Source organism: Budorcas taxicolor, chromosome 25 (assembly GCF_023091745.1).
Source record: "Budorcas taxicolor isolate Tak-1 chromosome 25, Takin1.1, whole genome shotgun sequence".
NCBI classification, from domain to species: Eukaryota; Metazoa; Chordata; class Mammalia; order Artiodactyla; family Bovidae; genus Budorcas; species Budorcas taxicolor.
This window is the reverse complement of record NC_068934.1, coordinates 9,273,719-9,345,807: the sequence shown is the minus strand read 5'-3', so window position 1 is coordinate 9,345,807 and position 72,089 is coordinate 9,273,719. Positions and strand designations below refer to the sequence as shown.

The following is a 72,089-nucleotide window of genomic DNA, read 5'->3' as shown; positions in this document are numbered from 1 at the left end:
GGATCTTGCCAACCCAGGAATCGAACCCACATCTCCTGTGGCTCCTGCACTGGCAGGTGGATTTCTTACCACTGAGCCACCTGGGAATCCCAACGAAGCCCATGGGCCACCCCTCCTGAGCCTCTGCTCGAGAGCCTGGGAGCCACAACTCCTGAGCCCGCGTGCCCTAGAGCCTATGCTCGGAACACAGGAGCCCATCACGATGAGAAGCCAGCACACCGCAGCTAGACAGTGGCCCCACTCTCCAGAACCAGAGGAACGCTGGTGCAGCAACAGAGGCCCAGTTCAGTTCAGTTCAATCACTCAGTTGTGTCCGACTCTTTGCGACCCCATGAATCACAGCACGCCAGGCCTCCCTGTCCATCACCAACTCCCAGAGTTCACTCAAACTCACGTCCATCCAGTCTGTGATGCCATCCAGCCATCTCATCCTGGGTCGTCCCCTTCTGCTCCTGCCCCCAATCCCTCCCAGCATCAGAGTCTTTTCCAATGAGTCAACTCTTCACATGAGGTGGCCAAAGTACTGGAGCTTCAGCTTTAGCATCATTCCTTCCAAAGAAATCCCAGGACTGATCTCCTTTAGAATGGACTGGTTGGATCTCCTTGCAGTCCCAGGGACTCTCAGGAGTCTTCTCCAACACCTCAGTTCAAATGCATCAATTCTTCGGCGCTCAGCCTTCTTCACAGTCCAACTCTCACATCCATACATGACTACTGGAAAAACCATAGTCTTGACTAGATGGACCTTTGTTGGCAACGTAATGTCTCTGCTTTTTAATATGCTGTCTAGGTTGGTCATAACTCTCCTTCCAAGGAGTAAGCGTCTTTAATTTCATGGCTGCAGTCACCATCTGCAGTGATTTTGGAGCCCCCCAAAATAAAGTCTGACACTGTTTCCACTGTTTCCCCATCTATTTCCCATGAATTGATGGGACCAGATGCCATGATCTTTGTTTTCTGAATGTTGAACCAACATAGTCATAAATAAGTAAATAAAAATATTTTTAAAGAAACCCTGACCTGGGAGGATCCTACGTGCTGCAGAGTACCTAAGCCCATGCGCCCACGTGTCTCAGAGCCTGTGCTCTGAAAAAAGAGAAGGCACCACAATGAGCAGCCTGCGTACTGCAACAGAGAACAGACCCCACACACCACAACTAGAGAAAAGGCTGCATGAAGATCCAACACAGCCAAAAATTACAAAAAAAAAAAAAAAAAAAACCCAAACCCCACAAACTTCCTGTTTCTTCTGAGTCTCTCCTTTCTCCTCTCTACCCCTCAGGGATCCCCACGCCCTGGACTGGAGAAGGTATCCTCCACCCACCAGTCCTAGAGATCTGTCCCCAGGAATTATCCCCTGGTTCCTGCATCTTCTTCTTCAGCTCCCCTCAGCTTAAAAAGAGATTCCAGTGTTTCCAACACAAATAAATACATGAATGGGTAAACAAACACCTTTTGTTTTTCAACATGCAAAACACCATCCTACCTTTCTCTGTAATGGTGCTTCCTTTCCACACCTCTTCCACTTACAGATCTGGATTACATCAGTAACCTCTGTTCACGACAGAATAGTTAGAAACTGTACACAAGCAAAAAGGGGGGGAAGAAAGCTATTATCATGACCCCTCAGAAATGACTCTATTATTACCTGGAGTACAACTTCCAAACTTCTTTCCATGCATAGTGAAGTGAAGTCGCTCAGTCCTGACCGACTCTTTGCGATCCCATAGACTGTAGCCTACCAGGCTCCTCTGTCCATGGGATTTTCCAGGCAAGAATACTGGAGTGGGTTGCCATTCCCTTCTCCAGGGGATCTTCCCAACCCAGGGCTTGAACCTGGGTCTCCCGCCTTGTAGACAGACGCTTTACCATCTGAGCCACCAGGGGAAGTCCATGCATATATGTATGTAAATAAGGTTAGAAAAAAAACCAGATTTTAAAACAAAGATAAAATCATATTCTATGCTGTGTTCTGTGACTTGCTTGTCTTATTTCACAGAGTGTCTTTTCGCTGAGCTTAGCCAGATAATTCAGGATCATCTCCATCTCAAGATTGTTAACCCCACCTGCTAGATCCTTTTGGCCATATGAGGTAACATATTCAGGGTAACATATTCACAGGCTCTAAGGATTAGCCCGTGGACTTCTTTGGGGGAGGGGGACATTATTCTGCCCACCCTAAATAGTCAGTAGCCCAAAGACATGAGCGGGGTCACAGTGATCGGTGGGATGTCAGCACTGGGAACAGCGGCATTCTGATGAGACCTCAGTCTTGTCTCATCACACAGTCTCCAGGCCCATAAGCAGAGATCTACACTGCCTCCTAAAGAAACAAACTCACAGCTGTAACGGTACCTCTTTTATGGTCCGTTCCATCTTCCTTCTTTGTGGAAGTCACCTTTCTCCCCCACAGCACCTGATTCTGGTGGGTTTGTCACAGAAGGCACCTGTGGTCTGGGCTGACCAATCCCAGTACTCCACGCTTTTGGGCACAGCAGTTGAAGGATGGGCAGCGATGTAAACAGGGCCTGTAAGATTCTTGGGGGAGGGGCCTGGTTTGGATGCCGAGACAAGAACGTTTTCTCTCTTGTGGAGACAGTGAGCTCTAGAAATGCTGGATCCAAGGAAGGCTGTCCTTCCCATCATGGAGAGAGATCCTGTCTAAGAATGAAGCCATTCTTGAGGAGAGGAGAGAGACATGGGGGTAAGCAGGGGGTGAGAGATCTTAAGACCAAAGGACATCAAATCTGAGCATTTGCTTCCAGACCTGCCTGCCGCTGCTGCTGCTAAGTTGCTTCAGTTGTGTCTGACTCTGTGTGACCCCATAGATGGCAGCCCACCAGGCTCCCCCATCCCTGGGATTCTCTAGGCAAGAACACTGGAGTGGGTTGCCATTTCCTTCTTCAATGCATGAAAGTGAAAAGTGAAAGCGAAGTCGCTCAGTCATGTCTGACCCTTAGCGACCCCAAGGACTACAGCCTACCAGGCTCCTCTGTCCATGGGATTTTCCAGGCAAGAGTACTGGAGTGGGTCGCCATTGCCTTCTTCCCAGACCTGCCTAGAGCCAGACAATTTCTGGACACTTCAATTGCATGAGCCAATAAATTCATTATATCTTTCTTTGCTTGAACTCTGAACTAGTTTGATTCAGGCTTCTGTTACTTAATATAAAAGGATCCTTACTAATATAATACTATTCCACAAAATGGATTCATTAAAATCAAATTAACCAAATACTTTAATATTTGGCCTTCCGGTAGTTTCCAATTTGTACTACTACTAGTTTAGTAAGACCATAGTTAATATCCTTGTACCTCTATCCCTATGCATATGGCATTATTTAGAAAACATCTGGGGACTTCCCTGGTGGTCCAGTGATGAAGACCTCATGCTCCCAATGCAGGGGGCCGGAGTTTGATAAGGGAACTGGATCCCACAGGCCGAAACTAAGGATGCCCTGTGCTGCACCTGAGACCTGGTGCAGCCAAATAAATAAAGTGTAAGAAACGAAAAGGAAACATTAAGGAAATATATTTAGAGTATTGTGCTGGGCGAAAAGTTTGTTTGGGTTTTCTATAAAATCTTGTGGAAAAACCTTAAATGAACTTTTCGGCCGACCCAATACATTCAAATGTATTCTTTAGACTATATTGAAAGAAACCCATTCATTTTACCCATTGTGATCTGGCTACAACCCCACAACCCTCCTTAAATCTCCCGCTCCTAGGTCACCAAACATTGAAGTTTCTAGTCCAATCATCCTTTTCTCCACCCTCACCCGATGAATAAGCCTTTTCTCATTTCTTCCACTAAACGATCCTCTTAGACTCCGATGAGTCTTTCTCCTTACCTTCTTTTCTCACTTCCAGGACTGAACCCAGATGCCAATTCAAAAAAACCGGGAGTACTGGATTAAGACCGTTTGGGGCCTGTCTGTTTCTACTGAATTTGTTACAGTACTGTTTCTGATCTGCGTCTCAGTTCTTGGCCGTGAGGCATGTGCCAGCTCCCTGAGCATCGAACCTGTATGCCCTGCACTAGAAGACGAAGCCCCAGCCACTGGACGGCCAGGGAAATCCCCCAGAAATGGATCTTAATCTTCTGGAGGAGGTCTTAGATAGCTTTAAAGATCTGATAAAAGCTATGTTTCTTTCCTTTCCAGAAAAATGCACAATCAGACAAATATTTGCATACAACTCCAGAGGCTTTGAGAGGCCCCTGGGTCACTTTGGAACCCCCAGGGAATCTCCTGATCTATATCCTCCAGCTTAAGAACCTCTGGGTACAGCAACGGCAAATGCTTGACTCCTCTACAATCTTTACCACTTGCCACTTCAGTGCCCCCTGCCCCTAGTGCCTTAGTGCATTGGTAAACATCACCCACTGGTCACACATTCTCCTGCTGAGCTTGGCTGTGGTCAGCTAAACCTACTGTGGTAATCATTTCACAAGAAATCATTTCACAAACCATCACGCTCTACGCTTTAATCTTAGACAGTGATGGATGTCAATTATTCCTCAATAAAACTGGGGAAAAGAAAACACTCTCTAAGAAACAAATGTATATTTATCCAATGTGAAGTCGCTTAGTTGTGTCCGACTCTCTGTGACCCCATGGACTGTAGCCTACCAGGCTCCTCTGTCCATGGGATTTTCCAGCAATAGTACTGGAGTGGATTGCCATTTCCTTCCCCAGGGGATCTTCCCGACCCAGGGATCAAACCCAGGTCTCCCGCATTGTAGACAGACGCTTTACCGTCTGAGCCACCAGGGAAGTCCTATATATTTATCCAATAGTCACAAGAAATCAAATGATTTTCCTAAAAGATGCTTCTCTTCATTTTCATTTTATTTTCCATGATCCACACCCAAAAAAAGAAAAAATCTTAAAAAAAAAAAAAAAAAACCCAGCCATTTCTGCAGATGGTCTCCTAACCTGTGTTTTCCTCAAGTGCCCTTCCTCAACTGGAGCTCACAGGTTGGAGGAGAGTCAAGTAACCCAGTCATTACCAACCAACCCGCCGTGTGCAATGACTTCACGACCATATGGGAGGTCCTTGAGAGAGTCTTCAGGGGGAAACACAGGGGCCACTGACACTTTGGGCCAGCCCAGAATAACTTAACAGAAGAGAGGGTGGACGGGCAAGTGAAGAGGAAGGGCAGCTGCTCTTCATGACACACATTCATCCCTCCTCTAATCTGCCCTCCTCACCCTCCCCCCTCCGCTTCGCCTCGGCATTTCCCAGACCACTCCGAGCGCTCCCAGACCCGGGAAGCCAGCTCAGTGCATGACCAGGGTCCTCCCTCCAGCTGCGCCCCCAAAGCACGGAAGTCTGTGACATCTGGGATTCTGCACATCTGAGAAACAGCGCTCAGGCCAGCGACCACATTTCGCCTTCAGTATAATTTCCCCTCTGCCCTTTCTATCACAGGCCTCTTAAATCATGGTGGCTCCATCCAGACCTCCGTATCTTAGTGACTATCTATGTTTTGCATTCCTTGCTTCCTCCTCTCCCCCCACGTTTAATGGGAAATGTTTCCTGTCAACATTTCTTCCGTCCTTCCTGGTGACTGTAACTCCAGCCATTTTGTTATCTTCAATGAATTTCATTAAAAAGGGATGAAGATCCCACGTTCCAAGATCACTAGGGTAGATATTAAGTGAACTAAGGTTGACCCTCAGGCTTCATCACATCCTCCAGAGACCTCCCAGAATGCTGCCTAATAACTGTTTGTGTTTTTATGTTGTCCAAGGTCATAGTTCTATACTGTGCCTTGACAGACCACACTGGATTCCTTCCAAGAACACAATTTCTTGAGACCAATTCAATGTCCCATTAAAATTTTAATCTGTCTTCTGTTACCCTTGAATATTTGTAACCCACGCTTTCCAAATACCAGTTCTCCACAGAGAATTTATATTTTAGGTATTTTCTCCTCACATGACTACATGGAGCACTGCTGCACACACACAGAAAGCCCATGTACTATCAGGGCTCTACAACTTGATGCCTTCTCCTTCTAGACGTGTGTTCTCTACAGGAACAGGAGCTCTGAACTCAGATGCATGCTAAGTCACTTTAGTTGTGCCCGACTCTGCCATCCTATGGACTGTAGCCCACCAGACTCCTCTGTCCATGGAGTTCTGCAGGCAAGAATACTGGAGTGGGTTGCCATTTCCTTCTCCAGGGGGTCTTTCCAACCCAGGGATCGAACCTGAATTTCCTGCATTGCAAGAGGATTCTTTACTGTCTGATGCACCAGGGCCCACAGTTAAGGTTAAAGATCTTCAAATAGGGAGATTATCCTGAATTATCTGGGTGGGCCAACTTAAATTACATGAAAAGCAGAGACCTTTCTCTGGCTACAGGCAGAAGAGAGACAGCAGAAGGAGAAACCAGAGAAATGCATAACCTTTTTCTGTCAGGCCCCATGCGTACTAGTTACTGAATTTAATTCTTCTAAGAACACTATGAGTTAAATAGATATATTTCTTTTTATAGGTGTCTCAGTAAAACAAACTTGCCTAAATTCCAACAACGGCAAAGAAGAAAAGTATGAGCTGACTTTCAGTGAATTCAGGTCTGCCTGATTTAAATTTACTGAAATGTCTTAGAATGTTTTCCATAAATACTACCTTTGCCATCATCACAGCAGACATCCCTGCAACCCTGCAGAAAGCAGCTCATACTCACAGCAACACCTTGAGGAAGGTTTTGTGGCTCAGCTGGTAAAGAATCTGCCTGCAATGCGGGAGAGACCTGGGTTCAATCCCTGGGTTGGGAAGATCCCCTAGAGAAGGGGTAAGGCTACCCACTCCAGTATTCTGGCCTGGAGTCGACTGAGTGACTTTCACTTTCACTTTATTATCTGAACTTTAAAGATGAGAAAATTGAACCCCAGGGAGTTGAAATGGTCGAGTTCACAGCCCCCAAGAGATCAATTAGATTTAAGCTTGGGATTCCTGAGTGGGAACATGCTAAGGGTCTTTTCCACCCACTATAGCCAGTTCCAGGAGTGCTGAGGAGTTACATGTGTTGTCTCTTTTCTAAAATTACTGCAAGGCAGTATTTCTAGCACCTCTGAGTCAGATTTTCGTTGTTTCTCTGCCTTGATTATACGTGCCGCACTTCCCCAGCGCTGGGTCGGCTGCAAATTACATTGGTGTCACTCTGACTTCTCCAAATCACACACACCCAGCTCTGGAATGAAACGGATTCTGACGCCAGTGCCTGAAGCCTCTGAGTCCCACCTCCCCCAACACAGGCAAACCGGCTCACAGTTCCTCTTGTTTAAGATCTTTAGGTCAATTTTTAATCAACATGTCTTTGTATAAGTAAACTTTTATTTACTTTCGTGTTTCAAAAATAACACACCAATTGTCAAAAAAGGAATTAAACATCACATTTAGTTTCATCACCTAGAAAACCAAAGGACGTTACTTTTAAATTGAAACGTTCCTAAAGGTCACTTGTTTTTCAGTCACTAAGTCATGTCATGTCTGAGTTGGGGATGAACAGGGAGGCCTGGCGTGCTGCGGTTCATGGGGTGGCAAAGAGTCAGACACGACTGAGCGATTGACCTGAAGTCATGTCTGATTCTTTGAGACCCCATGGGCTGCAGCATGCCAGGCTTCCCTGTCCTTCACCATCTCCCTGAGTTTGCTTAAACTCATGTCCATTGAGTTGGTGATGCCATCCAACCATCTCATCCTCTGTCATCCCTTGTTGCTTCCAGATTCTATATCTAATACTATAAAAATGAAATGCATGATAATATATACCTTTATTTAGGAACCTAGTATTTTAAAATGAATTTCTTATATGTGCCTGACCCTTTTAGAGCTTTACATGCGTTACTTCATTTTAGTCTCATGATACTTTACTGATATACAAATGACATGAAAAAATTAAATAAGATGTATTTAAAATGTAATAAAATAAGTTGATTTCTCTGACATACTTTCTTTCAAAAAAGAAAAGGAACCTTATTGAACTCTGTTGATTGTTTTTTCCTTATGGTCTCTAGGTTTATCTTCTCCATTTCATAACTGTTTCATTAGTGCTACTACTTGATGAAAGAGGATCTACATTCCACCTAGCTCATAAATCACCTCTCTGAATCTGACCTCCAGCGCTACCGTAGTTTTTCTTTACTTTATACACATTAATGCAAATACCCACTTCAATACCCCTGGGAATGTGCATCTCGCTCTGCAGATTCTGCAAAGTTCCTGTTTGCTAAGGGCTTCCAGCCTGCTTTCCATCAAAAGTTATGACGGTGTTTTCATTACCTCCTAATTCTCTGTATTCCTCGGCTCTGGGTCCTTGTGAACGGAAGCAAACAATAACCTATGTAATGGTGTGTTCCGTTATTTTGGCTATTTCTTCATCTATAGAACTTGACTGAGTGCAGCATTTTCGATTTCTGTAATTCTAAAAAAAACAAACATTTTTCTCAGAGCCCTCAGGCTTGTGCTACTGACTTCATCATTTTTTCAGCAATCCCTGACCTTATTTCAGGATGCTACAAGTTAGGGTACTAGGCTTTTTTTTTTTTTTTTTTTCACATTTCTCCTTTTCATAAAGTGAGAGCATTGCCTTTTCTAAGCTAACTTCACTAATATGGTCCTGCTTTAATTACCTGAAAAGGGAAACATTAAATCAGATTTTATTTGCAGCGTTAGTTGCTCAGTTTGTCTGACTGTTTGCAACCCCGTGGACTATAGCCCCTCAGGCTCCTCTGTCCATGGGGGTTTTCAGGGAAGAATACTGGAGTGGGTTGCCATGCCCTCCTCCAGGGGATCTTCCCCACCCAGAGATCGAACCCAGGTCTCCTGCACTACAGGCAGATTCTTTACCATCTGAGCCACTGACAAACCCACCTTATTTGTAGAGGGTGTGCCTAACTGTTTAGTCACAATAGAGTCTACTGAACAAACCAACTGATGTTTTTTAGTGATCCAGATTGAATTATTTATCATTTATTAGAGTATTCCATGTAGAGACTTCCCTGGTGGTTCAGTGGCTAGGATTCCACATTCCCATTGCATGGGATTTGATTGCTGGTGAGGGAACTAGATCCCACATGCCCCAGCTAAAAGATCCTGCATGCCCCAATGGAGATGGAAGATCGTGCGCACCTCAACGAAGACCCAACATGGTCAAACAAACAAATAAACACATATTTTAAAAACAAAGAACTCCATGTGTATGGACTATATGCCTACTAATAATAACAACAACGTTTTGTAAGTGCTTACTAAGTACCAGGCATCGCTCTAAGCATTTCACACATACTAATTTATTCATCAAAACAAATGTGCGATAATTTAACAGTCTTTGTTTTACAGACAAGGACACTGAGGTACAGAAATATTAAGCATTTTGCCCAGGGTCACACACCTAGTAAGAAACACAGCTACAATTTGTACCCAGGCAATCTGAAGGCTACATTAAGTGTTAGGTCATGGGACATGTCAGTGGCTATCTAAGAAGATGAGCAAATTTTCAAATGAGGATTTATTATTTCAAGAATTACAGAATGTATCACTTTTTCAAAAAGCACCTACCAAATATTGACTCTCTGCCTCCACTGGAGTAGAAACTATGGAGAAGAGAATTAGCAAACCGTCCACATATACTGAGCGGATTTTAACCTAGCTGAGGAGATCCAGGTCAGGAAGCAACAGTTAGAACTGGACATGGAACAACAGACTGGTTCCAAATAGGAAAAGGAGTACGTCAAGGCTGCATATTGTCACCCTGCTTATTTAACTTCTATGCAGAGTACAGCATGAGAAATGCTGGGCTGGAAGAAACACAAGCTGGAATCAAGATTGCAGGGAGAAATATCAAGAACCTCAGAAATGCAGATGACACCACCCTTATGGCAGAAAGTGAAGAGGAGCTAAAAAGCCTCTTGATGAAAGTGAAAGAGAAGAGTGAAAAAGTTGGCTTAAAGCTCAGCATCAGAAAACGAAGATCATGGAATCTGGTCTCATCACTTCATGGGAAATAGATGAGGAAACAGTATAAATAGTGCCAGACTTTATTTTTGGGGGCTCCAAAATCACTGCAGATGGTGACTGCAGCCATGAAATTAAAAGACACTTACTCCTTGGAAGAACAGTTATGACCAACCTAGATAGTATATTCAAAAGCAGAGACATTATTTTGCCGACTAAGGTCCGTCTAGTCAAGGCTATGGTTTTTCCTGTGGTCATGTGTGGATGTGAGAGTTGGACTACGAAGAAGGCTGAGCGCCAAAGAATTGATGCTTTTGAACTGTGGTGTTGGAGAAGACTCTTGAGAGTCCCTTGGACTGCAAGGAGATCCAACCAGTCCATTCTGAAGGAGATCAGCCCTGGGATTTCTTTGGAAGGAATGATGCTGAAGCTGAAACTCCAGTACTTTGGTCACTTCATGCGAAGAGTTGACTCATTGGAAAAGACTCTGATGCTGGAAGGGGTTGGGGGGCAGGAGGAGAAGGGGACGACCGAGGATGAAACGGCTGGATGGCGATGGACGTGAGTCTCAGTGAACTCTGGGAGTTGGTGATGGACAGGGAGGCCTGGTGTGCTGCAATTCATGGGGTCGCAGAGAGTCAGACACGATGAGCGACTGAACTGACTGAACTGAGGAGATCCAGGATACAGATATGACACCCCTAAATAATACAATCAGCATCTAAACAAAAGATGGTAGAGAACAGCTTATCTGTGACAATGGAAATTATAAGATGGGAACATAAACTGTGGATCCACTTTGTCAAAGTAGTACAGTGGGCAAGCACTACAGTGTGAATAAATAAAAGGATATAAAAGGAAAATCTTGATACTGTGACTTCATTCAGTTAATTCAAACAATATTTACTGGGCACCTACTATGTGTCAGGCAGTGTACTTGTTACTGATTGTTAAGCCATGGCACAATTTACTGAGAGAGATTATAAAATTACTTTCTCTTGGGGAACTTCAAAAAGTAGGACAGTCTATAGTTAGCTATGCCCAGAGGCAGGGAGATGAGCTGGGTGATGATAACTGTACCTAATAACACCAGGCTGACCTGAAAGAGGGGTGCTTCGTGACCCTGTCTCTTGCTGCCCCATCGAGGATCACAGGGAGAAGGGTCTTTGGGTCACCTCAAGTGCTCACAAAAGTTTAAGACTCAAGCTACATATTTTTTATCATGTGACCCAGTCCTTCATCCCTGTTTCCCTTTTCTAGGGCTCTCTGGGAAGAGACCTGTGACCAACAAACCCCTATGTCATCACCGCTCTGACGGTCCCCTCTTCTCCTGGCTTTGTTAAAACCTGGCTTTTCCCTGAGACACTGCTTCCCCTACAGTCTCTCAAGACCCTGTTGTCTCTCCCACCGAGTGTACCTCAAGGCTCGAAGGTGGGGAGAGCCTCATCTCTGCTCATGCCACAGTTCATACCATTCTCTCACTTCCTCTCTCAAAAACTGCGGCTCCTGCCTTCAGCTCTCACAACTGCCTGTGGTTGTCAGCTGTCGGGCCCTCTAGCTGAGGCCTTTGGTTATGGGCTCCGGGTCCTGCTCTACTCCTGCTGTCTTCTGGATGCCTTCCACACGCCTATAGATGGACTGTCCACCTCCCTGGCCTCTCTGTTTCTTGTTTTTGTCCACCTTCTCAACCGCAAACATCCACTCCCCCGGTCACGCCCTAGACCTTGCCATGACGGCAGCTCCTCCCTGATTCCAAACAGCCCACTCCCTGACAACCGCCTTATCAAAACTGGTAGCCTACTGACTCCATCACTTTCTCTCCACTATCCTTCTCTCCATCACCTTCTTACCCAGTTCAAACAGCCACTTCCTGGCAACAGTCACCCTCGACTCCTTTGCTCAACTCTGCTCCTCCTCCCTCTCATACTCACCTAGAAAAACCTCAGCAGTCAGTGAACCAACTTCTCTGCCTTTTTTGGGCCCACACCCAAGCAGTTGAATATTCCTGAGGGAAAAAAGAACAAAGCGAAGTCAATCAGCTTAAACTGTCTTTAAATTCATGCTGCTACTGCTGCTAATTCGCTCCAGTCGTGTCTGACTCTGTGCGACCCCATAGACGGCAGCCCACCAGGCTCCCCTGTCCCTGGGATTCTCCAGGCAAGAACACTGGAGTAGGTTGCCATTTCCTTCTCCAATGCATCCAAGTGAAAAGTGAAAGTGAAGTTGCTCAGTCGTGTCTGACCCTTAGCGACCCCATGAACTGCAGCCCACCAGGCTCCTCCGTCCATGGGATTTTCCAGGCAAGAGCACTGGAGTGGGGTGCCATTGCCTTCTCCTAAATTCATGCTAACAAACCTCAGATGAGCTGGGCTTCTCCAGCAAATCTATTTCCCACTCTCCAAGCCAACTAGCTCATACCTTTTTCTTTCTCTTTAAACTTCCCCTATCCACTTTTATCATTTTCCCCTCTCAACCGAAGACCTTGATTTATGCTTCATTGAGAAAATACATGTTATTAGAGAAGAACTGCCTCAAATCACTTTCAATAAAATGTATACTGAAACCATTAAAAAAACAAAAAACAAAAAAAGACCACCTATGGAATGGAAGAAAATATTTGCAAATGATGTAACTGACTAGGACTTAACTTTCAATATACAAATAACTTATATATTAATAGTTCAACAACAACAACGACAAAAACAAACAAACCCAATCAAAACAATGAGTAAAACACCTAGACTTTTCTCCAAAGAAGACATGTGGTGGCCAATAGGCACATGAAAAAATGTTCAACATAGCTAATTATTAAGAGAAATATGAATCAAAACTACAATGAGATACTACCTCACTCTGGTCAAAATGACCATTATTAACAAGTCTAAAAATAATAAACGCTAAAGAGGGTGTAGAGAAAAGGGAACCCTCCTACACTGTTGGTGGAAATGTAAGCTGGTGTAGTCACTACGGAAAACAGTATGGAGACTAAAAATAGAATTACCACATGGTCCAGCAGTCCCACTCCTGGGTATATATCTGGGCAAAACTTTCATTCAAAATGATATATGTACCTCTACGTCCATAGCAGCACCATTCACAATAGCCAAGACATGGAAAGAGCCTAAATGTCCATCAACAGAGAAGTGGATAAAGAAGACATGGTGCATATATACAATGGAATAGTACTCAGCCATAAAAAAGAATGAAACAACGACATTTGCAGCAACACAGCTGCAGCTAGGGATTATCCTATTAAGTGAAGAATTGGGTTGACCAAAAAGTTCATTCAAGTTTTTCCATACAATGTTACAGAAAACCCAAGCAAACTTTTTGGCCAACCCAATAAGCGGGAAAGAGAGGAAAAAATACTATATGATAGAAGGAAATGGCAATCCATTCCAGAATTCTTGCCTGGAGAATCCCATGGACAGAGGAGCCTGGCAGACGGTGGTCCATGGGGTTGAAGAGAGTCGGACACGACTGAAGCAACTAAGCACGCACGCACCACTTATGTGTGGAATCTTAAATATGGCACAAATGAACCTCTCTACATACAGACACAGACTCACAGACGTAGAGTTGTGGGTGCCAAGGGGGAGGGAGGTGGGGGCGGCATGGACTGGGAGTTTGGGGTTAGTAGATACACACTATTACATGCAGCATGGATAAATCATAACATCCTACTGTACAGCACAGGAACTCTATTTAGTTTCCTGGGAGAAACCATCATGGAAACTAACATAAAAATGAATGTAAAATTGGCCTTAATTCAACTATACTTCAATTAAAAAAATAAACTTAGAAAATGCGTACCAAATCTTCTCTCAATTATGAAAATGAAACAACTGTCACTTCCCTGTCATTGTTCAACCCCTTTACCTGTGTGCTCCACCTCATTCCTTCTGGCCCTCTGGAGAACTACACTCCTGCCGTCCCCAATAGCCTCCACATCAGCAGTTCTCAAAGTGTGATCTTCCCACCGCTGGCTATTGCTCAGACTCCAAAACTATTCTTTCCCCAGTCTTCCCCTCCACCCATCCATCCATTAACAATAAGCAAAAACCTACCAGTCATCCTTGCTTCCTCCTGTTCCCCGCTCCTACTTCAAACCTGTCACAAATGCTTGTCAATTCTTCCATCATAACCTAGCATCCAAACCCTCCTCTCCACCTCTAATCTAACTCACCATTATCCCTCCGCTGAACTGGTATAACAGTCCCCTAACAAGTTTCACTGCTTCTGCTGATAACTCTCACAATCCATTCTCTACACACCAGCCAGAGTGATGTCTCCAAAAACCTGTATCAGAACATGTCATTCCCTCAGTTGAATCCGCTGATAGCTGTTCATTGCTCACAGAAAAAGCCTGTGAAGTGCTGCAAATTCTAGTTTCTGTGTCCCCAGTCTCAGGGCACTTTATTACAGAGCAAGCCTATTTATTTACAGTCCTTTCTTGGGAGCACGCTGCCCTTTCCACTTCCTGGCTTTTGCACTTGTTTCCTTTGCTTGCAATGCTTGTCCACCAGCTCCTCAGCTGATTACCACATTCTCACTCTTTCAGTCTCAAAAATCTTACTCAGAGAGACCTTCCCTGAGAATTGTATGGTCGGTGCCTTCTTCAGATTACTTTCTTGTCACTTATTTCCTACATGACATTTATTACAACCCACCACTATCTTCATTGTTTGTTTCCTCATTTGTCATCTGTTTCCCCAACTCGAGTGTGAGCTTCAGGAGTTCAGGGACTTTATTTCTTTTGGTCATTTCTGGATTTCCAGCACCCGGAATAATGCCTAGAAGAAAGCAGGTACTCAATCATCACGTATCAAGTACACAATGTGAATAAGTTTTTTAAAAAACTTTTATGTGCGGGTCCTTTGGCTATATTCTTAAAATGCATTACAGTATCTCATTTAATGACCATAACAATCTAATGAGGCATGGTAACTATTATGTTCACATGGCAGATAAGGAAAAGGAAGCTCAGGAGAGTTATTTGCTCAGTTACCTAACTGCTACCAGCTTTATCGAAGCGTCCCAGGTGGCACTAGTGGTAAAGAATCCACCTCAAATGCAGGAGATACAAGAGACGCGGGTTCCATCTCTGGGCCAGGAAGATCTCCTGGAATAGGAAATGGCAACCAACTCCAGTGGCTGTTCTTGCCTGGAAAATTCCATGAACAGAGAAGCCTGGCAGGCTACAGACCGTGGAGTCACAAAGAGCTGGGCACGACTGAGTACACACAAGCACACACAGAGCTAGTGCCAGCTGTATCAGTCATAACAAAAGACCACAGGCTGGGTGGCTTGACAATCAACTTGAATTCACTTTCTCATGGTTCTGCGGACCAGAAGTCCAATGTCAAGGTTAGCTGATTTGATTTCTGGTGTGGCCTCTCTCTGAAACAGTGTCAGACTTTATTTTTGGGGGCTCCAAAATCACTGCAGATGGTGATTGCATCCATGAAATTAAAGACACTTACTCCTTGGAAGAAAAGTTATGACCAACCTAGATAGCATATTCAAAAGCAAAGACATTACTTTGCCAACAAAAGTCCATCTAGTCAAGGCTATGGTTTTTCCTGTGGTCATGTATGGATGTGAGAGTTGGACTATGAAGAAAGCTGAGCACTGAAGAACTGATGCTTTTGAACTGTGGTGTTTGGAGTAGACTCTTGAGAGTCCCTTGGACTGCAAGGAGATCCATCCAGTCCATTCTGAAGGAGATCAGCCCTGGGATTTCTTTGGAAGGAATGATGCTGAAGCTGAAACTCCAGTACTTTGGCCACCTCATGCGAAGAATTGACTCATTGGAAAAGACCCTGATATTGGGAGGGATTGGGGGCAGGAGGAGAAGGGGATGACAGAGAATGAGATGGCTGGATGGCATCACCAACTCGATGCACACGAGTCTGAGTGAACTCCGGGAGTTGGTGATGGACAGGGAGGCCTGGCGTGCTGCGATTCATGGGTTCGCAAAGAGTCGGACATGACTGAGCTCCTGAACTGAGCTGAACTGAACTGAGGCCTCTCTTCCGGGCTGGGGGACAGCTGCCTTCTTATTACCACCCCACATGGCCTTTCTCCAGGTCACTGAACATGGACAGAGAGATTGAGCTTTCTGGTGTCTCATCTTCCAAAGATGCTAATCCCATGAGATCAGAGCCCCATCTTTATGATCTCATCTAACCTTAATTACTTCCTTAGGGGGCCCATCTCCAAATAAAGCCATATTGGAGTTCAGGGTTCCACATATGAACTTGGGTTGGGGAGAGTACAAACATTCACTCTGTAAAACTGATAGAGCCAGGATTCAAACCCAGACTTGTCCAGTTCCCAAGTGATATTCTTAATTGCTGAGTTATATTGACATGTTGCTTCTGGGTCCTTAGCTCTCCCCTAACCTGAACTTCTTCATGCCTGGCTTCATACATCGCCAGGGATTAGATTACTTCTCTGGTTTTCTCATGGGGTACACCTGCCTTGGAATTAGGAGGCAAAAATGCAAAGCCTGGCTTCACTTCTCACTACTTGTGTGACCTGGAGCCAACGGCTTAACGACTCTGGATATGTATTAGTTTTTCCATCAATGAAATATGGGCAATATCAAAAGGTACTCTAGGAACTTCCTCCAGTTGTGAGGGAGAAAACAGTCCTCATGGGAATCCACTGAAGGTCTTGGAACAAACATACTGCATGATTCCAATGCCTTGTTGTTATGAATATCTTCCTGAGTAACATTAACACTTTGCATAGATGGGCATGAAAAAACTGCTCCCAGGCCAGCATGGTGATACAGCCTGTGGGAAGGGACCTCTCAAGGCTGTGACTAGTATTTTCCCCTTCCTCTTCATGCTGAATCATCACTGTGCTTTTGTTTTGCTTGAATTAAGTATTTTTCTATTTGGCTTAGTTGCTTTCCAGGCTGGGAGGGACTGCCTTAAGGGGATCATTCCAGAAGGCAGCCTGTCTGGAAGTTCTCAGCAATGTCATTTATCTACTTGAGATCCAGTTCAATTCAGTTCAGTTGCTCAGTCGTGTCCGACTCTTTGCAACCCCATGAATCACAGCACGCCAGGCCTACCTGTCCATCACCAACTCCTGGAGTTCACTCAGACACTCATCCATCGAGTCAGTGATGCCATCCAGCCATCTCATCCTCTGTCGTCCCCTTCTCCTGCCCCCAATCCCTCCCACCATCAGAGTCTTTTCCAAAGAGTCAACTCTTCACATGAGGTGGCCAAAGTACTGGAGTTTCAGCTTTAGCATCATTCCTTCCAAAGAAATCCCAGGGCTGATCTCCTTTAGAATGGACTGGTTGGATCTCCTTGCAGTCCAAGGGACTCTCAGGAGTCTTCTCCAACACCACAGTTCAAAAGCATTAATTCTTCAGTGCTCAGCCTTTTTCACAGTCCAACTCTCACATCCATACATGACTACTGGAAAAACCATAGCCTTGACTAGATGGACCTAAGTCAGCAAAGTAATGTCTCAGCTTTTCAATATGCTATATAGATGGTCATAACTTTCCTTCCAAGGAATAAGCATCTTTTAATTTCATGGCTGTAGTCACCATTTGCAGCGATTTTGGAGACCAAAAAATAAAGTCTGACACTGTTTCCACTGTCTCCCCATCTATTTCCCATGAAGTGATGGGACCAGACGCCATGATCTTTGTTTTCTGAATGTTGAGCTTTAAGCCAACTTTTTCACTCTCCTCTTTCACTTTCATCAAGAGGCTTTTGAGTTCCTCTTCACTTTCTGCCATAAGGGTGGTGTCATCTGCATATCTGAGGTTATTGATATTTCTCCCTGCAATCTTGATTCCAGCTTGTGTTTCTTCCAGCCTAGCGTTTCTCATGCTGTACTCTGCATAGAAGTTAAATAAGCAGGGTGACAATATACAGCCTTGACGTACTCCTTTTCCTATTTGGAACCAGTCTGTTGTTCCATGTCCAGTTCTAACTGTTGCTTCCTGACCTGCATGTAGGGTAAATAAGAACAATAAAAATGACAACCTAATAGTCAACATTTACACTGCATTAAATACTTCGGCCACTTGATGTAAAGAGCTGACTCACTGGAAAAGACCCTTATGCTGAGAAAGACTGAGGGTAGGAAGAGAAGAGGACAACAGAGGATGAGATGGTTGGATGGCATCACGGACTCAACGGATATGAATTTGAGCAAACTCTGGGAAATAGCGAAGGACAGGGAAGCCCGGCGTGCTGTAGTCCATGGGGTCACAAAGAGTCAGACACGACTTAGAGACTGAACAACATACAGCATTAACTATATACCAGGCACTGATCTAAGCACTACGCAGATATGAATTTATTTACTCTCTACAATATCTTCTGTAACCACACCTAGAAATAAGTGATAGCATTAATGAGACACTACAGTAATCAGTCCCACAGCTAGTAAACACCTGGGCTGGGATTTGAACCAAGGGACTCTGGCTCTACACTCCATGCACAAGGCCTCTCCTAGCATCTATCATTCCTCCCTGCCTGGCCTGTAGTCCCAGGATGTGGGGCCATCCCCCAGGACAGGGGAAGCACAGGGTCATGTGGGAGGGGAGGGGAGTACGTCAGGGAGCATCCACCTAGGATTGGAAGCAGAAGCCAGAAGTCTGGGTACAACTGCCAACTAGGAGGTTGTGGTAGGTGGCTCTCTGAGGGCTCCAGGCACCCTGTGCTTTCTACTGTTGCAGCACTAAGCAGCCTGCATCCCAACTCTGGGCTCATTATCAAGGCCAGGAGTTCCTCCAGGGATGGCGTCTAGATGAGATCGGTGATCCCTCAGTAGCAGGGGGGACAGGGGCCTGGTCCATCACTGAACTACTGGGTTTTTATTTTGTAATTAATTAATTGGCCATACCACACAACATGCAAGATCTTCCCTGACCAGTGATCGAACGCATGCCCCCTGCATTGGGAGTGCAGAGTTTTAACCACTAGATCACCAGGGAAGTTCTATTTTTATTTTTTTATTTATATTTTGTCCATGCACCCTGTGGGATCTTAGTTCCCTGACCAGGGATTGGTCAGGGTGCAGAGTCTTAACCACTGGACTAAACTGCCCATCACTAAACTATTGTGATCCTGGGCCTAAAAAAAAATGCGCTTATGAAATGAGTAATGAAGTAGGCCCACAAATACCACTGCAAGCACTGGCACAATGGTTTTGAATCTTTTATTCCTGCTTAGTGTAAAGGCCCTGAAACAAGTTACTTGAGAATTTTGAGAATATTCTCAGGTCCCAAACCTGCAATTCTGATTCATTTGGTTCAGATGGTTCTTAAAAACATTTTTACTGGAATATAATGGACAACCAGAAAAGTGTACATAAGTGAACAGCGTGCTGAATTTTCACAAACTGAATGTATCTATGCACCCTGCACCAAGGTCAAGAAACAGAATATTAGTGGAACAGTTTTGGGGAGTTTTAAACGTACAATCCTGATCGTTCTTATGCAGATCTCCTGAACACTGAGAAACACCGCAGGATTGCTTAGCACTAAAACTGTTAAAACGGAACGAGCCTGCACGTGCATTTTTGAGGATGACAAGGACAGGAGAAGGGAAGCACTGCTTGTTGGGGACAACAGAGGGTGGCATGACTCCTGGGGTCATGAAATAGAGAAGGCCAACTAAGTCACCAACTGGCTTGGTGGATATGAAAAGCAGAGCTCATAAGCTCCCAACACCTGATGAGGGGCCCTGATGACTCAATGGGAGAGAAGTCCATGGATGCCAGGTCCAGGCCTTCAGTTTATCAGCCGCTAAAGCAAACAAGCTTTCAGAGCAAAGACAGAGAGGCCCCATGGATGTAATCACTGAGTCACCCATTTCCAAAACAATGGGAGTGCCTCCTCTATCTGAACCAGACTGGATGAGACCTTCAGAAATTCTTTTTCAGTTTCAATCACAATTTCTCACACACACCCAGATCTTGGTTGGGTACCAAGAGTTGCTCTGGAATGTTCTTTCCCATGCTTTCAATTGAGGTCTTTCACTATGGGTTGGACTCATTCGCTGTCTTTTTCCTCCTGTTTTTCCTTTCTTCAGAATTTTTTGATTCCTGATGTTCAGCCTAGAAGCTATGAGCCTGAACTTCTACAAAAATAAAGAAATTTGGTGATGGGAAGAGAAGAGAAGGCTTCATTCCGGTTATCTCTTGATCACCCATCCGTGGATTCATGGAGGTCTGATATCAGCCTGAGTATTCCAAGCTGTTGAGTTTTCCTCCAACATCTAACATCCTTCAAAGCCTCACCTTTAACAAGTATAGACACAGATGGCAGAGAGGAAAGAGAGGTCGTGCAGGGAAGGAAAGTCATTTTGGTATCAGGCCTTAAACAATTTCTCTAGTATTCTATTGTTAAATCACTGACAATTTCCCTAACTTTAAATTTTTTTCAAGTGCTATATATTCAACAGAGGACTGGGCTGTTTTGTTTTGTTTCCCGGGTTTGGCTTCTAATTCTCCCAGAATTTTTTTTTTTTTCCCCTGTGGGAAAGGAGTTTGAAACATTTCCAAATAAGTTTGGAAAGGAGTTGTCTAGACTCTATAAAGATTAAAGATGAGTTCCTTTTCTGCATAACTCCTTGTCTCCAGCCGATCAGTAACCAAAAGAACAATCTGCATCCTGGTTCCTAAGGAAAGCTGAAGCGTAGCCCCTCCCAGAAAAGTCACTTCTCTTAGTCTACCATTCATTCATCCGATCACTCATTCATCCACTCTTATTCAACAGACTGTCACTCCTGAGCATATACTGTGTCAGCACTTTGCTAGGTGCAGATCACCAAGTGCAAGTTCCCTTCACTGGCCTTTCCTTTCATTTCTGGACTAGGGGGAGCACTCAGAAGAAGGGGATATACATATCTCAAGTTATCTTCTTTCCCCTCCAGCTGCCTCCAGGTGTCCCATCCCTGGTTAGAAAGCTGCATAACTGGGACTTCCCTGATGGTCCAGTGGTTAAGAGTCCACCTTGCCACTGCAGGGGACGCAGATCTGAGAACTACTACCCCACGTGCCACAGAGCAACTGGGCCCAGTACTGCAACTAGGGGTTTCCCAGGTGGCGCAGTGGTAAAGAACTTGCCTGCCAGTGCAGGAGACGTGTGTTGGATCCCTGGGTCGGGAAGATCCCTTAAAGAAAATGGCAACCCTCTCCAGTATTCTTGCCTGGAGAATCCCATGGACAGAGGAGCCTGGTGGGCTACAGTCCATGGGGTCGCAGAGAGTCAGACACAACTGAGCACTCATGCAAGGGAGGGGCAGTTGCAACTTGAGAGCCTGTGCGCCACAATGAAAGATAGCGAAGGCTGCAACTGGGATCTGACGCGGCCAAATAGTAAATAAATAAAAAGAAAACCTTAAAAAAAAAAAAAAAGAAAGATGCATACTTAAGGTAAAAGCGATTTTCTCCCAACCTGAATCTCCTCTCGGTATTGCTGTTAGCCCCTGGCTTGCTTCAGGGTGACTCTTAAGAGCTTAATAAGGGCCAAGGCCATCATTAAAGCTGGGCTTTGCAAGGCCGGCTGCCGTACTGCAGCTGCGGCCCTCAGCATGAAGGGCCTGGGGATGGCAGTGTCCCTTGGCTGCCTGTGGATGGCCACCTCGTGCTAGACGAGTGCCCTGCAGAATCAAAATTCAACTGTTCCACCCAGATTGCATTTGTTAATTTTCATCCTTTTGACCTCATTCCAAACTAGATGTTAGAGCTATTTGCATTAGCAGGGTGAAGATCATTCTGGAAAGCTGAAAAAGCAGCTCAGCCATTATGCTTGAAAATGTGTTAGTGGCAGTGTGACTGAGGGCAAAAACCTGCTTCAGGCTGCATCTGCGCTTTTGACACTTTTCAAACTGATGTTTTTTCTCCTTCAAAAAAAAGACTGACTTCCAATGGAGTTTAACATTTTTCCTTACAGTTCAGGTGCACACACCTGGTTTTACAACAGATCCAGTACATTTTTCCTTAATACAGTTCAGGTGCACACACCTGGTTTTACAACAGATCCAGTACGTGAAAATGGATGTATACCCAACAAATTACGGGAGAAGAGAAGCACTTTCAGATGGACGGACTCCATTTACAGAATGACTCTTTTCTTCACCAAAGCAATTTCCACTGGGTTCTCTGAAAAGGGTTAGCTTTCCTAGTGTACTTAAACCGTTTGTAAAAGTTTCATTTAAAAACATAGTTTAGACATCCCACATCCTATGTAAAGAGAAGACTGCTCAGAACAGGTAGATGGCTCATGCTAATATTTTTAGAGCCATTACCCCATTTCAAATGGAATTCAAATGATTTGTCAACATCTGGTTGGTATTCAATTCCTGTCTAGATGGTACTGAAGCAAAGCTTATACTCGCTTCAACTCTTAGGTTAATAGTTACTCCTTTGTTGAGCCCTCTCAGACAATGCTCACCAGTTTTGCAGAGGTGAAATCTTCCAGGCACTTATGTAGCATCTGAACTGCCCACTGTGAAGACTGCCCTAGAAATGGTCTAGGCTTTATCCATTTTATAAGTTCAGATATGTGCCAGGTCCTCAAGAAACTTGCCTCAAAAAGTAGTTGCAGTTGATGAAATGGAATGAGAAGCAGCCTTCGCTGTTCTGAAGTAGTGTCTTTTGGTTAGAATTCCTCAGAATGAAATCTGATTTTGGTCATAGGGCTATGTCTCCTGGTGGCTTAGAGTTAGGTTGCCCTTGTGGACAAATCATCAAAATTATAAGAGAAAATAAAAGACCACATATATAAGTCTAAGCCAGTCAGCATAATCTCTTGCAGCCAGAGGGACTGCTTTAGGAATGTGCAATGGAAAGCAGACCTGGGATATTTGTTGGAATCGATGAGGAAACAAGCTCTCTCATCCACTGGATTTAAGTCTCAGAAAATGTAAATTAGTAGCTTCTGAAGGCTGCCTTAGCAACCAGCACAGAAGAACTGATTGGTAGAGAATCCCACGCCCCGATGATATCATTTGAGCTCTGGGGTCCAACATCTCCTGAGCAACACCTGTTTCAGGACTTTACAGTTAAAGGAGCAGGTAAATTCGCTTCTTTATTTAGACGTTTGCCTTGACCTCTTGTTATTTGCAAATGAATGCCTCCTGGGACTTCCCTGGAGGTCCAGTGGTCAGGACCCGGAGCTTCCACTGCAGAGAGCACGGGTTCGACCCCCGGTCAGGGAACTAAGACCCCACAAGCTGCAAGGCACGACCAAAACACAAAACAAACGAATGAACAAATCAAATGAAAAGCTCCTGGCTCCCCGTTTCCCAACTGGTCTTTATATCAATTACCAAGATCTCTGCTTTCTCAGTCCGAAGTATCCATTGGCTGATCTCCATGCCAGTACCCATAATCTAGTTCAGATTCTCATGGCCTCTAATTTACAAACTCTGAGATTTATCTCTCAGCCTTCATTTTCTCCCCTCCTATCTAGCTTCCCAGAAGCTGCCACTTAACCCTCATAAAGCACAGATATGATGAAGGCACTCAGTCGATTGCTCCACAGCTTTCACTGACTCGCCCCTGCCCCGGGTTGAAAAAACCTACAGACTTTACCCCTCCCCACCCCGTGTGTCTCCTTTACTCTCACACAGAACACTTCACTCCTGACCCTTCTGCTCACCAAATGTGTGGAGAAGCTTTCCTCCACCAAGGAATTTTCCACAACACTAGCTGGGTGTCCTACAATGTCCTTCAGTTCGGACACTACCTACTTGGAAACAGTGCCAGGTTCCACAGAGTAAGGTCTCCGTCCCACAAGACTGCTCTCCCATTTCAGACGTCAGCTGGAAGCAGGAGTTCCTCGGGTTACCCACAACTTCTCTCCAATTTACCTGTAACTGGGAGGGTCCCATGGCCCTCTCCTTGGGTTCAGTTAATTTGTTGGAGTGGCTCACAAGATTCAGGAGTACATTTACTTCTGTTTGTGGTTGTTGGTGTTTAGTCACTAAGTCATGTCTGACTCTTTTGCGACTCTTTTGTAGCCCACCAGGCCCCTCTATCCATGGGATTCTCCAGGCAAAGATACTGGAGCGGGTTGCCATTTCCTTCTCCAGAAGCTCTTCCTGACCCAAGGATCAAACCTGCGTCTCCTGCATTGCAGGTGAATTCTTTACCATCTGAGACACCAGGGAAGCCCTTCTGAATTCTTACAGCCCTTTATCTCTTCACAGCTCAGGACTTTAACCGATCAATTCCTCGTATCTTTCTATATTTTGTTACAGCTATCTGTGGATATGTTCTATCTGAGGCTTCCCTAGTGGCTCCGAAGGCAAAGAATCTATCTGCAATGCAGGTGACCTGGGTTCGACCCCTGGGTCAGGAAGATGCCCTGGAAAAGGGAATCTCCAGTATTCTTGCCTGGAATATTCCACGGACAGAGGAGCTTGGTGGGCTACAGTCCATAGAGTCGCAAAGAGTTGGACACAACTGAGTGACTAATGCTTTTCTAGCTAGTCTGCTCTCTAGAGTTCTTCCCCAGTATAGTAGATTGTTACTAGCGGTGAATTAGTGGGTCATCACTAGTGGGTTCAGATAGGGTCTGTTTTTGGTTCTCTTATTGGTGGATCCCATCACCCGCCCCCATAGTAATAATCCATATGTTTACTGAATTGGTATAAAGGAAGGAATGAGAAAGGTTGTTTAATAGATTCTTAGGAAACTTGCTTTTGAATAAGTATAAAAAAATAATTTCTAAACAACCTACCCATATATAAACAGATACTAGAGGAGCACACAGGCTTGCTTGGAAATTGTCTTTCTTAGTGCTAAATCTCACACTTCCCCCTCCTCCTTTTCCAACACAAAAGTAAAATTCAGGTAAAGTTTTGACAAAATGTTGAAAATTCTAAACTACCGTTGTGTCTGTGCATGTGCGTGCACGTGCTCACGTGCGTGCTCAGTTGTATTCGACTCTTTGCCACCCATGGACTGTAGCCCGCCAGGCTCCTCTGTCCCCGGGATTCTCCAGGCAAGAACACTGGAGTGGGTTGCCATGCCCTCCTCCAGGGCATCTTCCCCACCCAGGAACTGTAAACTATCTTCATGATGACGATCAAGGACCACAGATGAGTGTAACTGAAAAAATAGCTTATGACCAGACATTCACTCCGAATCATGTTAACAGAAGCCATAACATGCATTCACGTCATGTGTCACAGTTCACAAAATACTTCTACAGACTTTACTTCCTTCCTGGTTTACAACCCTGTGAGATCAGTAGGGCAAGACCCATCAGCCCTGTTTACCAGCAAGGAAGAGGTAAGGTCTAAGAGAGGCTAAGCAACTAGCAAGTCTCTATAACCAAGTAGATGACAGAACCAGGACTAAAACCCAAGGTTTCTGACATCTGGTCCCAGTCCTTCCGATTATCCTGTGCTACTTACCTTAGGCTAATAGATAGCATCATCCCTTGCCAGTGGCTGATTTAGTAAAGGACTTATGACCATTGAATTCCCACCACTGTGATACGAAGAGAGGTCTGGTGAGCAGTATCATTGCCCTGCTTCTAAGAGAGAGATATAAGAAGAGAACTTCTTCTTTTTCTTTCCTTCTGGATGTAATTGTTTATGGTAACTGCAGAGCTTCAGTGCCCCTCACCTGAAACCACCCTATCCTTCCATTTCTTGACAGGTGCAGTCCTCAACTTCCTTGTCATTTAAACTGGCTTAAGTCAGGGGTTTCCATTACTAACATGTGAAGTCATCCTAACGGAAACAATATGGGCAACTTAATGATATATGGATTTGGGGTAGAGAGTCCTGTGGTTGAATCCCCACTCCAACCCTTCAAGTTGGGAATTTTACTCAACTATTTACAGCCATGGATTCTTATCAGTAAAAACAGGAATATGTGTACCTACTGCTCAGGGCTATTCAGTCCAATGCAGTAAGTAGTGGGAAGTATCTGATACCTGTTAGATAATAAATAACCATTATTGTAAAGATGAACTTTATACCAATGCTATAAATACTTTTACCAAGAAGAAAAAATTTTTTAAACTATAAATTTATACAAAACCATTTTATTGGCTCACTCATGCTCCTGACTCTAGTCAGGCAGGTCTTAGAGTAAATACAAAGGGTGATTCCTAACAAGCTCAGATCAAGAATACTCAACCTTTGAATGAACTTCAATTCCCTAAAGCTTTGGGATTATGGAGCAGGGGATGAACGTGTTGATAATAAAATTACAACTGGAGCTGAGGTTGGAGGGCTGCTACCAGGACTGGAATTTGCCTTGAAGTCAGCAATCAACCTTTCAAAGAGTAGTCTAACAAATCAAAGACTTGTCATTTATTTGCTTTTAATTTTCCTGCAGAAAGGGTTTTAAGGATTTAATAGTTCAATTTTATTGCATTGTTAAAAAAAAAAATAGAGGAAAAAAAAGAGACAGACATTGCCATCTCTTGTCCTAAAAGAGAAGATAGTTTGGATAACCTCACTTTACCAAGATGCTGTTTACACAACCATGAGATCATAATCGTTAAGTGCAGGACTGGGCTATTCTGGGCCTTCCTGGTTTGAAGCCAACCACATTCTTCATTTCAACATTAAAACAAAAAAATATCATGTCACCTTGGGATGTTGTCACATTACTAGGAGAAGCTAATTTTTTGTTTTTATTTTGCTTTGTCTTTTTTTTTTTTTGCCAGAATTATAAAGAATAATACGTAATACAGGTCAACTTTCAAATGGAGTTTCCCTGGTAGTTCAGATGGTGAAGAATCTGCCTGCAATGCGGGAGACCTGGGTTTGATCCCTGGATTGGGAAGATGCCCTGGAGAAAGAAATTGCAACCCACTCCAGTATTCTTGCCTGGAGAATCCATGAACAGAGGAGCCTAGCGTGCTATAGTCCATGGGGCCTCAAAGAGTCAGACACGACTGAGCGACTAAGACACACAACTTTCAAATCTGTTTCTTGTGATTTACTATGTGACTATGTCCAAGATCTTAATATTGTTGATTGCAGCAACTGGGAAACGCTGTACCTTTCTTAAAATTTTTATAAAAGAGAATAACGAGCAAAAGATGAGTGTCAAAATCCAACTGGAGGATGGCAAAGTTTTAAAGGAGGAGCTAATTTTTATTGAGCACGTAATCCCCATACTATTCTGTTCCCTATCACACCCCTGTTTGATGGAGTGAACCCACTGCATATGTGTCAAGTGGCTGCACGAAGTTGTCCAAACAGGGCCTCAGTCAGCCTTGAGTAAAAGAGAAACAAAGCATCCATGTGCTCTGGGAAAAGCCAGAGGATGCACACTTGGGACCTCGAAGACAGCCAGAGGTGGTAGGTGGAACGGCTCTAGAGCCATTCTTACCAGTTCTGGCTTATGTCTTAATTTTTCTGGGACAAGGACGATAACATGAACAGCTGCTTACAGATCCCACACGACGTAGGGGCTCAGTGCTCTCCCCACTAATTTTAGTCTGCTGGAAACCCGGATAAAGTCACTCCTCCTTGAAGGGAGTCCAGCTGCCAGTGTCAATACCGGAGAGTCCTCCCAGCGTGACCTTCACTGCTTCGTCAGGGAGACAGGCTCCCCGAGCTGTCACCCTGAACCTGCCCTGCCTCCAAGAGCACTGGCTGCAGTCCCAGCTCCGACATCCACCTGCCTTCATGCGGGTGAGTCCCACCCCACCCCCGCGCCTATGCGAGGACTTTCCCGATATCAGGTGGAGAGCCAGTTGGCTTTCCACGGCATGCCGCAGGCTTTGAAAGGAAAAGAACAAGGATGGCCATGCTTGTGGTTTCCCTAATCTGTGTACCAGAGGCAGCAGGAGCCAGGTGACCCTGTGTTTGAAATAAAGCAGGTTACTGGTCTCAAAGAGCAGGAAGCGAATGGCTTCTGTAGATACAATCCCTCCTCTGTTAAGGGCTGGCCACCCTAACTTGCTTTCACAATGTGAGAAACCACCGCCATTGCCAGAGATGGCTATGGGGCGCTGGGCCTGCTGAGCTGCTCCGCTCTTCAGCAAGTCTCCTCTCTCCCGAGGGGAAGGAAAACTAGGGGCCTCGGACTGTGTCTGCACAGTGACCAAAGAAATCTGCTGAAAACTAAAAACAAGTCTCAAATTTAGCTCACTGGTGTCTGTTCTCGAGGTCACACTGGCTGATGATGTCAGCCCAAACAGCCAGTCTTCCCTGTTCAAAAGGGCTACCCATTGCCTACAAAAGGCCATCTATTTTGGGCTTTGCTACAACAGTGTTTGGGGCTGGATGTGCAAGGGCTTCAAAATAAACCAACACACGATACCTTCCTCAATTAGCTTTTACACACCAGGAGCTATCCAAAGAGCTGTTATTGTAAATAAGAAGAAGCCGTAGCTAATGAGTAGAAAATCAGGCACCACATATGTTAAGAAGTATTTTGATGCAACTCCTAGATTAATCCTCACTATAACCCTGGCAGGAGGGTACTGTCACTACCCTATTTTGCAAATGAGGAAACTAGGCTCTCCCAGGGTTCCGGCTATTCTGTCTTTATTCGTGTGTGCTCAATTGTGTCCAGCTCTTTGCAACCCCATGGACGGTCGCCCTCCCGGCTCCTCTGTCCATCAGATTACCCAGGCACCAAGACTGGAGTGGGTTGCCATTTCCTACTCCAGGGGATTTTCTCAACGCAAGGATGGAAACTGCATCACCTGCTTCTCCTGCATGGCAGGCAAACTCCCTACTATTGTGCCACCCGGGATTCTCTGTCAGTCTCTCAGCAATTCTCCACCCTTTGGTGCCCTGCCCTGTACCCAGGAGGTTAAGCCTTGCAGACAGCACAGTCAGTTCCCTTATGAGCTGACTTTGGCAGCTCCAGAGATCAGGGTGGGAACAGAGGAGGTCAGGGTGTTCCTCTCCCGCTCATTCCCTTCCTCCTGGGAACCAGATTCCCACAGTGCTTGCAGCTCCCATCCCATTGACACAGGGCTCCTGGGCGCATGCATGCAACTAGGTTCTGCTGCGGTCTTCTCCCCCTTGGTCCCAACAACAACCTCGGCTTCCCCTGCTGCTGGAGCCTGGGTGCTCTCTGTCCTGGCTTGTTCCCTCCGCCCTGTTCTCACTGCCATAAGTGGGCACTCCCATAAAATTTCTTCATCTGAACCAAGCAAGGGGAAGGCGGGTCTCTGTCAAGACCACAGCTATATAGCCAACCTAAGACACGCAGGCCAGAGATTCAGCAGGGGCAGGGGAGAGGAGAGGCAAACTGAAAATGAAACAAAATGACGTAGAAATTGTTCTGGGACATCAAAGGCCAATTTAAAAAAATGCTTTGTAGAGGATGTGACAAGTGTTAGGCCTTTTAAAAATGTATAGAAGTGGATTTAGAAAGCAAACTAGTGGTTACCAAATGAGAAAGGGAGGGGGGAGGGACAAATGAGGGGTACTGGATTAACAAATACAAACTACTGTACATAAAATTGATAAGCAGTGAGGATTTACTGGGTAGCACAGGGGTTACACCCATCATCTTGTTTAATCTATAGAGTACAATTTGTAAAAATTCCAAATCACTAAGCTGTACACCTAAAACGAACACAATATTGTAAACCAGCTGTACTCCAATTTAAAAAACAATTAGAATTGAGACAAGTGGATATGAAGGAAAGAGTTTCAAATATAAGTAAAAGTGATGATGCAAAAAAAGCACAAACCACGTATCAAGAACAGAAGTGGTTTGCTCTTAGAAGTGGGGTAAGCTTATGGATGGTTTTTCTCAAACCGCATCCTACAGAACCCCACTGTTGTACGACATGTTACTGCCATATTGAAGAAAAGAGTCTACGGTCTAATAAGATGGGGTAGAGATAAATGAGCTTAAGCAGATTTCTTCACTCAGGACTTCTCAGAGCATTTGAAATACTAACATGTGTAAGTTGAGTACTTTTTTTCCCCCATGTCTATTAACATCTTCCAGAATATGGGAGGAAATAAGCGTTTGAGAAGCAAACTCCACAGTCCTGAGGGCATCCAATGTGATTCAGAACACAACCCAAAGAGTTCTGCAGAAAGTCAGTGGGACAGTCCCAAGTCTTAGACAGATGATGCCTAAGAAGACCAACACGTAGCGATAGCATGAGTACTGAAATGTAACCAGCACACCAAGCAGAAACTGAGTTTGTTATCGTAAGTAACCCGAAAGGAAAGAATGGTGAATGGGCATCCAACAGAAATTTGGATTTACATCCTGGAAAATATTAGAGCCCCAGTGGTCAAAATTTCACATACAGTATGCCTTGCTCCTAATGGCTGCGATGGCAAACTAAATTATTTCAGACATTATGTTTTAAGCTAATTAGAATTTTACTTATTCATTCGTTCAATCATTTTATTAAGTAAAAATTCATTGAGCCTTTATCCTGAGCCAGGCTCTCGTAGAAGACAGAGGAAAATCGTGGGGTCTAGAAGAACAAGACAGTGGTCCCCCTCATGAGATGCTCTGGACCGCTTGAGGTTGAACATGTAAATATATAGTTACAATGTAAGATATAATTTCAGTACAATTCTCTGAAGACACAGAGTATGAATTTACAATTCTAGCAATGAAGGGTTTAGAAGCCTTCAGAGAAGAGTTGATATTTGAGCTTAAAAGATGAGCAGAATTTGCCAGGAAAGAGGAGAAACCTCAGAAAAAGACACTGAATTTGAGTATCCAGTCCCCACACTTAACTGCATAAAAGATTACTCCTTATAAGACAGAAAAAGAAAGAATCCAATATTCATGGATAAATACAAACGTTAAGTTGAAATACAAAGATGAGTTGAGAACAAAAGGATTTTCCAAAAAGGCCTTTTAAAGCTATCGAGATTTGAAAGAAATTTTAATAAGATTCCCACTGAAAAGAGAATATCAAAAAGCTGTTTGAGTCTATTTCAAGGCCAGCTGCTCTGCTGCTTCTGCTTGAGTTAAAGGAAGAAAAAAAAACACTTTTTCTCTTTTGTTCTTGCTCATGAGATCCAGTATACAAGTCAGAGTACATCAGAGAAGCCCAGCGCTGGCCTCCAGAGACTTTCTGAATTTCACCAGAGAAAATGAGAAACACACAGTTATTTCAAAATGTTTCTAATTTTTCAGTTTCCAATAGTGCCCACATTATACAGGAAATTGCTAGTGCCAAAGCCTGTTTTTCTTTCTAATAATTTTAAATTGCTATATTCTTTTAAGTAGGATTAGAGTAAAGCTTTCCTTTGCTGTGCAGTTTTTTTTTTTTTTTTCCTTTTCTTTTTAGGCTACCATATGTACCAATGTGACAATTTAGCTCTACAACTACTTTATATTTGAAGGCTTTATACATTATACTTTCACATATTTATATTCATAGTATACTGATTACTTATATTTCCAAGTATTAATACTTAAAATGAGTAACTGACTCAATGGACATGAGTGTGAGCAAACTCTGGGAGATAGTGAAGGAGAGGGAAGCCTGGTGTGCTGCAGTCCATGGGGCTGCAAAGAGTCAGACATGACTGAGTGACTGAACAATAACAATGACAACAATCGATACTTTTAACAGAAACAGGAATTTTAAAGTTTTAAGTGCTATACGAGTACGTTTACTTTATTAAGTGCTGTAAAGATTGTTTTTAGTGGTTCTTTTTGTTATCATTTTTTTAAATTATGGGAACTAGTTGTGGTTTTATTTTTTATCATAAAGATTTTAAATCCAGTCTTCATGGGAGAAAAATCTGGCTTTGCCCTTAAAACACTGACAGATTTATAGACCTAACAATATTCATGTTGAAGATGCTGGTTGAATAAATGAACTGATGGTGCCATATGGGGAAACTGGCAGGGGAGACAAAAAGACTAGAACCCTGGCTCCCATCTGAACTTGTAACTCTTCCCAAATTCAGTACTGTTAGCCCTCTGTATCATGGGTTCCACAAATTCAACTAACCATGGATCCAAAAATTTTGAAAAAAATCCATAAAGTTCCATGAAGCAAAACTTCAATTGGCCATATATCAGCAACTGTGTGCATAGCATTTACATTATATTAGGTATCATAAGTAACCTGGGCTTCCCTGGCGGTTCAGTAGGTAAAGAATCCACTGCAATGCAAGCGAAACAGGAGATGCAGTTTCCACCCCTGGGTCGGGAAGATCCTGGCTACAGTCCACAGGGTCACAAAGAGTCAGACGGCTGAAGCAACTGAGCATGCGTGCTCAGAGACGATTGAAAGTATTGGCAGATTTCATAGGTTATATGCAAAGACTATGCTATTTTATATAAGGAACTTCAGCATCCTTGGACTTTGGTATCTGCAGAGGTCCTGGAACCAACCCTCTCTCTACAGATACTAAGGGATGACTGGACTAGGATGACTGGACCGGGAAACTCTTCGCTGCCTACAAACCAAACCTATGATAAAAGACTTTAGGGTTGAACAAAAGTCCTGAGATGGTTTATTCTTGGAAAGCCTGGAAAAAACTTTTTAACAATTCGATTGATTCATTCAACTCCTTCAACAAGTTTGAAACATTAAGCATTTGCAGTGGTAGTAATAACAATAGGTAACATCAATTCAGAATTTATTTTCTGCTAGCCCAGTGCGGTGTGCTTTGTACTGATTATTCCTCTGAGTCCTGACTACAGCCTGAAATAAGCCCCACTGTGTAGAACAGAAAAGCAAAGCGCAGAAGTCACATCACTTGCCCCCTATCGCCCAGCAACTAAAGGAACTCTAAATTGAGCCCAAGCCAGGCTGACTCCAGAGTTCCACCTCCTTCGCTCTCCCAGGACCACATGCTGGGGGTGCCCCAAGATACAGATGTGGGTCATTCTCGCATAAGATCACAATGCTGTAGATTCAAAGGCTGTAACAGTGGGTCCTCTAGACTCTACAGATGAGAAATCCAGGCTAGGTGAGATGATGTACCCACACGCACCCAGACAGGTTGAGAATACCGGCTTCCCTCCCAACCCTCTGTGCTCTCTCTCACTCCATTTCTCTTTTCACTCACTACACAAAGCTAGAAACCTCCACTTACTGAATAAACTCCTGGATCCGTATTATCACCACAGATATAAGGAAACAGATGGAAATGATTTTTAAATGTGTAAGTTTATCTCCTTAGAAATAATTCTCACGGACACCTTTTAAACTGGCAAATTTTTGAAGCTGCGTGTGAGTCACAGCCTTGTAAAAAATAAACACTAAGAGGAATGATATATTAGGAGTTTGGGATTAACAAATACACATCACTCTATATAAAGTGGGGTTTCCCTGTGGCTCATAGGTTAAAGAATCCACCTGCAGTGCTGGAGACCAGGGTTCAATCCCTGGGTGGGGAAGATCCCCTGGAGAAGGGAATGGCAACCCATTCCAGTATTCTTGCCTGGAGAATCCCACGGACGGATGAGCCTGGTGGGCTACAGTCCATGGAATCGCAAAGAGTCAGACATGCCTGAGTGACCAACACACAGACATATGAAATAGTTAACAGCAAGCCCTCCTCCACAGGTAACTATACTCAGTATCTTGTAATAACCTATAATGAAAAAGAATCTGAAAGAGAATATATACGTGTGCATAACTGAATCACTTTACTGCACACCTGAAACGAACACAACACTGTAAACCAATTATACTTCTTTTTTAAAAACTGAGCATTGAAACCAACTACAGAGTTGGTGTGGGGTCTCTCCCCTCCCCACCACCCTAGGTTTCCAATTATCTTTCAGTCCCATCTTGTCTCCTGCACGGAGGCCATTTAACAGGTCATTACTAAGTGACTGCAAGCCTGGAACAAAAGCAAGACAGAATCAAAAGGATGTTTTGAGTTGGAGTGATAGCAGTCACTCATCAACCTCCTTATTGTAAGGACGAGAAAATGCCGGTCTGGGAAGCAGTACAACACGGCAGAAACTGCTGACAGAGTGCAGCAGACAGGGCAGAAGTCACAACTGTGTTACTGAATGGTACACACTGGTATCCCATTTGACCCCCCTGAATCTCAGTCTCCCTGCCTGCGAAGTGGAGATAACCACAGTTCCTCTTTTTCAGTTTTCTTGAATTAACAAGTATGACGTTTGCTACACAGTATGCACTGAGTAAACATAGCTACAATTAGCACAGCCTAGGCCTAGCTCTGCTCTCTTCACTCTCCCACTGTTTGCCTTGTTTATGCAGTAGAAGAACCCAATGCCATGTGTGCTGACATTCTGCTAGGGCTTCATCCTCTGAGCTTCAGTACAAATTCTACCACTTCTTGGGAGACTTCAGCACCTGCCAGAGTGGGAATTAACAATTCCCTCTTCCATCTGTAGCTGTAGTCTGATCCAGCCTGTATCTCACTTTCTCCTGCGTTTGATTTTGTTTTGGTTATATCCAAAGCATCAGTTCCTTGAGATGAGGGATATTTGCTTTCTCCCTCCCTACCTCTATTCCCAGGTGGCTCAGTGGTAAAGAATCTGCCTGCCAGGAGATGCAAGAGATGCGGGTTCAATCCTTAGGTTGGGAAGATCCCCCGGAGAAGGAAATGGCAACCCACTTCAGTATTCTTGCCTGAGAAATCCCCTGGACAGAGAAGCCTGGAGGGCTAACAGTCCATGGGGTCACAAAAGAGCTGGACACCACTTAGCAACTCAACAGCAACTCTCTTATCACAGCGCCCATACAGTCACCTTATACAGACTGGGCACTCGCTAAATGTGTGGGCCTTTTCCTGAATGCATTTTTAACAACTCAGCTGTGTACTCTTGCCTGGAAAATCCCATGGACGGAGGAGCCTGGTGGGCTGCAGTCCATGGGGTCACGAAGAGTCGGACATGACTGAGCAACTTCACTTTCACTTTTCACTTTCATGCATTGGAGAAGGAAATGGCAACCCACTCCAGTGTTCTTGCCTGGAGAATCCCAGGGACGGGGGAGCCTGTTGGGCTGCCGTCTATGGGGTCGCACAGAGTCGGACACGACTGAAGCGACTTAGCAGCAGCCATACTCATGAAAAGTATTTGAGAATTATGATTATGGAGTTGAACTGAGTTCTTAAACAATGTGGGTTTTGGATTTTCTGGTGGTATTTTTTTGTTCATATGGGGAGTTGGGCAAATATAAAAACAAATACCTAGGTTTGGCATGAGGACACCTGCTACACAGGGCATTTCTCTTTGAATCAAAGTCCTCTGCAGCTCTGCTTTTGCTGCGGTCCATGTGGCAATCACAGCGATGACCTTAGGGCCCGGTAGCATCCTCCCGTTTTACTACCGACAGCTTCTGGAAGCAAGAGAAGGGGGTGGAGCTTGTGCAAACACAGTGAGTCCTGTCTGGGCAGGGCAGGAGGCCTGAGGCTGGTTCTGGGAGAGGAGACAGGAGAGGGAGGTGCTCTCGGGTCCTTCTGGGCCTCAGTTTCCCTCTCAGAATGATGGGGAAATTACCCTGTTCTCTAAGATGCTACCTCCCCAAACTGGTGACAATGGAATTTCAAAAACTGCCAGGACAGGGATTTCCCTGGTGGTCCAGTAGCTAAGACTCCACACTCCCAGTGAAGGAGGCCTGGGTTCGATCCCTGGTCAGGGAACTAGACCCCACATGTCATAACTAAGAGCTCACATGTCTCAACTAAAGGTCCATCATGCCACAACGAAGAGCAAAGTTACTGTGTGCTGCAACTGAAACCTGGCCAGCCAAATACCTATCTATATATATACACATACATACATATATATATATATATATTTAACCGTCAAAGCAAATGGGCAGTGAATATCAAATTCAACTGAGGCGGTCCTAAAGTACAGTGCTCCAAAGCAGAGTGAAGGCATTGTCTCTGTGCATAACAGATACAGCAAGAGCTAACATTCATGCAGGGTTTACTATGTGTCAGGCCATGTGCTAAGCACTTCCTGTGTTTCAACTGATTCAGCCCTTCAAACAATACTATGAGGTAGTTACCGTTTTACAGAAGAGGAAACTGAGGTGCAGAAAAGTTACAAAAGCTACACAACCGGTAAGTGGCAGACCCTGAACTAGTACTCATACAGCTGAATGTTGCTGGCATGCTCTTAATTACGTTCCTGGATTGCCTTCCTGTGGCCATCTCTTTAAAAAAATTTTTTTTAATTTATTTATTTTTAATTGAAGGATAATTACAATGTTGTGTTGGTTTCTGCCATACATCAACACGGATCAGCCACAGGTATACATAGGTCCACTCCCTCTTGAGCCTGCCTCCCACCTCCCACCCCACCCCGCCCCTCTGGATATCACAGAGCCCCAGTTTGAGTTCCCTGGGACTGCTCACAATGCCTTGCATTGATAGGTGCTTTGTAAGTCTCTTCTTTTTCTCCTCCTAATTCCTTCCCTGGTTCTTCTACTAAGTGAGGTGTTTGACTGTTAACGGTGTTTCTCTAGTTGGGAGCTATAGACCCTTGGAGACCCATAATTTAATTTTTTCATAGTTATGATTTTAAAAAATGAACATAAACACATTCTGGGTCACTGGGATAACCGCCTGATACCAAGGACTGCCTTGTGATCCTAGTGCCTCTGTGAGCTCTGCCTTGACACCAGCAGTCACCACCCTCCTCATTACACTTATAAGAAAGGGACAGCACGAAGTTAATCTCGAATGATATAGCAACTCAAGTGAAAGTCAACTATTACAATAACACAGGGTGTGAACAGAAGGGACGTAGCTGGAAGGGAGGAAAGAGGTGAGAAAGCTGACTCAATACAGGGCACTGGCCACACCATAAGACTGGTAGAGCCACCAGAACCCGGACGTACTCACTTCCGGGCCAAAGATACACGACGCTTGCAGCAGTTGCGTGCAGGCGTGCTAAGTCACTCCCATCTGTCCGGCTCTTTGCCACCCTATGGACTGCAGCCCACCAGTCTCCTCTGTCTAGGGGATTTTCCAGGCAAGAATCCTGGGGTGGGTTGCCACACCGTCCTCCAGGGGATCTCCCTGACCCAGGGATCCAATCCAGAGTCTCTTATGCCTCCTGAGTTGGCAGGCAAGTTCTATTGAGTAAACATCAGTAATTTAAATGTTATAGTTCTGGGAGAAGGACTTTATATTTGATGTACAAATTTATTTTTGCTTTATTCCTGGCTTGTTCAAAAGCTATAACACAAGTTTATATCTGGTTTTATATTTATAGCTAGCAATGCAACATTTTGAAAGAAAATAACTTAAGCCAAGCCTGGGGAGGCTGAAGAAACTTTTGCCTTTAACACAATGCCCTCAGGTTTTAGAATCACCAACAGTGACAAGCACATCAATGACAAATGCGAGCACCCTGGGTCTGTCATTAACACGCTGGTGTGAAATAGCCTGTGAGACCCGTCTCTTTTTGACAGCAGGCTTTGGTGGGAGAAATTCTTTCTCTGGTGGCCCAGACGGTAAAGAATCCGCCTGCAATGCAAGAGACACAGGAGATGAGGGTTCGATCCTTGGGTCAGGAAGATCCCCTGGAGGAGGGCATGGCAACCCACTCCAGTATTCTTGCCTGGAGAATCCCATGGACAGAGGTGCCTGGGGGTCTACAGTCCATGGGGTCGCAAAGAGTCTGGTATGACTGAGGAACTAACACATGGGTGGGAGAAAGGAAAGGCAGGCTAAATGGCTTCATAGAAGAAAAAAATGTGACCTTAGTGCATTGGGGCAAGTCATTCAACTGAGAAAAGCCTCCTCCTGGGCCTTACCAGTCAGAGGGGTAATCAGTACTTTCTCCAGCTGAACCGTGGGTCCCTTGCAGTGACTCAGGGAAGCTGACCCACTGGGCGAGGAGGTGGCTCCACCCGCTGGCGCCCCGATAAAGAGCCGAGGCCGGTGGGCTCCCCAACCAGCCGGTCCCTCGAAGCTGCCTCGGCCCAGCCGCGCTCCGGGCCCGGCGCCCCGCTCTGGGTGCGGCCGGAGGGGATGCAAAGCCTGGGCGGTCCTGCCACCGGGAGGCAGGTTTACGCTCCTGGAGGGGGGGTCCCCAGAGGCTGGGTGAAGCGGGAAGGAGCTCGGGCATCACCTAAAGACTCTGAAAACTCTCAAAAGTGCATGTGGGTTGAGGAGCGCACAGCATTTGCTTCCAACTCTGCAAACTCGCGGAGGGGTTCCGCGCGCACCAGGTGTGGCCCAGAGCCCTGGCGCTAGGCTGTCGACTTTGAGGAGGCTGGTTTTTCCGAGCAGGCGGCGGCGGGCCGGCAGCAAAGGCCTCGGGCTCGCTCCGGCCGGGGGCTCCCCGGGAGCCGGCGCGGGCTAGCGCGGCGAGGCCGGGACAGGGGAGCGCCGGGTGCCACCTGCGCAGAGCCGCGCGCCGGGGTCCTGCAGCCCCGAGCCAGGCTCCGGCCGCGGGGGCGGCAGGGGCGGGGCCGCGGGCGGGGGGCGGGCCGCGGGGGCGGCAGGGGCGGGGCCGCGGGCGGGGGGCGGGCCGCGGGCGGCGGGGGCGGGGCCGCGGGGGCGGCAGGGGCGGGGCCGCGGGCGGGGGGCGGGCCGCGGGCGGGGGGCGGGCCGCGGGGGCGGCAGGGGCGGGGCCGCGGGCGGGGGGCGGGCCGCGGGCGGCGGGGGCGGGCCGCGGGGGCGGCAGGGGCGGGGCCGCAGGGGCGGGGCCGCGGGCGGGGGGCGGGCCGCGGGCGGCGGGGGCGCGGCGTCCCCGAGGCCGGAGGCGGGGCGGCCGGCTTGGGAGGCGCGGGGGGCGGACCCGTCGGCCGCCGGCCCCGCTCGCCGGCCCGCCCGCCCCGCTCGCACTCGGTCGCGCCGCAGAGCCGGCATGGGAGCTGCGCGCGCCCTCCCGGCGCCCACACCTGTCTGAGCGGCGCGGCGAGCCGGGGCCCGGCGGGCGACCCGGCGCGGGTGAGTGCGGGCGCGGGCGCGGGGCGCCGGCCCGGGGCTGGGGGCACCGGACAAAAGGGAGGGCCGCTGCGCTCAAGGCAGGGGCACTGCGGGCTGCGGGGGCCCCGGACACCTCGCTTCGGCCACCCTCGGGGCTCGAGGGCTGGGACCCGCGGCCTGCGGGAGCTCCGCGGAGACTCGGGACCCGCAGGGCGTTTGGATTTCCACGGTGTCACCCGCGGATCGAGTGAGGAAAAGCAAGTTTTCGCAGCTACCATCTCGGATGCTGGGTGGGAATAGAAAAGAAGCCTGCGCTGGGCATGCTCGCGCGCGCACACACACACACACTTTTTCCCTTGAGTTTTGCAGCAAGGTCTGCAATTCCAGCAAGGTCTGCAAGTTAATTTTTTACCCTGGGCATGTAACTGTGAACACACCTTGGCAAGCAAGGAGAGGGCAGCAAACAGGTCGGAGAAAAGGCCCTCTTCTCTGGCACTGTGACTGATGGCCGTGCGCTGCGCTAGGAACCACTGTGTGAACTAGCAACAGTTCTTGGAAGCAAATCTTTCCTCTTCAGCGTGTGGACATTCTTCGTGGGTTCATTTTTAAATAAAAGCTGAAAGAAGTTTTTAAAAATATTTCACAAGAGCGAGAAGAATAATTTAGATGAAGGATAACTCCCACTCCTCTTCGGAATACAAATTCGGTTTGCTTTCAAACATCTCATGAGAAAGCAGCTGATAAAAATCCTGTTTGTTTTACTGCCTTTTGGGTGACACCCGTGAGACTTCAGAAATAGCGCCTAGCTGGTGGAAAGCTCCTGGTTGTTCGGGATCCCTGTTGGTTAGGGCTGCCTTCTGTTAGTTCCTGGAACTGAACTTGAGTGGTCCCTGTGCGGCTCCTTAGGAGGAGATCCGCGAAGGATTGGCGCAGATTGGCCAGTGTCAGTATCGTTTCGAGGAGGCCCTGTGATAAAGAGTTGAATTTGTGGTTTGAAGGCAGCTGTGGCCAAAAGCTGAAAGCCAAATTAATACCAAGCTATTTACTACGCTTGTTTCAGAATCATACTTGTGTATAGAGCATTTAAAATAGACCTTATACGTGCACCTCTCAAGAGGTCTGTTAGACAGGAGTGGATTGGAGGTAGAGTGGAGAAGCAGAAACTGCCACAAAAGCCACTATATGTACTTGTGAAAGCGTTTGTGATCATATGCACACCATCTGTATTTGAATAAGTTGTTTCACCTGTATTTTTCCCACTTAAATAAAGTCAGGTGATAACTTGTCATGCTTTCCCACGCCTGAACTGAAACGGAAGCATTTTTCCAAGGTAATTAATATGGACCTCATTTTTGTAACAGTGACAACTTATTCAGGTAGATAGTGAATGTGGGTGCATTCTTCTGTCTGTAGTATAAGTGCCAAAGTTCCCATTAGCAGGCCTGAGAACATTACCGGCCCCTGTCTGCAGTGTTTAAGAGTCTCAGGTTCTCCTGAACATCTTTTCTCATAGCTCCCTTAGGACTGAATCCGCCGGCCATTATTCATGCATAACTCTCCCTGACCCTAGGGAATTCCTTTCTCAGGGTCTCACCATTGACCATTTTCTACTATTCTTATTCTGCTGCCAGGTTTGTCCCAGGCTCACTGGGGTGGTTCGTTTTGCCTGAAATCTGATAGAGACGAAGTTAAACGTCGTTTGACCACAAGATGATGTTTAAGGTGGCTGGGCTTGTAAATACCCTGCATTTCTTTCCTGTACAAGACTGTAATTCTTAAACCATTATGTGATTAGGTTTGTTTCCCTTTAACAGGTTCAGTGCCTCAGGAAAACGAGAGCATGCCTGGCTGCGGAGTGTTACCAGAGCTTTGTTCATTTTTAGCTATTTGCTTTAGGAATTAGCATGGTTTTACTGTTCAGTATCCCTGGCCACAGAAAAAACCCTCCGCCACCCTTCCGAATGTCATCCAGAGCTTTTATCCTCACAAACTTGCCTGCTCTTTCTTTCTGTCATTACTGTTTATAGTGGTCCCAGGAATTCAGATGTTGTACAACAGAGAACTTATACCCTGAGGATTAGATCTTCCCTGCCAACACTTGTTTGCTATAGAAGTTGTATCACAGTTCCCGAACATTTGCCCTCTGCAGGAGATGCGTGTTGCTGCCGTTTTCGAGGTGCAGAACTGGGAGAGCGTCTCTGCCCACAGCCTCCAGGCAGCACTATGGTGTGCACAGCTGATCATGAGCAGCGAGCAGCGTCCCCGCCCTGTGAGGTTATCCGTGCACTTACCAAGTGGCAGCATCTTCATAACATATAAATATTTTTAGACAGTGGACAGCAGGACAGTGGCTCATGGTGAATGATGGAACATGGAAAGTGTAACCCTCTTGAGAGTCAGATATACAGAGCTGGAAAAGGAATACTGTTTCCATATTACTAAGCACAGCCAGAAAATATTTGCTTACCTTCATTTTCCATTCTGCTTTGTCATTTAGGTCAAGTGATGCATGGAAATACTCAGTTGGGAACGTTCAAAGATAATTCTGTATCAAAGGACTCCTTATCCAGTAAAGGCTTAGTCCTAGAAATGAAATGTTATAGACCTGAATCTTCCTCATCCAGAGTTAGATACAAGGATAAGATTTGGAAATCTTCATTCTTTTTTAAGGTGTGAGTTTTCCAGACAGTTCTACGAGGATAAGGTGAGCCATTGGTAAAGGCAGGAGAGAATTAAAAATATGTACCCATGAGTTACCTTTCCAGTAGTGAGATTATGAATGTGTTCATCTTAGAGTGTTTATGTTTAAATAAATGAAATGGAAGGTTTACCTAGAGTTTATAAAAATGGAAACAATAATTGTCTCCTGGGGAATTATTCCAGTATCAGGTGAATGGAGAAATTAATGCAAAATCACCAAGCTAATTTTAAAGTGTTTTATTAATAGGGGAGGGGTCAGGGCAAGGTGTGAATGCCTTAGGAAAGGCCCTGAGTGGAGGTAGCTTGTTGTCTGTCCCCCAACACCACCGTGCACACACACCCTCACTCACCCCCTCTGCGAACTTTACTAAGAGCTTTCTCACCTAGCCATCCTCCACTCATTCTTGAAAGCCGCCCTCTGCTGGAGGCCTTTGTTTCCTTTGCAAACAGATAAGGGGACTCTTGTCATCCAGACAGGCTAGAGACTAGCATGATAAATTTTCCTTTTCGTTTCCCCTTGTACCTCCACCTTCCACAATTCTTTGAGTAAAAGTTCCTGGGGGAGGGGAAAGGCTCCTGGAAAAACCAGACCTAGAAGACTAAGAGATCATTGTTCAGAACAATTTCTAAACCATTCTAAACATACATTTGGTAAGAGAGTAAGCAACTTATGAAGCTTGTAACTTTAATACCGTTGTCAGTTTAAACCCAGGTGGGGACCTGAGAACATATCACTTTATCTTCCAGCTTCTGATCAGGTATTTAAAAACCAAATCAATTTGGAATAATTTGACCTGCATTAATTTTTCAATCTGAATCATAGTTTCTTTTAACATGTAGTTCGGTGGGGACTTCCCTGGCGGTCCAGTGGTTAAGAGTTCATGCTTTCAATGTGGGGGCACAGGTTCAGTCCCTGGTCAGGGAACTAAGATCTCACTTGCCGCGTGGCCAAAAAAATGAAATGGAGCAAAACAGAATAAAATAATAAAATATATGTAGCTTTCAGTGTTACATAGAAACTTTAATGAAGATATAAAAAATTCTCAGAATAAGGTCTCACTGCACAAACAAATGAATAGAGTTGAAATCGTATAGGGAACTTGTAACTGATATTTCAAACTCATAGATTTAGTCTTTTGAGGTAACTGAAAAGCTTATTTTTAAGGAATTAGAGCTTTACGCAGCGCTGTCGGTTCAGCAGTTTTATTTACATATGGCTGACCTCTCCTTGTTGTTGTGGTTGTTCAGTCGCTCAGTCGGGCCCGACTCTTTTCGACCCCATGGACTGCAGCACGCCAGGCCTCCCTGTCCATCACCAACTCCCGGAGTTCACTCAAACTCATGTCCATCAAGTCGATGATGCCATCCAGCCATCTCATCCTCTGTCATCCCCTTCTCCTCCTGCCCTCAATCTTTCCCAGCATCAGAGTCTTTCCCTATGAGTCGGCTCGTCACATCAGGTGGCCAAAGTATTGGAGTTTCAGCTTCAGCATCAGTCCTTCCAATGAACACCCAGGACTGATCTCCTTTAGGATGGACTGGCTGGATCTCCTTGCGGGCCAGGGAGTCTTCTCCAGCACCAGACTCTCACTGCGGTGCTTCTCCAGTTGCTGAGCATAGGCTCTCGGTGCTCGGGCTTCAGTGGTTGGCGGCTTGCGGGCCCTTAGAGAACAGGCTCAATAGTCGTGGCTCAGGGGCTTAGCCTCTCGACTTGTGGAGTCTTCCTGGACCAGGGATGAAACCCACATCCCCTGCATCGGCAGGCAGATTCTTAACCATCGGCCCACCAGGGAAGTCCGAAAGTATTTTTTAAACAGGGGTTTACTACACAGGCAAAGCTCTTGAAAAGGTGAAATTGGGATCAATTTTGCCTGAGAGGGGTTAATTCATTAAGACGAGCTTCCTGGATGGATTTTAAAAGGTTCATCTGAAGTAGTTTCAGACTCTTTTCCTGCTGTTGTCTTCCCTGACACCCCTGCCAGTGGACGGTTTCAGGGTTTGGATGAAGCACTAAAGGCTTGTGCCACTGGAACAGTCCTGCTGCAGTAAGTAACTTGCACCCGGTACTCCTAGGGTCCAGTTAACATATACGCCTCAGATCTGGGATTTGAAAATGCATGTTCCAGTTGATAATATGAGCATATTTTAACTGTCGTGTTCTTCCTGCCCCTGGAAAATGTCGACAGCTTATGATAACACAGAAGATCATACTGTCTCATCTCCTCCTTTCTCTTCCCCAGCAATCTTATTTTGAAAATGGGAATACTTGACAGCTGGACCTCTGTGTTTTCTTCCTTGAGATAAGCCTAAGTAAACTTGGCTTAAGGCTTGTGTTGCTCAGTGTTAGCATGCTTTAATGTCCTCCGTGTTACAGTCAAAGGGAGGAGAGGGTAGTGTGTAGGGGTCCAGGAGGCACCCCTGTGGGAAGCACATGACTCCTCCAGTTTTCCAGTTTTATGTAAGAAAGCAAAAGTCACCCAAAAGTTGCTTGCAGGTGTATATTCTCAAAGAGGAAGCCTGAGAATAGGAAAACAGTTTCTTCCAGACTCTCACCCCAGCTAGGTTGCACTTGCCTCTTAAGAAGACCTAAGCCCTCCTTGTCCTTGTTTTGGGATCCTTGCTTGTGAATGAATTAACCTACCTGCTAAGTCAGCTTCTCTTGAACAGAAGATTCTGAGCCAGTCAGAGCCAACTGATGCTTCAGTTCAGTTCAGTCGCTTAGTCGTATCCAACTCTGTGACCCCCCCCTGGACTGTACGTAGCTCACCAGGCTCCTCTGCCCAGGGGACTCTCCAGGCAAGAAGACTGGAGTGGGCTGCCATGCCCTCCTCCAGGGGCTCTTCCTGACCCAGGGATGGAACCTGGGTCTCCCACATTGCAGGCAGATTCTTTACCGTCTGAGCCACCAGGGAAGCCCCCTTGCTGAGCTAAGGGTAATTCCTAAAGTGACTTATACTGCTTCCTGTCTCCGTATCCTTGCTCCCTTTCTCTAAGTGTCCCCTTCAGTTTGTTTTAGCTTATTTCTGTTCAGCTTTATCACCCATCTCAAGCATCACCTCCCTTGGAATGCCTCCCTTGTTCTCCCCACCACGGGATTTCATGCCTTTTCTCTGAACCACCACATCATCCACGTCTGTCATTGGCACTCATCATGCAGCATTCAAAAAACGTGTTTTTTAAGCCACACTGACGTTCATTCATTCATTCCTTTACTCTTCCATGAATAAACCTTTGTGGAATGCTAGCATAGGCCCAATCTCAACGCCTTCAGACTAGCTGGGAACACAAACGCACAGACCTGAAAAAGCAACCAACAGAAATAGTCACAATGTGTTATTTGATGCAAATTTAAAGCTTTCAGTCTTTGACAAAGACCCTGACACCTCCCACTCTTTGCGACCCTGTGGACTATAGCCTTCCAGGCTCCTCTGTCCAAGGGATTCCCCAGGCAAGAATCCTGGAGTGGGTAGCCATTTCATTCTCCAAGGGATCTTCCTGACCCAGGGATTGAACCCGGGTCTCCTGCATTGCAGGCAAATTCTTTACCAACTGAGTCACCAGGGAAGCCCTACACCCTGGTCTTACACAAGAAAACCCAAGCGAGGAGGGAGCGTTTCCTTTGCTCAAGGCCAGTCTACTCTGGAAGTAAACTTATAATAGTTATGATTGTTCTAAATTCAAAACAAAACAAAAAAGTCCCACGCCTTCTTCTGAATCACTCACCATTTAGAAGCGATCCGAGTCCCATCAAGTGTGGCAGTGTGGAGCCATCCCTATTTGATGCCTTGGTCACGCAATAAATTGTGTAATTTGAATTCACCCCGAAGAGGAGTAAGTTACTCTGAACATTTCCAAGTACAGGCTATAATGAGATTAAGAGGGAGGAAGAAAGGAAAGAAGTTCAGGGGGACCAGGAGGGTAGCAGAGGATGAAGGTGTAGAATTGAGCACAAAGAATGGCCTAAAATTACATGGGTATCAGGGCCAGTCAAGCAATTCATCTGGGAATTAATGGCCCCATGCACCCATCCTCCGCGGGTCGTAATCCTTAGGGTCCTCTGAAACACCAAGGGGAAAAAATACCCAGTTTCACATTGGGCATTCAGCCCCAGGAAGAAACAAGTTCAAGCCCTTGCGTTGTGAGACCGTTCCTGGGGATTCCTCTGCACACCCCAATTCCTGAAGAAGTTTCACAGCTCCAGACAATGCCAGGCATGCCCCTGGATGGCTTCTGCTGACCCTCGCCCTCCTCACCCGCTTGTCTTTGTTCCTGCAGGGTGGTGCTCAGCATGGCGGGGACTCCAGGGTGCCCCATCTTCCTCCTCCTCCTCTGCGCTTTTGGGCAGGTGAGCCCCTACAGCACCCACTGGAAGCCCACCTGGCCGGCCTACCGCCTCCCCGTGGTCCTGCCCCAGTCCACCTTCAACTTGGCCAAGCCAGACTTTGGGGCTGAAGCCAAGCTGGAAGTGTCCTCCTCGTGTGGACCCCAGTGTCATAAGGGAACCCCGCTGCCCACTTACGAAGAAGCCAAGCAGTACCTGTCCTACGAGACCCTGTATGCCAACGGCAGCCGCACCGAGACGCAGGTGGGCATCTATGTCCTCAGAAGCCGCCAGGGGCAGTCTTCCGGGAAGTCTAGGAGGAAGCGTCAGATTTACGGCTATGACAGCAGGTTCAGCATCTTTGGGAAGGATTTCCTGCTCAACTACCCCTTCTCGACCTCCGTGAAGTTATCCACGGGCTGCACCGGCACGCTGGTGGCCGAGAAGCACGTGCTCACAGCCGCCCACTGCATCCACGACGGCAAGACCTACGTGAAAGGAACCCAGAAGCTCCGGGTGGGCTTCCTGAAGCCCAAGTTCAAAGACGGTGGTCGAGGCGCCAACAACTCACGCTCATCCCTGCCTGAGAAGATGAAATTCCAGTGGATCCGGGTGAAACGCACCCACGTCCCCAAGGGTTGGATCAAGGGCAACGCCAACGACATCGGCATGGATTATGACTACGCCCTCCTGGAGCTCAAAAAGCCCCACAAGAGAAAGTTCATGAAGATCGGGGTGAGCCCGCCTGCCAAGCAGCTGCCGGGGGGCAGGATCCACTTCTCGGGTTACGACAACGACCGACCGGGGAACCTGGTGTACCGCTTCTGTGACGTCCAGGATGAGACCTATGACCTGCTCTACCAGCAGTGCGATGCCCAGCCCGGTGCCAGCGGGTCCGGGGTCTACGTGAGGATGTGGAAGAGACAGCAGCAGAAGTGGGAGCGGAAAATTATCGGCATCTTTTCTGGGCACCAGTGGGTAGATGTGAATGGTTCGCCACAGGACTTCAATGTGGCTGTTAGAATCACCCCTCTCAAATATGCCCAGATTTGCTATTGGATTAAAGGAAACTACGTGGATTGTAGGGAGGGGTGATGTGAGCAGGTTCCTTCCTGGCTGCTCTTAAGAGTCTTCATGTACTTATTTTAGGAAAAGCCAAATGTTGTCATTGGTGTGTGTGTGTGTGAGAGTGTGTGTGCATGTGAAATGTGTTATAATACCTTTTGCCTAATTTTTTAAAATTGCAAGATGACCGGCAGTGTTATTTGAAAACTGGTTGGTGTGTCATTTATCATTCAAGCAGTTTGAAGGCATACTTTTGCATAGACATGAAATACGTGCTGATGTTTGGGGCAATAGGGAAGATTTAATGGCTAAGTTAATCTTTCAGCTTTCGAGAACTTTGATTTTCATTTCATCTGAACTTGTTTCCAAAGTTGACATTAAACACGTGGCACATGGGAGACATAAACTCTGACGCGTGTGTGTGTGTGTATTTTCTCCTGAGAGTCAACTTGTTTTGTTTTATTAGTACCTAATCATTCCTGTTTCCAGACGTTCCCCACCACATACAACTCTTAGGAACTTTGACGATACTTTTGAGACAGGCAGTTATAATGTTTTGGATTTGGGGGCATTTGCACAGTAGTCCTGGATCAGTAAGATAATTTATACTGGTACACATGTAAAAGAATCCACCTGCAATGCGGGAGACCTGGGTGCGATCCCTGGGTCAGGAAGATCCCCTGGAGGAGGGCATGGCAATCCGCTGCAGTATTCTTGCCTGGAGAATCCCCACGGGCAGAGGAGCCTGGTGGGCTACAATCCATAGGATCGCAAAGAACTCGGACATGGCTGAGCAACGAAGTACACACAAACACAGACTCAGTTATATCCTAAAGTAAGTTGGTATCCCAGGCATCTTTCAGTTTTGAAATCGCTTCTCTTCTGAAAACCATTGCTGTGTTTTTGGGGAAGATTTCGCATGTGGCACTGCCAGGCCTGCAGTTGCACCAGAGTAGGCAAGATTGTTTATGCCAATCCTTCCATTTAACAGGATTTCACTCACATTTCTTGAACTAGCTTTTCCAGGAGACAATAATCAGGGCCTAATTAGAACAGGCTGTATTGCTTCCCCGCTAACAGCTGTGGTCACACTAAAAACAATCATTGTATTTTACCCCTGGAGTGTAGCACATCTCATGTTTTATCATTTAGATGGAGTAATTTAAAATGAATTAAATTCCAGAGAACAATGGACGCATTGCTTGGCAGATGTCACAACAGAATAACCACTTGTTTGGAGCCTGGCACAGTCATCCAGCCTAATCAAAATTATTCTGCATAGTTGTCAGTGAGCTTTTAGGGAGCTGTGGACTTGTGCAATTTAGAAACTTTTCTCTCTTACACTTGTTTTATAGTAAAAATATTTGGAAAATGCTTTAAGAAAAATCAACATGGCTTCTTTTTCACTAGCTTTGAAAAGGCCTCTTTTACTAGAATTCTCCAGGCTACAGGCATATATAATCTAGAATAAGAGTAAAACTGGGAATGTGAAATGGATCGGAATCATCACTTCAGTTACTGTCTTTATGAATGTTTCATCAGTATGATCATCACAGTTTAGAAAGAAAAGCATTTGACTTATTTTGGGTTTCCATTTTATGCCTCTCAGCCTGAGCAGTTCTTTCTAGATGTATCAATAGAGGGAGAAAAGCAAAAGAATCGCAAGGCGGATACATGGTGTGTCTGCACCCCGGCAGTTCCAGCCTGCACTGTGACTTTTTTGTGGGAGGACATTGAGATACAGCGCTGCTGTTTATACCTTCTGCAGGTGACTTTCGGCTTATGTTCCTTGAGCTTTTTGGAAGAATAATCTTGATAAGGCACTCAAGCAACTACAGCCGTAGTGCATTCTTCCAGTCACAGAAGAAATACTGTGCATAGCAGAGATGCAAGGCCGCCAGGAATCTTTGGATTTCCACTACAATATGCTTTGGAATCTAACAGGAATCTAGCCTCAGGAAGAAGAGAGGTCTCCATCTCTATGTCTGGTATTTGGGAGTTTTGTTTGTTTTTACTTTAGCTTGGTGCCAAAGGAAGTTTTCTGGACACCTAGACCAGAACTGACTTTTTACATCTAAACCAGAACTGATTTTTTTTTTTTTAAATAGATGCTCCTTTTACAAAGCACCTTGATTTCTTGATTTTGATTTTTTGCAGTGCTGAAACTCAACGAGGATAGGCAATGGCACAAAGTCAAAATAATACAATATTTAGTTCACAAGTAGGTTTGAACTAAGGACAGTGCTCACAGGCTGTGTACAGCCTAAGTCACAGAAGTGTTAAAGAAGGCTATATAATAGTTCGACATGCCCACCTTTTCAGTGGTAGTGAATAGAATCATTATATTGGAATATTGTGGAAGAAAAGGCTCTTGCAATATTATTAATATAATTTGTACTGAACATAGAGTAGTTATACACTGTACGGATATATCCCTAGTAGAACAATGTTTCCCAAAGTGTCTGGCTTAAACACTTAAATCCCTCCAGGTTTTCTACCCAAAATGAAAATGGCACCAACATCAAGGAGGAGGGAAATGCCTGAGAATATTCCCTCTTTTCACTGGGGATTCACTCGCCGGTTTGCACATTAAAAGCTCTAAGAAGTCCTATAATGAAGAGGGATGTTTTAAATTCTGCATTTCAATAAAGGTCTTTGCTCGCAGAACCCTTGTTTTCTCATATAATACTCACGAGCAAGCTGGTGTTCTAATAAATACATCTGGGGGGTTGCTGGAACAAACTCTTGGTCTAGGTGATGAGGCAGAAAGGTTGAGTCCTGATCGGGGTCGGGTACCAGTGTCTTTTTGGTTCACAGAGCCCTATACCCAGGTTTGGAAATGTTCAGACAGTGAAATAAGAAATGATTTTTCAATCATTGAAAAGTTTTCAACTTGAAAAATCATTTGTTGTTGAGAATCAGAAGGTTGTGGCAGAAACTGCAGACACATTTTTTCCATAGACTTTATTCAAAGTTTTGAATTCAGAAAGGAATTAATAAAAAAAAAAAAAAGGAAAATAGGCCTAAAAGAGAAATATGAACTGGTCAGTCATGGAGTTGCGTCTGTGTTCTTTCTTTACCTTTTTTCGACCAGAAAATGGATTAAAAAAAAAACTGGAGGGAATTCCCTGGTGGTCCAGTGCTAAGGATTCAGCACGTTTGTTGCAGGAAGGGGGATCCCTTCCAGGGCCCGAAACTGGGCTCTTGCCTAACACTTGGAAATGAATTGTCTGAGGAGACACATGTGCTGACAAAGCAAGAGATTTTATTGGGAAAGGGCACCCGGGTGGAGAGCAGTAGGGTAAGGGAACCCAGGAGAACTGCTCTGCTGCGTGGCTCAGTCTCGGGTTTTATGGTGATGGGATGTTTCCGGGTGGTGTTTGGCCAATCATTCTAATTCAGAGTCTTTCCTGGTGAAGCATGCATTGCTCAGCCAAGATGGATGCTAGCGAGAGGGATTCTGGGAAGTGGACAGACACGCAGCGTCTCCTTTCGACCTTTCCCGAACTCTTCCGGTTGGTGGTGGCTCATTAGTCCCATATTCCTTACCAGGATCTCCTGTCATAAAACAACTCATGCAAATGGTTACTATGGTGCCTGGCCAGGGTGGGTGGTTTCAATCAGCATGCTTCCCCTAACACGTTCACTGCCCAGATTCAATCCCTGGTCAGGGAACTGAGATCCCATGAGCTGTGTGGCCAGCAGAGTAAATCAGAGCACCAAGATGATGCTCACACTCTGGGTGACTCCTTCTACCTGCCCAGAGGGAGGGTAAGCCCACAGCGACACGTTTAAGGTCAGCATTTAGGGTAGCTGTCTTTCTCTACCATGTCTGGAGGCCTTTGGTTTAGAGCTGGTCAAGGATGGCAAGCCTGCACTGGAATAAAGATGCTCCGGTGCATCGCCATGCACTGGCTGAGCAGTGAGGGGCAGCTATCCAGGGTGTTGGGGGGAATTCTGACAGTGGTCCTCAACATTTCCCCTCTCTGCTGGTCAGAGCCAGCAGCCAAGGAGCCTCGTGGATAGTCCCTTCTTGGGCCTGCTCGCTTTCTCTGAGTTCTACTGCCCGTCTGCCCTATTTTTAGTCCTTGTCACGAACTCATCTCTTTTAGAATTTTCCACCATTTATTGTGATCCACACAGTAAAAGGCTTTAGCATAGTCAATAAAGCAGAAATCGATGTTTTTCTATTTCAGTAAACTAGTTCAATAAACTGTGGAAAATTCTGAAAGAGATGGGAATACCAGACCACCTGACCTGTCTCCTGAGAAATCTGAGAACTGGACATGGAACAACAGACTGGTTCCAAATAGGAAAAGGAGTACCTCAAGGCCGTATGTTGTCATCCTACTTACTTAACTTCTATGCAGAGTACATCATGAGAAATGCTGGGCTGGAAGAAGCACAAGCTGGAATCAAGATTGCCAGGAGAAATATCAATAACATCAGATATGCAGATGGCACCACCCTTATGGCAGAAAGTGAAGAAGAACTAAAGAGCCTCTTGATGAAAGTGAAAGAGGAGAGTGAAAAGGTTGGCTTAAAGCTCAACATTCAGAAAACTAAGGTCATGGCATCCAGTCCCATCACTTCATGGCAAATAGATGGGGAAACAGTGGCAACAGTGGCAGATTTTATTTTGGGGGTCTCCAAAATCACTGCAGATGGTGACTGCAGTCATGAAATTAAAAGACGCTTACTCCTTGGAAGAAAAATTATGACCCACCTAGACAGCATATTAAAAAGCAGAGACATTACTTTGCCAACAAAGGTCTGTCTAGTCAAGGTTATGGTTTTTCCAGTAGTCACGTATGGATGTGAGAGTTGGACTATAAAGAAAGCTGAGTGCCAAAGAATTGATGCTTTTGAACTGTGGTGTTGGAGAAGACTCTTGAGAGTCCCTTGGATTGCAAGGAGACCCAACCAGTCCATCCTAAAGGAAATCAGTCTTGATGTTGAAACTGAAACTCCAATACTTTGGCCACTTGATGTGAAGAACTGACTAATTGGAAAAGACCCTGATGCTGGGAAAGATTGAGGGTGGGAGGAGAAGGGCATGACAGAGGATGAGATGGTTGGATGGCATCACTGACTCAATGGACATGAGTTTGGGTAAACTCCAGGAGTTGGTGATGGACAGGGAGGCCTGGCATGCTGCAGTCCATGGGGTCACAAAGAGTCGGACACAACTGAGCGACTGAACTGAACTGTCATGAACCAGCTCAAGGATGCCTTGAAGTTGCCTCCCTCAGCTAATCTTTATGGATATTTGGCGTGTGTGTGCTCAGCCACTTTAGTCATGTCCAACTCCTTGCAGCCTCATGGACCACAGCCCGCCAGGTTCCTCTGTCCATGGGATTCTCCAGGCAGAAATACTGGAATGGGTTGCCATTCCTCCTCCAGGGAATCTTCCTGACCCAGGGATCGAACCCGAGTCTCCTGTTTTGCAGGCTGATTCTTCACCCACTGAGCCACTTGGGAAGCCCCATGAGTATTTGGCAGAGTGTCCATTTAAACTTATTATCCAGAGTGGAACTCTTCTGAGACTGATAGAAAGAAAATGCTATTACTAATGTGGCTAGGGCAGCAGGTACACCCTGGGTGGGTCCTGGGAAATCCAGCATGTTGGGTCACCTAAACTGGCAAACCCGTAAACCCTCCAAAGCACTGTGTGGAATGCAGACCGGCAACCATCCTTGTTGACTGAGGAGCAACAGTGGGGCTGCGTGCCTTCTTTGCCCAGATCAGCATTCTGAGGATAGCTGATAGGGGAAGGGCGTTTAAAATCATTTTGATGGGGTGTTTACCATAGGTGGTAAACACCATTTCTAGCCGATGAACAACCCCTCTGTTTTTAGTCTTCTGTTTCCCCAGAGAAGGAAATAAACCAGCTTTCAGGACAAGAGTTAACAAGACTGAGAGCTAGGGCAGAAGACTGGTGGGGCTGTGGTGTGTGATGCTGGCCCTGGAGTTGGGCAGGCTGACTCTATAGTTGCCTGCTTCCTTTTGGTGAATGAATCTCAATGCACTTCCATTTAAAACGTAAAACTCTCCTGTCCTATTTAAAGATTCTCCCTCTCTCCCTCTGTGTGTGTGCTCCTACTCTTCCAATGAGCTGAGGTAAGTCTAAGGAAGAGGAAAAGGGCAAATGTCTGGGTCCTTTCCTCTGTGGTTGTCACTTCTCAGGTAATGCTGTCTCTTCTATCCTCCTTAGCTCTTACCTCTAGTGATATAACCCTCTGCCTCCTGCTGTTGGGACAGCCTTACCTGGGAGACAAGCCTCTAGAGTGGTGAACCAGCAAAATATTCCAAGTTTAGCCATTCTCTTCCAGACTGGAATTACGCATGAGAAACTCGAGTTTCTCATGGCCTCACTCTACCCAACTGTGAGCTGCCCACTAAAGATCTGGGGAGAAAACGTTCTAGGCTGAGGGAACAGGAGTGCAAGGGTCCCAGCAGGATGAAATTTGATCTGCTCAGGAGGTGAAATAGATGAAGGGGGTTAAAAAGTATAAACTTCCACTATAAAATAAATGTCATTGAGATGTTGTGAAGAATGAAATCAGATTGATTATATTCTTTGCAGCCAAAGATGGAGAAGCTCTCTACAGTCAACAAAAACAAGACCGGGAGCTGACTGTGGCTCAGATCATGAACTCCTTATTACCAAATTCAGACTCAAACTGAAGAAAGTAGGGAAAACTGCTACACCATTCAGGTATGACCTAAATCAAATCCCTTATGATTATACAGTGGAAGTGAGAAATAGATTTATGGGCCTAGATCTGATAGATAGAGTGCCTGATGAACTATGAAATGAGGTTCGTGACACTGTACAGCAGACAGGGATCAAGACCATCCCCATGGAAAAGAAATGCAAAAAAGCAAAATGGCTGTCTGGGGAGGCCTTTCAATTAGCTGTGAAAAGAAGAGAGGCAAAAAGCAAAGGAGAAAAGGAAAGATATAAACATCTGAAGTTCCAAAGAATAGCAAGAAGAGATAAGAAAGCCTTCCTCAGCAATCAATGCAAAGAAATAGAGGAAAACAACAGAATGGGAAAGACTAGAGATCTCTTCAAGAAAATTAGAGACACCAAGGGAATATTTCATGCAAAGATGGGCTCCATAAAGGACAGAAATGGTCTGGACCTAACAGAAGCAGAAGATATTTAGAAGAGGTGGCAAGAATACACAGAAGAACTGTACAAAAAAGATCTTCACGACCCAGATAATCATGATGATGTGATCACTAGAACCAGACATCTTGGAATGTGAAGTCAAGTGGGCCTTAGAAAGCATCACTACGAACAAAGCTAGTGGAGGTGATGGAATTCCAGTGGAGCTATTTCAAATCCTGAAAGATGATGCTGTCAAAGTGCTGCGCTCAATATGCCAGCAAATTTGGAAAACTCAGCAGTGGCCACAGGACTGGAAAAGGTCAGTTTTCATCCCAGTCCCAAAGAAAGGCAATGCCAAAGAATGCTCAAACTACCGCACAATTGCACTCATCTCACCTGCTAGTAAAGTAATGCTCAAAATTCTCCAAGCCAGGCTTCAGCAATACATGAACTGTGAACTCCCTGATGTTCAAGCTGGTTTCAGAAAAGGCAGAGGAACCAGAGATCAAATTGCCAACATCCGCTGGATCATGGAAAAAGCAAGAGAGTTCCAGAAAAACATCTATTTCTGCTTTATTGACTATGCCAAAGCCTTTGACTATGTGGATCACAATAAACTGGAAAATTCTGAAAGAGATGGGAATACCAGACCACCTGACCTGCCTCTTGAGAAATCTGTATGCAGGTCAGGAAGCAACAGTTAGAACTGGACATGGAACAACAGACTGGTTCCAAATAGGAAAAGGAGTACGTCAAGGCTGTATATTGTCACCCTGCTTATTTAACTTCTATGCAGAGTACATCATGAGAAACGCTGGGCTGGAAGAAACACAAGCTGGAATCAAGATTGCTGGGAGAAATATCAAGAACCTCAGATATGCATATGACACTACCCTTATGGCAGAAAGTGAAGAGGAGCTAAAAAGCCTCTTGATGAAAGTGAAAGAGGAGAGTGAAAAAGTTGGCTTAAAGCTCAACATTCAGAAAACGAAGATCATGGCATCCGGTCCCATCACTTCATGGGAAATAGATGGGGAAACACTGGAAACAGTGTCAGACTTTATTTTTTGCGGCTCCAAAATCACTGCAGATGGTGACTGCAGCCATGAAATTAAAAGACGCTTACTCTTTGGAAGAAAAGTTATGTGCAACCTAGATAGCATATTCAAAAGCAGAGACATTACTTTGCCGACTAAGGTCCGTCTAGTCAAGGCTATAGTTTTTCCAGTAGTCATGTATGGATGTGAGAGTTGGACTGTGAAGAAGGCTGAGTGCCGAAGAATTGATGCTTTTGAACTGTGGTGTTGGAGAAGACTCTTGAGAGTCTCTTGGACTGCAAGGAGATCCAACCAGTCCATTCTGAAGGAGATCAGCCCTGGGATTTCTTTGGAAGGAATGATGCTAAAGCTGAAACTCCAGTACTCTGGCCACCTCATGCGAAGAGTTGACTCACTGGAAAAGACTGTGATGCTCGGGGGGGATTGGGGGCAGGAGGAGAAGGGGACGACAGAGGATGAGATGGCTGGATGGCATCACGGACTCGATGGACGTTGAGTCTGAGTGAACTCCGGGAGATGGTGATGGACAGGGAGGCCTGGCGTGCTGTGATTCATTGGGTCACAGAGAGTCGGACACGACTGAGTGACTGAACTGAACTGAATATGTGAACGTTACCAAGAGTAGAGCTTAAAAATTCTTATCACAGGAAGAAAAATTTTTGTAACCATGTATGGTGATGGATGTTAACCAGAATTTTGGATTAGTCATTTCAGAATAACATCTGAAACTAATAGAATAAGTCAATTATATCTTGGTTAAAAACAAACAAACAAACAAAAACAGAATGACACTTGGGTTTGGGACCTGAGAACCTGTAGACTCCAGGTCCATTTGCTGAGCTAGGAAAGAGGACTGGGGTTGGGATCAAGGGGTTTTATGTCTGTCACGTTAGATCTGAAATGGTCTAGTGGACGCCCAAGTGGGGAAATCAAGTGAGCGCTTGAACGGGTAGGTGAGAAGTCCCGGTTGTGAAGCTCAGTAGAAAGATCGTGAATCAGCATGTACATGGCACTCAAAGCCATGGGCTGGGATAATAGCATTGGGGAGAGAAGGAGCAGAATGAGGCTTGAGAAGAGGGCTGAGGACAGGGTCCTGGTCAGCCATCGTTTAGAGGCTGGGCTCGGGGAGGAAGCCAAGAGGCTGAGAAGCAGCAGCCAGTGAGGTCAGAGGAGTCAGGGAGAGGTGGCCTCCCAGAAGCCAGGAGCAAAAAGAGGGAAGCCCGGAGGGAAGCCTGCATGCAGAGGAGGGAAGGCAGGAGGGCAACGCGAGGGGGAAGAAGAGGTTGTGGCACAGACACACAGTGGAATCTTACTCAGCTACTAAAGAGAATGCATTTGAATCAGTTCTAATGAGGTGGATGAAACTGGAGCTTATTATACAGTGCGAAGTAAGTCAGAAAGAAAAACACCAAGACAGTATATTAAGGCATATATATGGAATTTAGAAAGATGGTAATGATGACCCTATATGCGAGACGGCAAAAGAGACACAGATGTAAAGAACAGACTCCTGGACTCTGGGAGGTGAGGGTGGGATGATTTGAGAGAATAGCACTGAAACATGTATATTACCATATGTGAACTGCATCGCCAGTCCAGGTTCGATGCATGAGACAGGGCACTCAGGGCCGGAGCACTGGGATGACCCTGAGGGATGGGATGGGGAGGGAGGTGGGAGGGGGGTTCAGGATGGGGGACACATGTACACCCATGGCTGATTCATGTCAGTGTATGGCAAAAACCACCACAATATTGTAAAGTAATTAGCCTCCAATTAAAATAAAAAATTTACAAAAAAAAAAAAAAAGAGGTTGTGTTTAGAGACATCCCCCTGGCTGCGGTGAGCAAGGCAAGGGGCCACAGGCAGGGAGGAGTCATCTGGTCCTGCAGGCAGGACCTCACCTGTGCCTCTCCCTGCTCCCTCAGGGCCTGTGATGACTGTGGATTAACTGAATCCTCAGTGGAGTCTCAGAATAGCTGTGTCCTCAGGACGTGCAAGGATCCAGGGCCATGCACTCCCCAGGAGGGGACTAAGGGCTATAAAAACAGGGACTCAGGGAGGCCCACAGCTATCCCCTGCTACTCAGCCTGATGTTCTCTGAGGACAGAAAGTGCAGGGTGACTTTTCAGCGTGGTTGTTGTGTGTGTGTGTGTGTGTGTGCATCAAGTGTGTAAAAATACCAAGTGTTTCCTTAGTCTTGATTTAAACTGTCCCTCATCTTCAGACTTTAAAAGGACTAAGGCACTCTCCCCGTAAAGAGTGAGGACAGTTTCAGGAACTGTCAAATCACTGCAGTGAAGCAAGTCTGAGAGAATGAGGAGAGTCTCAGAAAATGAAATAAACAGAGCGCTGGGATGGAACCGGGGCAGCAGCCGTGGGAAGTGCAGCTCAGCCCTGCCATACTCTGAGCTGTCTTCCCGGAAAGCCCTTCCCTGACCATCTGATACCACTGTCCCCAACCTTTTTGGCACCAAGACTGGTTTCATGTGAGACAGATTTTCCATGGGCTGGGGGCAAGGGTGGGGGGAGGGTGGTTTCCAGATGACTCAGGCACATTGCATTTATTGTGCCCTTTATTCCTATCGTTCCATCAGCTTCATCTTGGGCCATCAGGCGTTAGATCCCAGAGGTGGGGGACCCCTGCTCTAAAAGGTCAACCCAGCCCCTGCCTTGAACAGGTCGTACCTCCCTTCCCTGCCTTATTGTCTCTGCTTAGCACCAACCAGTATTTCTCATACTCCATGTTGTTTATTTCTCTTGTTTGTCCACTGGAATATAACTTCATGAAGGCTGGGAATTTTGTCTGTTGTATCCCCACACTTAGATCACCGGCTGGCGCACAGTTTCTCAGTAAATAATGTTTTTCAAATGAATGATTGAACTAATGATATTAGTCACTTTTTTATTTTATTTGGCCATGCCAAATAAAATAGGACTCTCACGGTATCTTAAACATATTCTATCCTGTTCTAGGATGTATCACATTGCTGTTGTTAATTATGCATCTGTCTCCTACTAGATGATGAGCCTTGTGAGAGCAGGGCTGACTCCTATGGTTCGCTGGGTCTTCCGTTGTCTGGCCCAGGCTCTAACACAAGAAAATGCATGGATGTCAGTTATGACTTGGGCTGTAGCCCAGAGACTTCGTCCTCTCCCACGTCTCTCGTGTAGTCAGGCCAGCCATCACCTTCTCTCCAGCTCCTCTGCCACTGCTCTGATTCTGGTCCCTACGCTCTCTTCTTTAAACCACCGTGAGTGTGTGTGTGTGTGTGTGTGTGTGTGTGTGTGTGTGTGTATGTGTGTGTACGCATGCACGTGCTCAGTTGTGTCCAACTCTTTGTGACCCTGTGGACCATAGCCTGCCAGGCTCCTCTGTCCGTGGGATTCTCCAGGCAAGAGTACTGGGGTGGGTTGCCATGCCCTCCTCCACAGGATCTTTCTGACCCAGGGATCAAACCTGCATCTCCTGCATCTTCTGCTTTGGCAGGTGGGTTCTCTCACCATCAAGCCACCTTGGAAGCACCATCATGGCAGACTCCAAACCATAACTTCACTGACAGCTCCCTGACAGCTGCCCAAGGCATGTTCTAAAGCAAAGGTTTGGTTAGGCCACTCCTCTGTGTGTCCTGTTAACTAGACTCAGGCCACTAGGGGATGAAGTTTAGTTTTCTCAGCCTTGGGTGTACCATCCACCCTACACTGGCCAAGTCTGTCCTCCACTGCTCCCCAGTCACACAGCCTGGCCTCCAGCAAGTTGCACGGAATGTATCTGTGCTTCCAAGCCTCTCCCACTGCGCAAGCCCTCCTCTGCAGCCCAGGTCACCCTTCTCCTATCTCTTCAGTTATTCAGCCATTCTATTATTCATTCAGCAATAGCCCTTCTTGGTGCCGGAAACTGTGCTGACCTCAGAGCTGCAGAGACAGACAAGACACAGCCCTGGTCTCGAGGTGTCCCTGTGTCTTCCCCTTTTGGGGTCACTATGGTCCTGACCCTTGTTCCACCCCCCAGAGAGGAGAGGCCCAGTCACTACCCTGTCTACAAGAAGGTCTTGGTGTCCATGAAACGGAATTGCCACTTGGTAAATTAAACTAACTGAGTGTTCTGCTCATGTTTTACTAAATCGTTGAGTTAGACTGTCCTGCCTGGTTAGGGCCTTTCTTTTCTGGGATTTTAAAAAATAATTTTATTTACTTATTTGTGGCTGTGTTGGGTCTCTGTTGCTGCACCAGCTTTTCTCTAGTTCTGGAGAGCGGGGCCACTCTCTAGCTGCAGTGTGCTGGCTTCTCATCGCGATGGGCTCCCGTGTTCCGAGCATAGGCTCTAGGCCACGCGGGCTCAGGAGTTGCGGCTCCCAGGCTCTCGAGCAGAGGCTCAGGAGGGGTGGCCCACGGGCTTCGTTGGGATTCCCAGGTGGCTCAGTGGTAAGAAATCTACCTGCCAGTGCAGGAGCCACAGAAGATGTGGGTTTGATTCCTGGGTTGGCAAGATCCCCTGGAGGAGGAAATGGCAACCCACTCCAGCATTCTTGCCTGGGAAAGCCCATGGACAGATAGGCCTGCCGGGCTACGGTCCATGTGGTTGCAAAGGGTCGGACACGACTGAGCGACCAAGCACACACGCACGGCTTAGTCGCTCCGTGGCGTATGGGATCCTCCCAGATCAGGGCTCTAACCCCCGTCTCCTTCCTTGGCGGGTGGATTCTTTACCACTGAGCCCCCAGGGGAGCCCTTGGGATTTTTTTTTAACTACTGCTCTACATCCAGTTCCCTGATGGAAAATGCCATGTTTGGTAAACTAGTATAAACTCAAGCATGACTAATATCCTTCGTGGGTAAGCCTTGCTTAGACGTAAGGACATTGTCCTTGAAGTGACATATTTAACAACTCCAGGATGTTTGCTAGATCAGATTTGGAAGATCCCCTAGAAATGCCATCATTTTTTTTTCTGTCCTCATAGGGAAAATGAGTCAGGAAGCATTCATTCAATTCTCCCTGCTCGTTTTCCATCTGCTCCTGTATGCCTCATTAAGTTCTTCATCGTGTTTAATGTCCCAGGTTCTCTTCATTTGCATTCATCTAAGGACTCAAAAATTGTAAAATGTTATGGAGGTTCAAAAAATAATTTGACTTGAAAATGCAATTATTTATGCTTTCACCTACTGTGTGAAAGGATAAAACATTATAATGATTACACTCGAGTCCCATACATCCAGGCATTAACATTGTGATCAGATTTCTTTTCCACCTGTAATTTTTCAGATGGCTCATTTTTGTTGAAAAGATAGTTCTATAGAGTAAGAGAGGGCCTTCTGATTTGATTTTTTAATCAAATTTTTGACTTGAGCTTCTGTTTCCCTGGATATTTATTTAATCTATAGTGTGTTGAATCAAGTTTTTCTTGACTCTGGAGCTCCATAGCCCCTTGACATAGTGTTTGTTTTCTACGCCGTTTTTAAAACCTTTTCTTTTGAAATTTTATCAATCTGGTTAGACAGTCAAGCTGGTGGTTTGGCAAATGTTAAGCTCTTTGCTGCTGCTGCCAAGTCACTTCAGTCGTGTCCGACTCTGTGCGACCCCATAGACGGCAGCCCAACAGGCTCCCCCATCCCTGGGATTCTCCAGGCAAGAACACTGGAGTGGGTTGCCATTTCCTTCTCCAATGCATGAAAGTGAAAAGTGAAAGTGAAGTTGCTCAGTCATGTCCGACTCTTCTCGACCCCGTGGACTGCAGCCCACCAGGCTCCTCCCATGGGATTCTCCAGGCAAGAGCACTGGAGTGGGGTGCCATTGCCTTCTCTGGTTAAGCTCTTTAGATGGTTACAATGGAAAAGCTGAAAAACAAAATAAGAAATTCTGTGATCACAGATGAAACTTTTCTAAGTGGCTGGCCAGCATTTTTGAGCCAAACCCTTTACTTTTATTAGAGTGCTCTGTGTCTCTGGCCCACTGATTATCACCATATTGTAGAGATGAGACAAAAAGGCTTATCTGGTACACCCAAACATTAATCAGAGTTTCAATTATAAAGGTATTCACCATTCAACTCTCCTGTTTACCATTGGCTTGTTAACTTTTTATAGCCAATGAAAACCCAGACCAGGATCTTGCGATTTCCTCATGAATTTGTCCTTACGAAGAGTTTACTTTGGATTGAGGCAAGGATCAGGCCATTCATGCATAAATTTATTGAATACCTGCCATTTGCACACATTTTTCTAAGTGCTCCCCACACTTAAAGCTGGGATTCATATTCTAGCAGTCTGCCTCCGGAGCCCATGCTCTTGTTTTACTAATACTTACAGCCAGGTGCTGGGGAACTGCTGGGACTGTCACAGCTCAGTGGCTCCTGGTTGGGGTGGGGCTGGGAGGCTTGATGACAGAGCAAAAGATGCTTGATCTTGATGAAGCATCGATTTAATCCCTGTGAGCAACCAGTTAGCACTTACCAAGCTATCTGGAAAGAAGAAGCACTTGAAAAAAAATAAGTGCACATATCTGTAAAGTTGTGTTACATACCTAAGAACCTGTAACATCAGACAAGTGTGATACAAATCATGCATGATTCTATTCATTTATATGCTGATGAAGTACTTCAGATATCTTTTACATGCTTGTCAAGTTACGTGTATATCATTCATTAAAATCTATTTAAAATGGCCAACATTCAGAAGTTTCTGAAATGCCTTAGAGAAGGGATTCAAGTTAAGATGCACTGTGATTCTACCAACAAGGATCTACTGTATAGCACCTGAAACTCTGCTCAATGTTAAGTGGAAGCCTGGATGGGCAGGGACATAGGGGGAGAATGGATACATGAATGTGTATGGCTGAGTCTCTTCACTGTTCACCTGAAACCATCACAGCATTGTTAATCGGCTATACCCCAATACAAAATAAAAAGTTTAAAAGGAGAAAGATACACTGTAATTCTGATTGTATTGTTTGTAATAACTCATAGTTAATAAATGTTTCTGAACATTTAGGAAGACCTCTCCTCTTCAAGTCAAACAAAAACCTCCCCAAATAAATGACAGTTTGAAATACCACCTTGGTTTGCAGATTCATGCTAAACCATCTTGTGTTTCTTCAAGCTTTGAAAAATTTACTAAAAAAAAAAAAAAATTTCTCTGCAAGAAAACCTTCCCTGGCCAACAGAGCTAACGTTTGCTCATTCTTGGATCGCCCCCTAGTGGTTTATTCGACTTAAGACTATTTCTCAGTTCAGTTGAGTTCAGTTGAGTTCAGTTCACTCAGTCGTGTCCGACGCTTTGCGACCCCTCTGCAGCACGCCAGGCCTGCCTGTCCATCACCAACTCCCCGAGTCCACCCAAATCTATGTCCATTGAGTCGGTGATGCCATCCAACTGTCTCATCCTCTGTCGTCCCCTTCTCTCCTACCTTCAATATTTACCAACATCAGGGTCTTTTCAAATGAGTCAGCTGTTCCCATCAGGTGGCCAAAGTACTGGAGTTTCAGCTTCATCATCCTTCCAATGAACATCCAGGACTGATCTCCTTTAGGATGGACTGGATGGATCTCCTTGCAGTCCAAGGGACTCTCAAGAGTCTTCTCCAACACCACAGTTCAAAAGCATCAATTCTTCGGCGCTCAGCTTTCTTTATAGTCCAACTCTCACATCCATACATGACCACTGGAATAACCAGAGCCTTGACTAGATGGACCTTTGTTGGCAAAGTAATGTCTCTGCTTTTTAATATGCTGTCTAGGTTGGTCATAACTTTCTTAAGTAAGCGTCTTTTAATTTCATGGCTGCAATCACCATCTCCAGTGATTGTGGAGCCCAGAAAAATAAAGTCAGCCACTGTTTCCACTGTTTCCCCATCTACTTCCCAAGAAGTGATGGGACCTGATGCCATGATCTTCATTTTCTGAATGTTGAGCTTTAAGCCAACTTTTTCACTCTCGTCTTTCATTTTCATCAAGAGGTTCTTCAGTTCTTCTTCACTTTCTCACATAAGGGTGGTGTCATCTGCATATCCGAGGTTATTGATATTTCTCCTGGCAATCTTGATTCCAGCTTGTGCTTCCTCCAGCCCAGCATTTCTCATGATGTACTCTGCATATATAATTTGGATCATGAAGGAAACTGAGCGCCAAAGAATTGATGCTTTTGAACTGTGGTGTTGGAGAAGACTCTTGAGAGTCCTTTGGACTGCAAGGAGATCCAACCAGTCAATCCTAAAGGAAATCAGTCCTGAATATTCATTGGAAGGACTGATGCTGAAGCTGAAACTCCATTGGAAAAGACACTAATGATGGGAAAGATTTAAAGCAGCAGGGGATGACAGAGGATGAGATGGTTGGATGGCATCACCGACTCGATGGACATGAGTTTGAGTAAACTCTGGGAGTTGGTGATGGACAGGGAAGCCTGGCGTGCTACAGTTCATGGGGTTGCAGAGTCAGACCCGACTGAGCGGCTGAACTGAATAGGTTGCTTTGGGTGTTTTTCATTTTGTCCCTTCCACACATTTTTTAATTTGCCCAGGGGACCTCTAAAGACAGTATCTTGAAATGAAAAGTGCACAATGTGCAAAGTGGCCCAGACACTCAGTGGTGATCAAGACACACTATTGATGCTGATGGTGAAATCCTTCCTTCAAATTTGTGCTCTTGCTTTTCCTCTTTGTACCATGGTACCATGTTTTCACTTGTCCACTCCTCACTGTTTTCTTGTCGTCAGCATCCCAGTAGCATGGTGCCAGCTAGCCTAAGGACGTGATAATGACATACCGGCAGTAGTGAGTTTTGAAAATGCCAATGAAAGCTGCTGGGCAGCAGCTCCATCCTCTCACTCGCATATACCAGTCACCACCCTACAGATCTCAGTCAGTCCCAGACTTCTCGGCCTTCTGGACGGCAGGAGCTGTGCCTCTCAGCCCCAGCCACGTGAGCACCATCCAAATAGCATGAGCATGGTAAGACCTGGCCAGCGTCATGGACCTGACCCTCGGTAGAACGCTGGGTCCTGTCCAATTAGTCCAGAACCAGGAAACTTAGCGCATACACATCGTGACTTCAAACGACCTTCTTTAAGAAGCAAAAGGCCAATAACTGGCTTGATTCAATAAGTAAGAGTACCAACACATTTTTTAAATAAAATTTTTTTAAGCATCTTGATAAAAAAAAATCATACTCTGATTCATTTTAATGGAGCAAAGTTCACTGACAAAGGTTGCACTGAGAATTTAGAGCAGGAAGCTTTGGGGAAGGGAGGTTGAAGCTGAAGAGGGTCCTGTCCTGGAGAAAAGAGGGGGAATTGAGAACAGTGGGCCAGGGGTGGGGGGCATAGAGTGTGGGTGCCCATTCAATGACATCTGACTCTTTGCGACCCCGTGGACTGTAGCCCGCCAAGCTCCTCTGTCCATGGGATTCTCCCAGCAAGAATGCTGGAGTGGGTTGCCATTCCCTTCTCCTGGGGATCTTCCTGACTCATGAATCGAACCCACATCTACCCGTGTCTCCCACACTGCAGGCAGATTCTTCACTGCTGAGCCACCAGAGTATTACAAAATACTGGGTATAGTTCCCTGGCTCTACAGTAAGTCCTTGTTGGTTATCGTTGTATACACAGTAATATGTACATGTTAATTCCAACTCCTGATTTATCCCTCCCACACCTCTCTTTCCCCTTTGGTAACTGTAAGTTTGTTTTCTAGGTCTGTGAGTCTCTTTTGTAAATAAGTCCGTTTGTATCATTTTTTAGATTCTACATATAAGCGATACCACGTACTTCGTCATGATTTAATCTCACCTTCCCTACCACATCACCCCTCCCAGCTCCTGCACTGAGCCAGTGGGTGCTCAGCATGAGCGATTAACTGGCAGAGACTTGGGTGGCCAGAGCTGACTGCATGCGACTCCTTGACCCTGTGTGTGATCAGAGCACCCCTAACCCAGTAAATCCAGAGAGGAGTGTCTGCTGGGCAGGGTAGTAGAAAGCCATCACTTCACTCTGAAGGCACAAGCAAACGAGGCACGGTTCCAGCTAAATGTCTACATGAACAGAACAACTCTGCAGACAGATCGGCATCACTGGGTTTCCAAAACAGGAGAAAATGTGAGCCTCTTTGGTCTCCGTGGATTGTAGCCCAAATTCTTCCTGGGAGTCACAGCTCCACGGCCTCATCGAATCTAAATATTTGCTTTAGGAGATTATAAGAAGGCTGTTAAATCATAACTGATGCACTGATTTTGTGCTTCCATGTACAGGTTATTCTTTATGTTTATTGAAATGAGGGAAAGGGTTATGTCTTTATGTCTCTTTATTCCCTGAAATGTTTCTTCCAGCCTTCCCTTTCTTTGTGTCTGTTCATTATTTTCCTTAACATGGTATCTGGATTTTATAGAATAGTTTGCAATTTAACATCTCTTTTGCTCCCTTCCCACAATGGCCCTGGTCATCACCTTCATAATCATATTTTCTTACAACTATGTATTGCTCTTCACAGTTCATAAAACACAATTCATGATCTCATGAAACCCCAGGAAGCCCCAGGAGGCCAATAAAGCAGTTGCTGTTATACACATTTTACAGGTGAAAAAACTGCCGACTAAAGTTAAATCATTTGCTCCAGCCTGCTAAGCTCGGTGGTCAAGCTGGGAATTGAACCCCACTGTCTCACTGCTTAACTCTGACCTGCAGCCACCACCCTATATCAACAAGGTCCACACTCGGGCTGGGACAGACCTTATTCAAGACTTTGGAGTTTTCTTCTCTTAAAAATTAAATTAATACTTGTCAGAGTACAATTGTTTTACAATGTTGTGTTAGTTTCCGGTGTCTAGCAAAGTGAATCAGTTATACATATCGCTACTCTTTTTTAGATTCTTTTCCAGTATAGGTCATTACAGAGTATTGAGTAGAGTTTCCCGTGTGAGACAGTGGGTCCTTATTACTTATCTAGTTTATATATAGTCGAGTGTGGATGTCAATCTCAATCTTTCATAAAACTTTAAAAAATGCAAAGGAATGAATCGTGCGACTTATAAGGGAAAATGTGTATATTAAAAGACAGTCACATATTCAGATGCTAAATAAACATTTTATGGTGCAAATTACCAGGCCCCCTTCAGACTTCCAAGATGCAGTGTCGTCATTAGCCATTACTCGCAGCAGGTGCTCAATAAACACTTTGTTGGATGGATGAACAGAGGAGTGACTGTGGGTGGGTGGGTGTGTGGATGCGGTGCTGGCCCCCTTCTGGGCGCTGGAGATACAAGGCTGATCGGGACAGGCAGGTGCCCTGCTCCAGGTCTCTTATAGACATGTGGAGACAGACTTCCCACGCAGTCTCATGATGGCTGATGAGTGTTATAATGGTACAGGTTAGCTTTATTCCAAGCCAGGGTTTGCACTGACTGATTCCTAAGGCCTACAGATACAGCAGGGCCTGAGGCGCCCAAATCTTTTAGGAAACTGTGAAGCCATCTGAACCCAGTGAAACAACAAAAATGCAATGATTCTAAAATACAGCAGGGAGTTGACAAAGCCAAAAAGAATAAAAATGTAAATATCTATAAGACGTAATATACTGACTTTGTTAAACCAACCTTATTCATTTCTGTCTTTATTATTTCCGGAAGTTTTCATTACATTTAAAAACAATTTCAAGTTAGAATTTTTCACATCACAATCTTTCAAGAGAAAGCACAAAAGCTTCCCAGGTATTACAAGTAAACCTAAATTAAAGGAGTAATGTAACCAAGTCATTTCAAAAACATAATTATAAAAAGGTTTTCAAAAAATTTACCTGAAGCAGCAGAGAGGCACAGACAACTCCGGCCCTCGCTGCCCCAAGGGTGCTGAACAGGGGCCATGACGACCCCAGCGTGTCAGCAGCACCTGCCCCCACCCCCAACCCCCACCCCCACCCCCACCCCCACCCCCACCCCCACCCCCACCCCGCCTCTGGCAGCAGGGCGCGCAGGAACCACGTGACCTCAGCCATGATGGCGGCGCCCCTCATCCGGGTACCCGGGTAGGGGGTGGCAGCAATGGCGGGGGTAGCAGCAGCTCCAGAGACAACAAGCATTGACAATGAGTTTAAAACTGTCCAAAGTCAGCGATGGCTCCGACAGACACAGTGGAGGGTAGAAAGTGCCCATTTTCAAATATAGCCAGAGGCAACTCCTGTAAAAGAAACCCAAAACTTGGGCTACAGCGCCACTAAAAAACAAAAGAAAAACAGCTAGTTGCTAACTATTGAGTTCTTAGAACCAAGTGAAAAAAAGTTTTACCTAAGAACAAAGGTGTTCATTACTTCAAATGTGCAGCACCATGAAAAGCCAGTAATGTGATATCACAAGAGGAAAATGACAATTCTCTGACCAAACAAAGTCATGAACAGACACCAACACAGTACTGTAAAGCAATTGCCCTCCAGTTAAAAATACATTTATTAAAAAATATAATGTCATGGAATAGTTCAAGGAATAAAGAATTCAAACAGCTGTCATGAAGAAACTCAACCAGTTCAGTTGCTCAGTTGTGTCCAACTCTTTGCAACCCCATGAATCGCAGCACGCCAGGCCTCCCTGTCCATCACCAACTCCCGGAGTTCACTCAGACTCACGTCCATCGAGTCCGTGATGCCATCCAGCCATCTCATCCTCAGTCGTCCCCTTCTCCTCCTGCCCCCAATCCCCCCCCCCCCCCCCCCCCCCCCGCCCCCAGCATCAGAGTCTTTTCCAATGAGTCAACTCTTCGCATTGGGTGGCCAAAGTACTGGAGTTTCAGCTTCAGCATCATTCCTTCCAAAGAAATCCCAGGGCTGATCTCCTTCAGAATGGACTGGTTGGATCTCCTTGCAGTCCAAGGGACTCTCAAGAGTCTTCTCCAACACCACACTTCAAAAGCATCAATTCTTCGCCACTCAGCCTTCTTCACAGTCCAACTCTCACATCCATACGTGACCACTGGGAAAACCATAGCCTTGACTAGACGGACCTTTGTTAGCAAAGTAATATGTCTGCTTTTGAATATGCTATCTAGCTTGGTCATAACTTTTCTTGCAAGGAGTAAGCGTCTTTTAATTTCATGGCTGCAGTCACCATCTGCAGTGATTTTGGAGCCCCTAAAAATAAAGTCTGACACTGTTTCCACTGTTTCCCCATCTATTTCCCATGAAGTGATGGGACCAGATGCCATGATCTTCGTTTTCTGACTGTTGAGCTTTAAGCCAACTTGTTCACTCTCCTCTTTCACTTTCATCAAGAGGCTTTTTAGCTCCTCTTCACTTTCTGCCATAAGGGTGGTGTCATATGCATATCTGAGATGATTGATATTTCTCCTGGCAATCTTGATTCCAGCTTGTGCTTCTTCCAGCCCAGCGTTTCTCATGATGTACTCTGCATAGAAGTCATATAAGCAGGGGGACAATATACAGCCTTGACATACTCTTTTTCCTATTTGGAACCAGTCTGTTGTTCCATGTCCAGTTCTAACTATTGCTTCCTGACCGGCATATAGGTTTCTCAAGAGGCATGTCAGGTGGTCTGGGATTCCCATCTCTTTCAGAATTTTCCAGTTTATTGTGATCCACACAGTCAAAGGCTTTGGCATAGTCAATAAAGCAGAAATAGATGTTTTTCTGGAACTCTCTTGCTTTTTCCATGATCCAGCAGATGTTGGCAGTTTGATCTCTGGTTCCTCTGCCTTTTCTAAAACCTGCTTGAACATGTGGGAGTTCACGGTTCATGTATTGCTGAAGCCTGGCTTGGAGAATTTTGAGCATTACTTTACTAGCGTGTGAGATGAGTGCAATTGTGCAGTAGTTTGAGCATTCTTTGGCATTGCCTTTCTTTGGGATTGGAATGAAAACTGACCTTTTCCAGTCCTGTGGCCACTGCTGAGTTTTCCAAACTTGCTGGCATATTGAGTGTAGCACTTTGACAGCATCATCTTTGAGGATTTGAAATAGCTCCACTGGAATTCCATCACCTCCACTAGCTTTGTTCATAGTGATGCTTTCTAAGGCCCACTTGACTTCACATTCCAGGATGTCTGGCACTAGATGAGTGATCACACCATCGTGATTATCTGGGTCATGAAGCTCTTTTTTGTAATTCTTCTGTGTATTCTTGCCACCTCTTCTTAATATCTTCCGCTTCTGTTAGGTCCATACAATTTCTGTCCTTTATCGAGCCCATCTTTGCATGAAATGTTCCCTTGATATCTCTCGTTTTCTTGAAGAGATCTCTAGTCTTTTCCATTCTGTTGTTTTCCTCTATTTCTTTGCATTGATCACTGAGGAAGGCTTTCTTATCTCTTCTTGCTATTCTTTGGAACTTCAGATGCTTATATCTTTCCTTTTCTCCTTGGCTTTTCACTTCTCTTCTTTTCACAGCTATTTGGAAGGCCTCCTCAGACAGCCATTTTGCTTTTTTGCATTTCTTTTTCATGGGGATGGTCTTGATCCCTGCCTCCTGTACAATGTCACGAACCTCATTCCATAGTTCATCAGGCACTCTATCTATCAGATCTAGACCCTTAAATCTATTTCTCACTTCCACTGTATAATCATAAGGGATTTGATTTAGGTCACACCTGAACGGTCTAGCGGTTTTCCCTCCTTTCTTCAACTTAAGTCTGAATTTGGCAATAAGGAGTTCATGATCTGAGCCACAGTCAGCTCCTGGTCTTGTTTTTGTTGACTGTATAGAGCTTCTCCATCTTTGGCTGCAGAAAATATAATCAATCTGATTTTGGTGTTGACCATCTGGTGATGTCCATGTGTAGAGTCTTCTCTTGTGTTGTTGGAAGAGCATGTTTGCTATGACCAGTGCATTTTCTTGGCAAAACTCTATTAGCCTTTGCCCTGCTTCATTCCATATTCCAAGGCTAAATTTGCCTGTTACTCCAGGTGTTTCTTGACTTCCTACTTTTGCATTCCAGTCCCCTATAATGAAAAGGACATCTTTTTGGAGTGTTAGTTCTAAAAGGTCTTGTAGGTCTTCTTAGAACCATTCAACTTCAGCTTCTTCAGCATTACTGGTTGGGGCATAGACTTGGGCATAGACTTCATAGATATTGAATGGTTTGCCTTGGAAACGAACAGAGATCATTCTGTTGTTTTTGAGATTGCATCCAAGTACTGCATTTCAGACTGTTTTGTTGACCATGATGGCTACTCCATATCTTCTAAGGGATTCCTGCCCACAGTAGTAGATATAATGGTTATCTGAGTTAAATTCACCCAAAAGGAGTTCAGTGAACTAAGGAATAAAATGATTAAACAAAAGGAATACTTTATTTTTTTATTTTTTTTTAGTATTAAGTTTTTTATTTTTTTAATTTTAAAATCTTTAATTCTTACATGTGTTCCCAAACATGAAGCCCCCTCCCTCCTCCCTCCCCATAACATCTCTGTGGGTCATCACCATGCACCAGCCCCAAGCATGCTGTATCCTGTGTCAGACATAGACTAGCGATTCAATTCTTACATGATAGTATACATGATAGAATGCCATTCTCCCATATCATCCCACCCTCTCCCTCTCCCTCTGAGTCCAAAAGTCCATTATACACAGCTGCGTCTTTTTTCCTGTCTTGCATACAGGGTCGTCATTGCCATCTTTCTAAATTCCATATATATGTGTTAGTATACTGTATTGGTGTTTTTCTTTCTGGCTTACTTCACTCTGTATAATCGGCTCCAGTTTCATCCATCTCATCAGAACTGATTCAAATGACTTCTTTTTAACGGCTGAGTAATACTCCATTGTGTATATGTACCACAGCTTTCTTATCCATTCATCTGCTGATGGACATCTAGGTTGTTTCCATGTCCTGGCTATTATAAACAGTGCTGCGAGGAACATTGGGGTACATGTGTCTCTTTCAATTCTGGTTTCCTCGGTGTGTATGCCCAGCAGTGGGATTGCTGGGTCATAAGGGAGTTCTATTTGCAATTTTTTAAGGAATCTCCACACTGTTCTCCATAGTGGCTGTACTAGTTTGCATTCCCACCAACAGTGTAGGAGGGTTCCCTTTTCTCCACACCCTCTCCAGCATTTATTGCTTGCAGATTTTTGGATCGCAGCCATTCTGACTGGTGTGAAGTGGTACCTCATTGTGGTTTTGATGTGCATTTCTCTGATAATGAGTGATGTTGAGCATCTTTTCATGTGTTTGTTAGCCATCCGTATGTCTTCTTTGGAGAAATGTCTATTTAGTTCTTTGGCCCATTTTTTGATTGGGTCGTTTATTTTTCTGGAATTGAGTTGCATAAGTTGCTTGTATATTTTTGAGATTAGTTGTTTGTCAGTTGCTTCATTTGCTATTATTTTCTCCCATTCAGAAGGCTGTCTTTTCACCTTGCTGATATTTTCCTTTGTTGTGCAGAAGCTTTTAATTTTAATTAGATCCCATTTGTTTATTTTTGCTTTTATTTCCAGAATTCTGGGAGGTGGATCATAGAGGATCCTGCTGTGATTTATGTCTGAGAGTGTTTTGCCTATGTTCTCCTCTAGGAGTTTTATAGTTTCTGGTCTTACATTTAGATCTTTAATCCATTTTGAGTTTATTTTTGTGTGTGGTGTTAGAAAGTGATCTAGTTTCATTCTTTTACAAGTGGTTGCCCAGTTTTCCCAGCACCACTTGTTAAAGAGAGTGTCTTTACTCCATTGTATATTCTTGCCTCCTTTGTCAAAGATAAGGTGTCCATAGGTGCGTGGATTTATCTCTGGGCTTTCTATTTTGTTCCATTGATCTATATGTCTGTCTTTGTGCCAGATGGAAATTCAAAAAGAATCAAACAAATTCTGGAGCTGAAGCATACAACAAATTAGATAAAGAGTGCACTAGAAAGCATTGCAAATAGAGAAAATCACGTGGAAGAAAGAATTAGCAAGCTCAGCGATAGAGATCTAGATATGATTCAGGTAGAAGAGTGGAGAGAACAAAGATCTAAAGGAAAAAAGAAATTCTAAGCAAACTGTCTGACTCCATTAGGAAGGACGCCATAAGGAAAACGGGTACGCCAACAGAAGGAGAGAGGGAGAAGGGAGCAGAGAGTTCATCTGAAGAAATCATAGGGAC

At 45.3% G+C, this 72,089-nt stretch overlaps 1 protein-coding gene across 3 annotated transcripts; it reads left to right on the top strand.

Annotated features, from left to right (window-relative positions):
• The first annotated feature begins 27,493 nt into the window (after nt 1–27,493).
• PRSS23 (serine protease 23) lies at nt 27,494–47,255 on the top strand. Of its 3 annotated transcripts, none has more exons than XM_052661954.1 (2): nt 27,494–27,621; nt 45,739–47,255. In XM_052661954.1, exon 2 carries the CDS (start codon nt 45,752–45,754, stop codon nt 46,877–46,879), a length of 1,128 nt encoding a protein of 375 aa, XP_052517914.1. In that variant the 5' UTR covers nt 27,494–27,621; nt 45,739–45,751; the 3' UTR covers nt 46,880–47,255. The 3 variants fall into 3 exon arrangements, with proteins under 3 accessions (XP_052517914.1, XP_052517913.1, XP_052517915.1); XM_052661953.1 differs by lacking the exon at nt 27,494–27,621 and adding an exon at nt 38,689–38,784; XM_052661955.1 differs by lacking the exon at nt 27,494–27,621 and adding an exon at nt 40,076–40,093.
• Nucleotides 47,256–72,089: the final 24,834 nt, after the last annotated feature.

Coding starts and splice junctions, on each gene's coding strand:
- PRSS23 (XM_052661954.1), top strand. CDS start 45,752: ATGGCGGGGACTCCAGGGTGCCCCATCTTCCTCCTCCTCCTCTGCGCT.